General features: G+C 46.0%; 3 protein-coding genes across 3 annotated transcripts; 1 reads left to right on the top strand and 2 right to left on the bottom strand.

The window, feature by feature from the left end:
- The first annotated feature begins 20374 nt into the window (after nt 1-20374).
- Nucleotides 20375-24871, top strand: LOC125532062 (uncharacterized). The gene is made up of 9 exons (XM_048696242.2): nt 20375-20857; nt 20979-21118; nt 21218-21312; nt 21398-22848; nt 22989-23149; nt 23398-23474; nt 23565-23712; nt 24085-24234; nt 24357-24871. The coding sequence occupies exons 1-9, from the start codon at nt 20683-20685 to the stop codon at nt 24633-24635; spliced, it is 2676 nt and encodes an 891-aa protein (XP_048552199.2). The 5' UTR covers nt 20375-20682; the 3' UTR covers nt 24636-24871.
- A 72-nt stretch (nt 24872-24943) lies between these two features.
- Nucleotides 24944-28485, bottom strand: LOC125532073 (RGG repeats nuclear RNA binding protein A). Its single transcript, XM_048696248.2, has 6 exons — nt 28094-28485; nt 27588-27984; nt 27332-27479; nt 25748-25906; nt 25613-25669; nt 24944-25498 (listed from the first exon to the last, which is right to left on the bottom strand). The coding sequence occupies exons 1-6, from the start codon at nt 28257-28259 to the stop codon at nt 25307-25309; spliced, it is 1119 nt and encodes a 372-aa protein (XP_048552205.2). The 5' UTR covers nt 28260-28485; the 3' UTR covers nt 24944-25306.
- A 1988-nt stretch (nt 28486-30473) lies between these two features.
- Nucleotides 30474-31829, bottom strand: LOC147993031 (uncharacterized). The gene has a single exon (XM_087539202.1). It carries the CDS (start codon nt 31827-31829, stop codon nt 30474-30476), a length of 1356 nt encoding a protein of 451 aa, XP_087395328.1.
- Nucleotides 31830-62067: the final 30238 nt, after the last annotated feature.

Below are 62067 nucleotides of genomic sequence, written 5' to 3'. Positions count from 1 at the left end.
GTATCCAATGGAGTTTCTACTCCAAGTTCGAAGCATCAGTGATGTTCAATTCTCCTCTCAACCTGCAAAACACTTTCTCATCAAGTGGTTTAGTAAATATATCCGCTAATTGCTTATCGGTGCGAACATGCTTAAGATTAATGTCACCCTTAGCAACATGATCTCGAATGAAATGATGACGAACTTCAATATGCTTAGTTCGAGAATGTTGTACAGGATTATGACCAATTTTGATAGCACTTTCATTGTCACAAAGCAGTGGAACATGTTTCACATAAATCCCATAATCTTTAAGAGTTTGGGTCATCCAAAGTAATTGAGCACAACATGAACCAGCGGCAATGTATTCCGCTTCGGCGGTGGATAAGGATACCGAGTTTTGTTTCTTGGAAGACCAAGACACAAGAGATCTACCAAGAAATTGACAAGTACCCGAAGTGGACTTTCTATCAATCTTGTCTCCGGCATAATCCGAGTCGGAATAGCCAACAAGATCAAAAGAAGACCTCTTAGGATACCAAATGCCAAAATTTGGTGTATGGATTAAATATCTCACTATCCTTTTCACAGCCTTAAGATGACATTCTTTAGGAGCAGCTTGATATCGTGCACACATGCACACACTTAGCATAATATCGGGATGTGAAGCACATAGGTATAACAATGAACCAATCATAGAGCGATAAACCTTTTGATCAACCGGTTCACCATCTTTGGTCAAATCATTATGTCCACTAGTAGGCATGGGTGTAGACATACCTTTGCATTCTTGCATATTGAACTTCTTGAATAAGTCCTTGGTGTACTTTGTTTGAGAGACAAATGTACCTTACTTAGTTTGCTTGATTTGCAAACCGAGAAAGAATTTGAGTTCACTCATCATAGACATCTCAAACTTCTCTGACATTAGCTTTCCAAACTTTTCACTAAAGAGAGGGTTAGTTGAACCAAATATGATATCATCAACATAAATTTGGCATACAAATAGTTCTCCATTAACCCTTTTAGTAAAAAGAGTAGGATCAATTTTACCAATTTTAAAACCACTTGTAGTAAGGAACTTGGTCAAGCATTTATACCATGCTCTAGGAGCTTGTTTAAGACCATAAAGAGCTTTGTGAAGTTTGTAAACATGATTTGGTTTCTTAGGATTGATAAAGCCGGGAGGTTGTTTGACATAAACTTCCTCCTCTATTTCACCATTTAGAAAAGCACTTTTAATGTCCATTTGGTACAAGGTGATATTATGGTGATTAGCATAGGCAAGTAAGATGCGAATGGACTCAAGTCTAGCAACGGGAGCATATGTCTCACCATAGTCCATACCTTCGACTTGTGTGTACCCTTGGGCGACGAGACGTGCTTTGTTGCGAACCACTTGTCCATCTTCATCTTGCTTGTTGCGAAACACCCATTTGGTACCAATGATGTTGTGGTTGTTGTCGGGCTTCTCAACCAATGTCCAAACTTGGTTTGTCTCAAAATTGTGTAGCTCTTCATGCATAGCGTTTATCCAATCCGGGTCTTCCAATGCTTCTTCAACCTTCATAGGTTCAATGCTAGAGATGAATGAATAGTTTTCACAAAAGTTAGCTAAACGAGTTTTTGAGCGAGTGATTCTCCCTGTTTGTATATCATTGAGGATTTGCTCGACGGGATGATCTTTGGCAATTCTTGCTCGAACTCGTGAGAGCTTTTGCTTGGGTCTTCGTTGAACATCTTCTTCATCTTGTTCTTCTTCTTGGCCTTCTTCATTGTTGACGTCGTCGTTCTCTTGTCGTGGTGGAGAAAGAGGTTGTTGATGTTCGTCTTGATGCATTTCCTTGTCTTCTTCATCTTGGTGTGTCCCACTTGTGGATGCTTCCGTGTCGATTCTTGGTTCACCTTGTCGTGAAGTAGAAGCTTCCACTTGGACGGATGAAGTACTCTCCTTCACCTCCGTTGGACGAATTTTGCCAATGGACAAGTCTTGGATTGCTTCTGAAGGGTCTTTGTCTCCTACATCAATTGGAAATTGCTCTACTTGCGAGCCATTAGATTCATCAAACTTCACATCTACCGTCTCTTCAACCTTTCGGGTGAAATTTTTGTAGACACGGTAAGTGTGAGAGTTTGAGCCATAACCAAGTAGAAAACCTTCATGAGATTTAGGAGCAAACTTTGAACGACGATGCTTATCAAGAATGTAGCACTTTGAGCCGAATACTCGAAAGTATCCAACTTGGGGTTTGTTACCGGTGAGAAGCTCGTATGCCGTCTTGCCGAGTAGCTTGTGAAAATATAAGCGATTTGTTGCGTGACAAGCTGTCTCAACCGCTTCTGCCCAAAAGTGCTTCGGTGTCTTGTATTCATCAAGCATCGTTCTTGCCATTTCGATGAGCGTCCGATTCTTCCTCTCAACGACTCCATTTTGTTGAGGTGTGTACGTAGCCGAGAACTCGTGTGAAATCCCTTCTTCGTCAAGAAAGGTGTCCACATTTGCGTTCTTGAACTCCGTTCCGTTGTCACTCCGAACCTTCTTGATCTTCACGTCAAACTGATTTTGGGCCTTCCTAGCGAAGTTTTTGAAGATCTTCTGGACCTGCGACTTGTCATTAAGAAAGAACACCCACGTAAATCTTGAAAAATCATCAACTATAACTAGACCAAAAGAATTTCCACCGAGACTCTTGTAGGCGTTGGGACCAAAAAGATCCATATGAAGTAGCTCGAGTGGCCTCCTTGTGGTCATGATGTTCTTCACGGGATGTCTTCCTCCAACCTGTTTACCTGCTTGACAAGCACTGCAAAGTCTATCCTTATCAAATATGACATCGTTAACTCCAAGGATATGATTTCCTTTAATAAGCTTGTCAAGGTTTCTCATGCCAACGTGACCTAGTCGTCTATGCCACAACCAACCTTTTGAGGATTTAGCAACAAAGCAAGTTTTAGGTTGTGCCTTTTTAGAGAAATCGACAATGTAAAGATCACCTCTACGCATACCCGTAAAGACCATTTTATGATTGTCTCGACGAAATACTTGGCAATCTACCTCAGTAAATAGGACATTCAAACCGAAATCAGCAAGTCTAGATACTAAAAGTAAGTTGTAGCCAAGAGATTCAACGAGCATGACATTTTGAATGGAACTATCATGTGAGATGGCCACCTTACCAAGGCCAACCACTTTACCACCAAAGGTGACATATTTTCGAGAACCACAAGGGCTAGCAATATACTTTTTCAAATGATATTGATTGAAAATTACAAGCATCTCATTTTTCCACTCATGAAAATACTCTCCATCAAGAATAGGCACTCTATGTCTAAGACTCCCTAAGGTAGACACATCCATCTTTCTCCAATGGTGATTAAACCAAGGCAATGGAGACCAAAGCTCTGATACCACTTGTAGGATCTAGAAGTAGATGTGTCTAGAGGGGGGGTGATTAGACACTTAGTGCTAAAGTTGCAATTTTTAGGCCTCTTTGGTTTGAGTGGAGTTTTAGGCACAATTTCAACATACACAATACATATCAAGCAAGCATGCAAAGAGTATATGAGCAGCGGAATGTAAAGCATGCAACTTGCAAGAATGTAAGGGGAAGGGTTTGGAGAACTCAAACGCAATTGGAGACACGGATGTTTTTCCCGTGGTTCGGATAGGTGGTGCTATCCTACATCCACGTTGATGGAGACTTCAACCCACGAAGGGTAACGGTTGCGCGAGTCCACGGAGGGCTCCACCCATGAAGGGTAATGGTTGCGCGAGTCCACGGAGGGCTCCATCCACGAAGGGTCCACGAAGAAGCAACCACCCACAAAGGGTCCACGAAGTAGCAACCTTGTCTATCCCACCATGGCCATCGCCCATGAAGGACTTGCCTCACTAGCGGTAGATCTTCACGAAGTAGGCGATCTCCTTGCCCTTACAAACTCCTTGGTTCAACTCCACAATCTTGTCGGAGGCTCCCAAGTAACACCTAGCCAATCTAGGAGACACCACTCTCCAAGAAGTAACAAATGGTGTGTAGGTAATGAACTCCTTGCTCTTGTGCTTCAAATGATAGTCTCCCCAACACTCAACTCTCTCTCATAGGATTTGGTTTTTGTGGAAAGAAGATTTGAGTGGAAAGCAACTTGGGAAGGCTAGAGATCAAGATTCATATGGTAGGAATGGAATATCTTGGTCTCAACACATGAGTAGGTGGTTCTCTCTCAGAACATATGAGTTGGAATTGTGTATGTGTTCTGATGGCTCTCTCAACGAATGAAGAGGAGGTGGAGGGGTATATATAGCCTCCACACAAAATCCAACCGTTACACGCAGTTTTCCAATCTCGGTAGGACCGAATCAAAAAACTCGGTCGGACCGAAAAGGTAAACCTAGTGACCGTTAGAGATTTTCGGTGGGACTGACATGCAACTCGGTAGGACCGATATGGTTAGGGTTTGGGCATAACGTAATCTCGGTGAGACCGATTACACAAACTCGGTGAGACCGATTTTGGTAATTAGCTAACCAGAGAGTTGGTCAGGCAAACTTGGTGGGACCGATTTGCTCTTTCGGTGAGACCGAAAAGTTACAAAAAGGAAACACTAAATTTACATTGCAATTTTGGTGGGACCGATTCGCTTTTTTGGTGAGACCGAAAAGTTACGAAAGGGAAACAGAGAGTTTGCAATCCCATCTCGGTGAGACCGAGATCCCTATCGGTAGAACCGAATTGCTAGGGTTTGGCAATGGCTTATGACAAGTGAAACTCGGTGGCGCCGGATAGAAAGAATCGGTAGGTCCGAGTTTGGCTTTGGGTTTAGGTCATATGTGGAAGTGGGAAAGTAGCTGAGGATTTTGGAGCATATCATTAAGCACATGAAGCAAGAGGCTCATTAAGCAACACCTCATCCCTCCTTGATAGTATTGGCTTTTCCTATGGACTCAATGTGATCTTGGATCACTAAAATGTAAAATGAAGAGTCTTGAGCTTGAAGCTTTAGCCAATCCTTTGTCCTTAGCATCTTGAAGGAGTTCCCACAACCTTTAGTCCATGCCACTCCATTGTTGAACTTATCTGAAACATGCTAGATAGAAATGTTAGTCCAACAAGAGATATGTTGTCATCAATTATCAAAACCACCTAGGGAGCACTTGTGCTTTCATGGAGTGACGTGGCTTCATGAGAAGGCAGCAAAATCATCTAGTGGGGTGCCCCTATTTAGATATAGAAGATTTCTGAATTGTAATTTTCCAATATTGATTGCCTTGTTTGGTGTCTTACCATTGCCAATAGCATTAATTAGTTCTATATTTTGAACGAGAGATTTAAGTAACATTTTTCCTAAATTTGTGCCATCTAATTTTCATTTATCTTTATGTTGTTTTTGTGGCCGTCTGTTCCTTACGAATCTCAGCGCTGGAGGGGTCGCCACATTCGAGTGTTTGCATGTTTGCAGGTCACCCATCTGGGTTTTGCTCCCCGACTCGCATGCACAATTGAGTTTTGATATTTTTTTTCTGTTCAGCTAGTCAATAGCCTATCTGCCTATGTTTCACCTTTTTGTCTTTTTTGCGGGAAATAGGAAGATTTCATTACTCAAGGCGACTTTTCAGCCATACACAAATTTACAACTTCGTATGTGCCCGTATGAAACCAAATGACAGTACGGGGTGTGCTTCGTTCGTAAGCCGCGAGACTATGACTGACTTTATTTTGAGTATGTCTAATATGCGTAATTGAAATCTTCTGTGGGTCCTCAGAAATCAGTAACTGAATGTCGCGCACAAGAGTCATGTATGGAGTGCGATCCCCATGACTCGTATTTAGCATCAAGACTGCCTGAGCGCAGTCCAACTCGACCGCAATGGGTAATCCGGTTCGATGAAGAGCAAGATCAAGGCCTTCTCTGCACGCCATAAGCTCTGCCTCTAGTCCATCATCACATGTGGTGATCTTCCTGCATGCAGCGAAGATAAGAGCATCTCCAGCCGCGCCCCCAACAGGCCCCTCTAGGCCACTTTTTCAGCACCGGCGCCAAAAAAACGCCCTAGTCGCGCCCCCAGGAGGCCGAAAAGCGCCGGTTCGGCCCTTTTTCCGTCCGGCGGTCACAGGACGAACCCGGCGCATTGGGGGCGATCGGGGGCTCCGGCGCAAGGGAAAAGCGCGGCTGGCCCACACCGTCAGGCGAAAAGTCGAGATTTTCTTCCCTGACTCGCCTCCCACCCCCCCCTCCCGCGCGCCCTCAGCCGCCACTAGCTATATCCCGGCTCCGCCCGCCGTCCTTCACCGCTAGATAGCCATTCCCCGCCGGAAAAATAGTAGAGGTTCGCCGCGGCAGCCCCTCCAACAGCAGTTGGGCGTTTCCGGCCGCGGAGGGGCAGTTTAGCGGCGGGTACACGCCCACCGGGCGCAAGGTGTTCGGCGATTTGCCTGCCTCGGCGATGGACTCGGATGACGAGGAAGTGCTCGCTGCGCTGCTGGAGGAGGAAGCAGAGGCCGACGTCCAGGAAGAAGAGCATCTCATGGTGCTCGCCGCCCTCGCCCAGCTGCTGGTGAGCAATGAAAAGCCGCGGCGAGGTGGCTCGGCTCCGGGGCGGGTGAAAGCAAAGAACCGGCATCGTCTCAAAGGCTACTACATGCTCTACTCCGACTACTTCGCCGATGCTCCACTTCACGGCGACAAAACATTTCGGCGCCGTTATCGGATGAGCCGAAAGTTCTTCCTCGGGATTGTGAATTCCATCTGGGAGTTCGACAACTACTTCAAGTGCAAGATGGATTGCACCGGCAAACTTGGATTCACCTCGATCCAGAAGTGCACGACAGCGATGAGGATGCTTGCATACGGAGCTTCCGATGATTCACTCGACGACTATGGGCGCATGGCCGAGTCCACCAGCATAGAGTGTTTCTACAAGTTTTGTCGGGCAGTGGTGGCAGTGTTTGGACCGCAATACTTGAGAATGCCCAGTGTGGAAGACACTGCTCGGATCTAGCACAGAATGCAGCAAGAGGATTTCCTGAGATGCTTGGAAGCATCGACTGCATGCATTGGAAATGGAAGAATTGCCCATTTGCTTGGCAGGGCATGTACAAAGGCACCAAAGGCGGTTGCAGTGTGGTACTTGAGGCGGTGGCCACACAGGACCTCTGGATTTGGCACTCCTTCTTTGGTATGCCAGGAACTCACAATGACATCAACATGCTGCAGTGCTCTCCTGTCTTTGCCAAGCTTGTTGAAGGTCATTCTCCTTCGGTGAACTTCGAGATCAATGGGCGGCACTACAACAAGGGGTACTATCTAGCTGATGGCATCTATCCGAGATGGTCGACATTTGTGAAGACCATCTCAAACCCTGTGCCAGGAGGCAAGAACGCCTGGTTTGCGAAGATTCAGGAGGCTTGCAGGAAGGATGTCGAGCGGGCATTTGTGTGTGCTCCAATCTCGATTTGCTGTTGTCCGGTACCCCGCTCAGACCTGGTCGAAAGATCAAATGTGGGTGATCATGACTTGTTGTGTCATCTTACACAACATAATCATCGAAAACGAGCAAGAAGACCCAGTGTTTGACACTGAACCATACTACAGGCAAGGCCCTCTAGCCGAAGTTGATCACCAGCTACCGGCAACCTGGACTGCCTAACTCAATATGCGTCAGGAGATCCGAGACCCACAGGTGCATCATCAGCTGCAACATGATCTGGTGGAGCATCTATGGAGGCTCAAGGGCGACGCCAGGCGTGACGTGTAATGAAATATGAGTTTTTATTTGTTGAACTATATAATTTGTATTGAACTATTTGTTGTTGTACTATTTCGTTGAACTATTTGATTTTTCTGTGATGAACTATGTGATAAAAAATATTTATGTTCATAATTCAACCCCGAGCCACGGTGAACCACGCCGAATATAGGCCTATTCTCACCCATATGGGCCCTTTATTCGTCGAAAATGGGCCGAAAAATGGGTCAATTTCGGCGCCTGGGGGCGACGACTAGGCGCAAAATCACCCCCAGCGCCGATTGTATCGCCGGCTCGCCCTCAGGGAACGATTTATATGCGTCCTGGGGGGGGGGGGGGCAACGGCTGGTAGCAGCACTGGTGTCATCACGTAGCACCATTCCACCACCAGCCGCCCTTGTTTCGTTGATGTAGCTCCCATATGTATTCAATTTAATTTGGTCCAGCCATGGGCGGGCGGCGACCAGGGCATGTCCAGTCGCTGATCCTTGACTGTTGCATATCGCTGCTGCTCTTGCTAGTCAGTACATGCACCACCATTTTACCTTTCTCAATATTCCTCGATGGATGCTGGTGAATGCACAAGAGCGAGTTTATATAGAGCCACCCGCAAAAAAAAGAGTGAGTTTATATACCCATGTAGGAAACGACGCGATGCTTCCGTCGAAGGGGCTGGCTTGCCATGCGTGAGTTCGTTCCGGACGTACCACACGCGCCACATAGTCATCAGGGCCACCATGCGAATATTGTCTGAGAGCGGCTCGAGCAGTGTAAAGAGCCACTCCGGCCGGGTACTGCGGACATCATCAATGTCTGGCAATGGCTAGTCCGAGGCCATGGCACGCCAGAGGTTCTTCATGAGGGGGCACCTACACATCGCGTGGAAACCGTTCTTTCGTTCCACATCACAAATGGGACACACGTCAGTATGTTCGAGGTGGCATGAAAATTTATTTTTTTCAAGTGGCCAGAGAATTAGAGACAAGCCTCCATGCAAAAACGAGTACCTTTGGGGGAGCAGGGCACCATCATATGATCTTCCAGATGATGCGACGATCATCCGGTGCCCTGCTCATGGCGGTTACCGATGGAAGCTCGCGCTCGTCCATGGCTAAGCGATAGGTGAATCGGACGATGAAGATACCGTTCTTCTCCGGCGCCCAGGCGATTATGTCATCAGTGATACGGGGTAATGTGCGAATGCTGGTGATGGTGTCAACATCCACCGAGAGGAAATGGTGTCGAAGAAGGTCCAGACGCGATGCGCTAGCCTTGTCCAAGAGCTCTGCCACTCTCCTGAGGCGGCAAGTACCTTGCTGTGAGATGGGCTGGCGCGTCGGCTCCCTAGGCAGCCAGGGGTCTCGCCAAATTCTGATCTTTTGCCCGTCCCTGACGCGCCACACGATGCCTTTCTTTAGCAACTCAAGGCCATACTGAATGGCCTGCCAAGTCGGAGAAGCGTTCCCCGAGAACACCGTGTCTTCAAGGCGGCCATCCAGATAATAACGAGCCTTTAGTACCTGCGGACACAAGCTATTAGGATTAGTGAGCAAATGCCGCGCCTGTCGTGCAAGAAGGGCTTGGTTGAAGACACAGAAGTCTCTGAAACCCAGATCACCCTTCGTTTTATGTGCCAAGATTTTCAGCCAAGCCATCCAATGAGTTTTCCACTTGCCTTCAGAGGAACCTCACCAAAAATTTCGAACCATTCTGTTCAGATCATCAAACACTGACATTGGTAGTTTAAATACATAAATGATATAGGTCAGGATGGCTTGTGCAATAGCTTTTATCATAAACGCGGATATCAATGAATCGTACCAATGGAAGGCCATCTTCAAGAAACACCAACATTACTCCACGTGCATCTTTCTACCAGACACATGCATTGCCTTGCAGTGCCTCGTCGACGAGATAATCACCTACCTCGGATTCATGCAAATCACCTGCCAGCGAGCCTTAGACTAGTCATAATGGGAGTAACTTAAGTAGTAACATCACACATTTTAATAGAAGATTACTTATGTGGCAGCTAATTAATGAGGAGAGAGGGGTTTGTGGTAACTTAGCTACTAGTTATTGTAACATCACACATTTCAAGGCATAATGAGTCTATAGCCTAATAAATAAACTCTTTCATGATATCACTCATATGTTACTACCTACTATGAAGGTAGTAAAGTAGACCAGTAATATTGACAAGTTGCTACTCTATGTTACTCCCTACTGTGAGCAGTCTTATCAAAGTCGACGGCATCGGGGTTTCCAAGTTAAACACGGGAGCGTCACGAAAGGTGAGCATTATACTATTCCAAGGGATGAATTTAACCCGTTAATTTATTCATAGAGAACCACGTGACACATGTGGTAGGCAATTCAAACAATTTAAAAAATTTATTCTTAGAGGAAAGTGGCATGCCCATGGAGGGAGCCCCCATGCAGCCCAACATTGTGGGATTTATCTCATTCGGGCGGGTTGTGATCAGGTGAACACCGGGGGGAACATTGGCGAGGGCGAGAAGGTGGATAGGCGGATGCACTGATGTTGTGTTGTGTTGAAATAGAGGATATTGGACATCGGGGCTTTTGAGCCACGTGATATTTTTTTTCCTCCTGTTGCAACGTATGGACATGTTTGCTAGTATATAGAATAATATAACACGACGTAGTAGATGGCCCTTCTCACTCTGACAAAAAATAATGAAATTTTTTAAGTGAATGTGCTGCTCTACGGCTTTAAACATTTCTTTGGCTCTATATTCAGGTTCAAATTAGTATGCATGCATGCGGAGCAAACGGGACACAACTTTTGAGGCGATAAATGACACAAGCGCATATGCAATGATAAAAACAGAAAGAGTGTTCTTCATGAGGCCCCACCCAATGCTCTACCTTGTACAGGTGCTAATTAAGCCTGCCATGTAGGCGAAAAATCTGATGTGGGAACATAATTAAGAGAAGAAAGATGAGTGTGTGGCCACAGAAAGAAACAATGTCAATCACATGAACCTAGGCAAAAAAATAAATGAAAGAAGCCCACCTATGCATGAAAAACTTTAGTTTGCTAAATCATTAAAGGAAGGAAGCTTAGCTATAAGAAGCTAAGCACCTATGCATTGAGGAGTATAGTTGCTAAGCTATTTAATGCGATTAACATTTCATCTAAGTATCGATGCATTGACAGCAGCCTGAGAGTTTCGTTGTTGGACACCATACGTGCAACCTTGATTTTTTTTAGAAAAGGAGGTTAAACCCCCAACCTTTGCATCAATCATGCATGCAGCCATCTTCGTTAATTATTTCACAAAGGTCTGACAAGAACATATATCAATTCATCCGAAGTCATCACTCACACTTACAAACTCGATAATGTGGAGTGCTCTCACTCCTCATATCTAAAACTGGTGTCGTCGCCGATCATCCACATAACGTATCGGGACCAACAGCCGGTGTAGCCTATCTAAAGCGCACATCACATACATACGTTTTAGAAGACGCCATCATCATCGGACCACTAACCCATCTTCAGAAGAGAGATCCACATCATCCTTGCCATGCCAGACATCCGTCGACGCCACCACAGCGCCCAACAGCGCCACCGCCCCTGCGCTCGTCTGTCCAGATGCGAAGACTCTGGAAGATCTGTCGTGCGTAGCACCTGCCAACCAGGTATGACTCAGCGTAGCACCTGTAGGTCAGGCATGACTTGACATCTCCACCGAAGCACCGTGCAAGATGAAGCTGCTACACCTCCTGCCTCTGTCTTCCAGCGTTGCTCCACAAACGATGCTCCCAAGAAAGAAACGGCACCGCAGTACCGCCATCGTCTAATCTAGAAGACCAGATTCTAGGGTTTCCCCCGAAGCAGCACAAGTGGGTCGACAACAGTTACATGACGATGCCTTCATCAAGGTAACGACGCAAAAACGCTGCCAACGGCTCGGTATTCACCGTCAACTATGTCTCCCCGACTCGTAGCCGGGACTAGATGATGAATCTCGAGATCCGACCACCCAGCCACAGGCCGGCCACCTCTGATAGAAGAGATGACCACCAACGCCGGCTGCACCGGTCAGAACAGATCTAACCGGAGGTGCCGTCGACGTGACCACCAGGCCCTCCACGCCGCCGCCGCCGATCCAAAGGCAGATGGTGCACCGCTCCAGCTGCCGACCGCAGCGCCGCCGCCGCGCCCGCAGCCCGCCCCACCTCTGACGCCGCCATGCCATAGCCATCGCCGTCGCCAACACTGCCACCACAGCCGCCATTAGGACGCCGGTCGGCCGCCACACCGCCGTAGTCCAGATCTGGGCCGTCATGAACCAGATTGGCGCCGTCGCAGTCTAGATCGGGGTCACACCCTCGAGCTAGGGCGCCCCGCGTCACCCTATGACCCGCGACCGGGAGGAGTGCCTCTGCCGCCGCCGTCGCATGCACATGCTATGCCCGACGCCGACCAACAACGGCGGTGGAGGGGAGGGACAACCTTGATAGTGCATTTTCACCACTAGATATCATTAAGATGGCGAACGCAACCAGGTCAACGCTAAGAAGTGGTTCTTCAATTATGGGTTTTGGAGCCTTGAACAGGTCCTTTCTCCTCCAATGTCATAGTCTTTTACTTTTAGGTATCCTCTAAGGAAGGTCATACTATAACGAAATTACAAACACTAAATTTTTGGCAATTAAATTGAATCAAGGTCTTTAGGGATGGCCCATATGCCGGGCAGAAGGAGCGACCGCCCAAGGCCCCAACTACAAATTATACTAGTAACAGTATATAAGTATGCATTACATCTCCGGCAGTCCTTCAAGCTATAACATGTCGTGATGTGTTGGCTTTAACTGATGATTTGTCTTTGAACCGTTTAATGATCGCGTGCGATTGCAAGCCACTGGTGGAGGACATCAACAAAGGGTTTGAAGGCCCTCATATTACAATGGTGAAGGAAATAGAAAAAAGAAGATCAAAATTTGAGAGATGTGATATTATGTTCGAAGGTCATGATTCGAACCGGGAGGCACACCACCTTGTAAAATTTTCAATAGTGCTCCCGCAAGGTCACCATTTGTGGCTAATATCCCCTCATGACCCTCTTTGTATCCCTTTAATATTGTTTCATATCTACTATATCTAAATACATAGCCCCCACTACTAGATTTCTCTCAACATGTGTATTTTCACTTCATCTTAATTATTTGTAGCCACCCGATCAAAATTGTGTGACTATAGAAGTCATGCATGTACTCATGAGTTACACTTCTTGCATTAATCTATCCATGCAAACCATGCCACTTCATTAAGTCATGCATGTCTTTTTTCTCAGGGGAATTAATTCATGAATGTTAGTCACAACTTAGATTTTTTGTGCTAATTTTTGTGTATTCGTGAATGGTATATGTGTTAGACGCTTGGAGTAAAATATATCGTTTATGCTTCACAATATTTTTTTAAAAGATGGTGTCACATTATGTCAACTCCAAAAGGTTTATCTTTTTGTGCATCAATTTGTCACATAGTTTGTATGCTTTATTCTTTGTTAAAACATAAACTAAGAACGCTTTTATATTTGTATTTTCATTAGTTCTAAATCTTTTTAAGCACTTATTGATGGATATGTTTTAACACAGTTCCCACGGCAACCCGGGGGGCATCATCTAGTTAATAAAATTTGCGATCCCTGCTCTCGACGTGCGTTCTTTTGGGAAGACCATGTGCGGAGGGGAACACACCTTGTTTTTTCTAATTGGTTATATTTTTTTGCTTTTTGTTTTTTATTTTTGTTTCGTTTCTTCTTTAAAATAATTAGGGACTTCAAAAAAGTTCCAAATTTCAAAAGAAATTGCCAATCTTGACAAAAAAGGCAACAGATAATAAAATTTTCGTGAATTAAAAAAATATGTTCACGGTTTTGAAAACTTCTCAGGAAATCATAAACCGTTCGCGGATTAAAACAATGTCCCTGATCTTGAAAAAATGTTCGCATATCCAACAATATTCATGATTTTGAAAAAAATGTTCAGGACATACAAAATTTCATGATTTTAAAATATTTCTCATATTAAAAATGTTCAGGAATTTAAAGTAAATCTTTGTGAATTACAAAACTGTACAAAAAATCTTCACAGATTTTGGAAATTGTTCCCAAATTTCGAAAAAGTTCATCGCTTCAACAAAATGTTTTCTGATTCAAAAATAATCCTGCATTTCTAAAAATGTTCATCAAAACAAAAAAGACTTTTAAATTTCAAAAATTGCAATAATTTCAGATTAAAAAAACCAAGAGTTTCAAAGAAATATTCACAATTCTAAAAAATGTTCATAAATTTATATAAAAATATTCATGAATTCAAAAGATCTTCACAATTTAATAAAAAGTTAACAAAAATGAAAATATTCAGAAAAGAATATTAATGAATTTTAAAAATATTCATGATTCCAAAAAATGCTAACAATTTTAAAATATGTTCATGAATTTGAAAGATGTTTGCACAATGAAAAATAAAAAGAGAAAATAGAAAATAGAAAATAGAAAACAGAAAATAAAAACATAAAAGAAAAGAAAAACAAAACAAAAAACAAAAAATAAAAAGGAAAATGAGAAGAAAGGAAAAAACTGGAATGGGAAACAAGGGGAAAATGAAAAAAAAAACAGTTCAGGAAGATACCGAGAATGGGCCGTTCCAAACAGAGAACCAGACGCTGTTCGTCAAATAGGACTGGCCAGCAGAGTCTTCAATATTGTCTAAAAAAAGGAGAGTCTTCAATATTCCCCTAAAAAAAGGAGAGCCTTCAATATCTAAAAAAAGAGTCTTCAATGCCACGGCACGTCCACATTTTTGATGAACTTTTGCTGCTCCAGAAAAAACAAACTATGCCACTGGTGCGAATTCTGCGTTGTCTGATCTTATAGTTTGAAATATGCCAATTAAGTCCTCGTTAATTTTACCATCAATTCAATGTGGCAATACAATATATACAGTCCTCGTTATTTCAGCTCGCTGTACAATATATGAATATATGATCAGCGATGCTACACACGGAGTTTCACAGGCGTTTTACGGGGCTGGTGCTGATATGGCAATTGTTTATTGGTTTAAGGGGGATGCACGGGCCCCACCAACCTGAAAATCAGGGGATGAAAAGTACTCCCTCTGTTTCTTTTTAGTCCGCATATAAGGTTTGGTCAAAGTCAAGCTCTGTAGAGTTTGACTAACTTTATATTAAAAAATATAAACATTCACAATATGAAATCAATATTATCAAATGCATCATGAAACGTATGTTCATACTATATAATTTTAGTATTGTAGATGTTTATATATTTTTATATAAATTTGATCAAACTTTGTGCAGTTTGACTTTCACCAAATCTTATATGCGGAGTAGAAAGAAACGGATGGAGTATAAAACAGAAGGCTCGTAATTAGCCCGTGATGGGTCCGTGCGTTTGGCATTTTTGATATATGATGCACGTGCACGCCTCTCATAAATTTACCATCAACTCAGTGTTTGCATAGTAGTATCTCACGTCCCAAGTAGGAGAAACTGATCCCAAACCGCGACGTGAAACTAGCTGCCTTGCAAAATGTACGACTTGAAAGTCATACTAGACCCGGCGTCGCTCCCGCCGGGGCGACACGGGAGGCGAGCTTGACCCCACCTTCCTCCACCAGTCCACCTCTCTATCCTTCACAGGGAAGCCTGTTGTGCTTCCGAGGACTGCAGCGGCGAGGCACTCGGGGACCCCTGCTCCGATGCACCGGATCTGTCGAACAGGTTGGGCGACCAGGGTAGGGCACGCTACGTTGTGTTGATATCCGCCCCATAGTGCGCGGGGCGAGTTCAGTGCTCTTGTTCGTGTCGTGGGCATGCCTGAGGTTTCTATTTGAAGCCGTGCAAGCGATTGGTAATCCTTCCCGGATTACCTCATTCCAACACTTCTCCGTCATTTTAAGGGGTGTTGTCGGGTGGCAATCAAACGGCCAATGCTAAAGGCACCTGCCATGGTTGCCCAGATGATGATGGAAGCTGAACAGTGGCAGACATTAGGAATTTGCTGCTAATTCATTGATGAACGGTGCATAAGTAGCAATTATTTGATGCTTAAAGCATTACTTTTTTTTGGCTCCGCCTCCGAAGTTGAAGGTCTCCTTTCCCTTGTCAAGCCTTCATAATCCTTGAAACCGAGATTCGTAGTCTTCTGGGGTGTGGATTTGTTGTGGTGCTTTTTTGTGTGATTGTGTGCTCAATCTGAGCATTGTAACATGTTCTCCTTCCTCATCAATAAAATGCAACACCCATTGCTTTAAAATTAAGAATCGATCGGCTCTGAGCGCATCTGAATCTCCATCTGCATCTGCATGCATGGTCACGTACGTACCGGCATCGATGGGCGGCCAGCCATCATACGTACAAAGGCCGGTCCACAAGGAAGATAGGTGTAGGTACTCCTACGCGACAAAGACGTGCGATCGATGCCGGTGCCGGGGTTACATACGATACATGTGTACTCGACTTCAAGTTCTTCTTCTTGCCATGGTCCATATGCCGGTCACTGTTTTGGTTACTGTAGTACTAGTACCGTAATTAAGTGTTCCCTTTTGCTTTGCAATCAAGAAACAAGTACTAAAATGATTTCCCGGTTAGATCAATCATGCATGTTCGTAGAGTACTAGCTAAGCTAGCTAGTAGTCTTGCATTGCATAGTCATCACGTTCGACCAAACTTAATTGTCTTCCATGCATGCATGCAAGGCTGACCCAGCTGCCTCTAGGTGTGTATATATTTGGAATCAAGGATACTCTCTACCAGTGCTGTTTGGTGCACACAATGATTTCATTTCCAATTGCAATCAACCTAATTAACTACAATTAAAACCTCGATATCGTACGTGTACGTGCAACAATAGATAGACACGGCCACCGCACCGGGCCATGCATGCCATGCATGCACAGACATCACGCAAGTACGTACGAGGCGGAAACGATGGATGCTAGTCGGTACCCCTAGTAGCAGATTCAATTAGTATGGCCAAACTTAACCATCCATGCTGGATATTTGGGGAGCACGCTACAGCTACAAGATTTTTTTTTTTTCGAAAAGGAGGTTTACCCCAGCCTCTGCATCAGAAAGATGCATACAGCTGCAAGATGGGTACAAGTATTTGCATGCTGAAGAAACAAACCTTAACCATCGAACCATCGACGAATAGCTGGATCGGCTCACCAGAATCAGCATACGCGCATGCATATATTACAACCATGCATGGATTAATTTTGTCCTTCCAAATCACTCTTCGGTCGGTCAGCTTCTGCATGCATGCATGGATATGGTCCCGCCGATGTACTCTTCTTCTTCTTTAAGGTACTCAAAAGTGCTCCATTAATTTGAAGTTTGAACCAACAGCAAATGCATACTACTGTAGTACCAAATTACTACTCCAATATCCATGGATCAAAGTCACACCTGATGTGGCGTGTCGTCTTTAATTTGAACCAACAGCTAGCCATGCTCCCATGCGTGGAGGGCTTCAGTTCGTCGTGTACAATATGCATGCGCTCAATTCTTCTTCTTCTTCTTTTGATGAATAATAATAACATGGGCCGATCCTTTTGAAAACCATACAACTCGTGTCACGTATGACTCTCTTTTTTTTATCTTCAGTGAACTGTCCTGCATTCATCGCAACAAAAGAAAAGAAAAAAACTGCAATGCATTAAGTTTTCAAGCCAAAACAAAACCGTCATGTACGAAAATAGATTGTCAAGATATACTGCAAAGTATACATCACGTATTTTTTTTAAGTACAGAAATATACAACACTCCTCCGCCGGAGTCTATAGGCTGTGCCACTTCGGTGACGTGCTCGTGCCGTTCGTCGACTTCGTCTAGAGGAACTACGCCCCTAGCCGGGTCCGTTTCTTGGCCTGGCTCCTGGTGCAGGCTAGGATCCACACGCAGGAAGCTCTCCTGAGAAAGCATATTGTCGCTTCGGATGCTGCTGGCTGCCCCATCTGCCCCGCCGCGTTGGAAATGGCAGACCACCTCATTTTTGGCTGCCAGTTTGCCCGCCAGTTCTGGGCTGCAGTTGGGCTGGCCCCTGAGGTCGACTCCGTCCAGCTCCTTCATCAGCTGCGCCCTTCGATCGAGTTGGATGGCCACTGCCTTGAGCTCGATCTTCTTTCTGCTCTGCTGTTGGCAACTCTGGAAACTTCGCAACGCGGTGGTTTTTTAGAGGCCGTCGTTGTCTCTCCCTCGGTTGCTAAAGTTGTGTCGTGAAGACGTCGTGCTCTGGCGTGTGCGTTTGCCTGTTGCTCTTAGAGGGTGCTTGGATACGTTTTAGTCTCATGACTAAAAGTAGTGGGACTAAAACTTGCTAGCCTCACCCATGCTTGGATCCAAATACTAAAAAGACTAAAATCAAGTTATTGAGCATTTATTATCCTCCAAACCCTCCAATCCAGAACTCGCATGTGTTAAAGGAGAAGAATTAAATGAAGAGAGAGAGAGGGCTAATACATATTTTAGTAGGTTTTCTATGACTAAAAAATTTTAGCCTCAAGACTAGTCCTAGCCTCTCTTTAGTCATGGGTGCTTGGAACTTTAGCCTCTAAAAGAGACTATTTTTAGTCAGACTAAAAATAGTCCCTTGGATCCAAGCACCCTCTTAGACAAGTTATGGACGTGTGGCTTGACTGCTTTATGGGGCACTCACCGCTCTAATGTGGCCGCCTGTGTAATCCTCCCCTCCCCCCTCCCTCCTCTCTTGTGTATGTACCCCCTGTACTCTGGTTCGTTGTTTACCCTGAGCCAGGCGGCTCACTTACATGGTAATATATTTAGGTGGGGAGAACCCCCCTTGTGAAAATTAAAAAAAATATATACAGCACAGTGTAGTAGACGGCCCTCTGGCTCAACATAAAAGAAAAAAAAAATCAACGTATAAGCTCCTCCTCCTCGACTTAACATACACATGCATGGCATAAAAGAGTCTTCATTTTAGCATATTTGAAGAACGAAAATATGGAATGTTAACCACGTGACGTGGCACATGGGGGTAAGCATCTCAAACTTATGGAAGAACGAAATGTTTGAAGTGCAAGTGCATGTGTTACTCTACGGCTTTAAACAAAAAAATTGGCTCCCTCCAGGTTCGAATTAGCAGTGCGCATGCATGGTTCGCAAACGCGACGCAAGTTTCGAGGCGATAAAGGACACAAACGCATCTGCAATGATCAAAACCAAAAAGAGAGGCCCTTGTGGTGTAGTACCCTCCAAATTAAAGCTGCATGCCTCCTCGATCTTGCCTTAACCTCCGTGCCGGCCGGCACGCACGCATGAAAGGCATGGAATTCACTCCATCAACTTTTTCCGCTCCGCTCGAACAAGAGTATATACTCCAGACATCAGTAGCATCGAACGAACGGAACATCAGTAGCATCGAATTCAGTCAGATCAGATCACACTCTTTTTTCATCCCTTGCATGACAGTACCTGTCCCAAAAAAAACAGCAATCTAAAAAAAATTCGAAAGCTGTCCAAAATGCATGGCATCAAAATAAAAATTAGATTTGCCATTATATATAACATGATATTGCTAAGAATAAACCAACAAAAACAATACCGTAGTCCCAAAAAATGCAGAAAAAAGATAGACCCTACTGTACATGGCAAATTTGCATATATATGAATTAAAAAGAGACATCCAATGAATTTGCCACGTTTTATATTTTTGTTCTCAAAAAGCATAAAAATCACACACATGGAATTGCCATGATTGAAAATAAAAAAGTTGTCTTCTTCTCAATAATAAAATTGTCATGCCATTAGAAATAAAATGTTCGTGGTCTAACTGAAACAATTGTCATGGTTTAAATAATAAAATTGCCATGTTGCAAATAATAAAATTAACATGGTCTAACTGAAAAGTCGTCATGGTCTATACAATGAAATTGTCATGCTACCTGTAAGAGCATCTTCAAAAATGCATCACGCGCTAAAAATCATCATTTTTGTGTGCCGGAGACAAAAAGATAATAGCGCTCCAGCAGACGCTGTAAAATAGAGTGCGCATAAAAAACTTTAGCGCATGTGCTAAACGCGGTATCCCAGGCTGCAAAATTTGGACGCCGGATTATGTGCGTTGCAAAATCTGAGCTGCTGTAGTTGGGACCGCCGGATTCGGCGCTGTGTTTTTGTGCATCTATAAAACCTCTTCGTCGCTCCCGCAGGGCAAAAAGACTGTTTTGGCCTTGTAAAAGGATTATACCGCGCAGTGGCGGAGCCAGGAAAAAGTATTAAGGGGGGCCAAGTGTTGCTTATCCTTGGCAGGGAGGGCCAGCCCACTATAATACCTCATTTTCACAATACATAATCACTTGTTTATATGTATACTAGGCTTAAATCAATTTTGTTAGGGGGGGCAGGGCCCCTGCTGGTCCCCCCGTCTCCGCCATTGATACCATGCCTGTTTGAGATGCTCTAAGAAACTACCATGGTTAAATGATATGTAAATAACGAAATTGCCATGTAAACCTAAAATAAAATTGGACATGTCAAGCTAAGAAAAAAATTCTTCCCTGAAAAACATCACAACTCTTGGGATTTGCAACTGGTTAATCAGACGAAATCTTCTGTCAACCATGTAATGTTGTTCGCTTTGGGTTTTGGCCATTTGGTCTTTGTCCTAAACAGTACTGGCACTTGCACTGAATGCGACAGTACTAGTACATGAGTAGATGAGTAGCTCTTGCAATAATAGCTCTCCCTTTATTTTCAAACGACGTGAAAAAGACAGGACAAGAAGACCATCTCACCCTCACTCCTCACTCACTGACAGTCTTCTCATCTCTGCTCTTCTGCTCCCCCACTTCCAAAATCCAAATTCGAACAGCGCGCTGCCAAAAGACCAGCCAGCGGGACACGCCGGCGGAAGCTCGAAGGCTGCGCTCGGGGGATGGCCGGCGAGCAGGGAGCGCCGTCTGCCGCGGCGGTGGTGGTGGCGGCGCGGGCCGCGGCCAGGGAGGTGCCCCGGGCGGCGGCCGCGTGGGCGCTGGCGCACGTCGCGCGGCCCGGCGACGCCGTCCTCATCCTCGTCCTCATGCCGCCGCCGCAGCCGGCCGCCGCCTCCGGTACCCGCATAACCTGATCCTTCCCCTTCCCCCGATGAGAGATCATTGTCGTCCCCTGGTCACTCACGGATGCTTTGCTCAGAGTGTGTTCTTTCTTTCTTCCCCTTTGTCCGTCCTCCAGGTAGAAGGCCGTGGAGCTTCCCCTTCTTCGCGGGGGGCTGCGCCAGCGCCCACGCCGCGGCGCCGGCCCAGCGCTCCGACGTCTCCGACCTCTGCGCGCACATGACGCTCACCCTCCGCGACCTCTATGACCCCTCCAAGGTCAGCTGCCGCTGCTCTGCCGCTCGTCACTTTGCCACCTGCCACTGAAGTTTGTCTGAATGAAGTGCCGCCCTCCTGTTGCTGCTGAGCTTGGTGCAGGTGGACCTGAGGGTGAGGATCGTCGCCGGCGCGGGCCCCGGCACGGTGGCCACCGAGGCGAGGCGGGCGCGGGCGAGCTGGGTGGTGCTCGACAGGTACTGGCGGTGACGCAGCACATCAGCTCAGTTTCTTCTGTAAAAATCAGTGGTGTAATGTTGCATTTGCTGCTGCTGAATTCAGGGATCTCAAGGTTGAGGAGACGCGCTGCATGGAGGAGCTCCAGTGCAACATCGTCGCCGTCAGGCGCTCCCGGCCCAAGGTGCTCCGGCTCAACCTCGCGTGCTCCACGGAGGAGGCACACCCGGAGCCGGCAACTCCCCCGCCCCAGCCCGAGCCCAGTGCCCAAGATGAGGTGAACGAGGGGACGGTTTCGGTCACGGGACCCGCCGTGACGACGCCGAGCTGCAGCCCGAACTCAGAGACGCCGTCTGGCAGCACCGACGACGCCGGAGCGTCCTCCTCCGTGTCCACCTCGGACCCCGGCGCTTCCCCATTGTGTGCTTCACCTTCAGAAGAGGCCGGCATCTGCATCTCTCTGAAGAAGGAAGAAGCAGAGGATGCGGGAGCGTCCTCCGTGCCAACTTCTTCAGAAGAACCGGGCATTTCTCCATTGTGTGCTTCAGAAGAAGCAGGCATCTCTCTGATGAAGAAGAAGGAAGAAGAATCCGAGGATGTGGAGACATCTCCTCTGTCAAACTCAGCAAACCCAGCCAATTCTCCATTGTGTGCTTCAGAAACAGACAGTAGCTCTCTGAAGAAAGACGAAACCACCAACATTGATGCATCCTCTGTGTCAAGCTCAACAGACCCTGCAACCTCTCCAATGTTCGCTTCAGAAACAGACATCAGCTCGCCGGAGACGGAGGCGTTCGACGATTCCACCGGAGCATCCTCCGCTGCAAGCTCAGAGCCTGGCACCACTACTCCAGCTTGTGCTTCAGAAAGAGATATGAGCCCTCTGAAGAGAGAAACTGTCAATGTACTATCTGACCCTGGGAGTGAAGCTTCAGCTGCAACTCCTCAGGCAGCATCAGCAGCAGCCTCGCCGTCAATCCAGCCATGGATGGCCGACATCCTGCAGCGACCCGGAGCATCCCCCAGACCAACACCAACCCGTCGAAGAACCCCGACGGCCGACGCGCTGCTGGAGAAGATCGCCAAGCTGGACCTGCTGACGGAGATCAGCGCCGTCAGGAGCAGGTCAGACCTCAACTTCAGAGGCAACGTGAGGGACGTGGTGTCCCTCTCCCGGACCCCTGCGCCGGGGCCGCCGCCGCTGTGCTCGGTGTGCCAGCACAAGACGCCGGTGTTCGGGAAGCCGCCGCGGTGGTTCAGCTACGCCGAGCTGGAGCACGCCACCGGCGGCTTCTCCAGGGCCAACTTCCTGGCCGAGGGTGGGTTCGGGTCTGTGCACCGAGGGGTGCTGCCTGACGGCCAGGCCATCGCCGTGAAGCAGCACAGGCTCGCCAGCAGCTCGCAGGGCGACGTCGAGTTCTGCTCGGAGGTGGAGGTGCTCAGCTGCGCGCAGCACCGGAACGTCGTGATGCTCATCGGCTTCTGCGTCGAGGGCAAGAGGAGGTTGCTGGTCTACGAGTACATCTGCAACAGATCACTGGACACTCATCTCTATGGTAAGCTAGTAATCTTATCATGCAAAACTCAGTGTGACAAATTCAGTTGTTGAGATAGAAATGCACCGATATTTCCTTCAGTGCATGAGTGTGTGACCTTGCTATGCTAACTGAACTTGTTGGTTGTTGCTCTCTGTTAGGCCGTCACAAGGAGACCTTGGGGTGGGCTGCCCGGCAGAAGATCGCGGTCGGCGCCGCCAGGGGGCTGCGGTACCTCCATGAGGAATGCAGGGTCGGCTGCATTATCCACCGCGACATGAGGCCGAACAACATCCTCGTCACGCATGATTTCGAGCCACTGGTATGAAAATGATCATCAACCTTTGTTACGATGCAAACAAGGCCATTGCCAGCATTGAAATTTACTTCCCGTAATCATGTTAACATTCCATGATTCCAATGCTATAAAAGCTTACCATATACCTGATCATTTTGGAACTTAATCATGAGCTAAGCCATGTGCTAAATAAGTACGTATAATTGGCGTCGCTATGCCAAGTTTTGGCTTGTTACATTTGAGCCTGAAATTTCCTCATGATGGTGTGACAGGTCGGCGATTTCGGGCTGGCCAGATGGCAACCTGACGGAGACATGGGTGTTGATACAAGAGTCATTGGCACATTCGGGTGAGTGATCAGACATGCAACTTTCCCATGCTTGGTCAGGTATAACTTGTGAAATTTGGCAAATCTGAACCGCCCTTTTACTGTGTACAGTTACCTGGCACCTGAATATGCTCAGAGCGGGCAGATTACCGAGAAGGCCGATGTGTACTCATTTGGGGTTGTTCTAGTGGAACTTGTCACTGGACGCAAGGCTGTCGATATCAACAGACCCAAGGGCCAGCAGTTCCTTACTGAATGGGTGAGCTCACTGAATAATTACAGAACTGCTGCTATCATAATCCCCTTTCTGATTTCTTCCACTGTTTGATGGTAAGAAACTACTCTGATAGCTAAATGGTAGTTTTCACCAACCAAAGAAAAATTCCTCTTTAAGGAATACATATTTTGTTAAAAGGTAATAAATGATGCTTGCACCATGAACCAATATGAAACTGACAGATAGTATTTTTGTGCACCTGTTCATGCTCCATCAGCAACACAGACCTAAAGCAAAATGAATTTTGTGCTGTTTTGATCCATCTGGGTCGACAGGCCCAGCCTTCGTTGGAAGAACCTTGTCCTGGTATAACTACAATATGTTCTGACCCTGTTCCCTTCATTTGGAAAACAGGCACGGCCATTGCTCGAGGAGCACGCGATCGACGACCTCATCGACCCGCGCCTCGAGGACCGCTTCTGCGAGAACGAGGTCTACTGCATGTTGCACGCGGCGAACCTCTGCATACGGCGTGACCCACATTCGAGGCCGCGAATGTCCCATGTCAGTCAAATATTCCCACACAACCATTTCACCCTCTGAAGCTCTCAGTGTGATCAACCTTCAGTGTCCATGTTGTGCTTAGTTGCTTACCCTTCTTCCTGAATGTCCTGCCTGTTTGTCAGGTTCTCCGCATCCTGGAGGGCGACATGGTGGTGGAGTCCGGCGGCTGCATCTCCGCGCCGAGCAGCGACGCCGGGAGCATGAGCCGCCGCATGCTGAGCGACCGGCTGCACTACCAGGAGCAGGGCAGCCCGGTTCGGTCCGATCAGCGTGTCAGCGCGGTGAACCGCTCCCTTGAGACCACCCTGAGGAGCGCCTGGGATGCTGATGAGCAGGGCTTGTCTAACAGGTTTTGGTACCCTTCAGCAGCTGCTGCAGACTGCAGCCAACACCCAAGATGATGAATTGTGTGCTGCTCTTTGCATCTGTGTCACTGATGCTCTGTTTATAGCAGTGGAATAGATAGTATAGTATAGTAATAGGGGTTTACATTGTGTAACCCTGGATTTGAGCTCTTGTTTCTGAGCATGAACTGATACAAGTGTGGTGACATACATGTATGCAGTTGTTTCACAGTGCCTGTGTGGAGGCCATTTGTGTGATGTGATTTTCCAGGCTTAGTTCAGCCTTTACACAAGCACCCATCAGGTGCCTTGCCATGGCAGAATGATTTCTCCACAGAAAATATGCACAATGAACACACAAACCATAAGAAAGAAGATGACTTAATTCTGAGATGAGCAAAATCACAGAACCAAGCACACAGGAGACACATGACAGCAGCAAGTGCACCAGGAAAACATCTCATACATGGCATTGTCCTATTGAAATGAACGGAATAAGCTGCGGCTAAAACAAGACACGACACGGGTGGGCGGCGATGGGCGGGTGCACCTCCGGTGTACACGGGATACACAGACGGCGACGACGAAGACACGGCGACAGATAAAAAAGACGGATGGGCGAAACGACGACACGCTACTGAGTACTGACAACTCAACAAGGACACGGTCTGGAGTGAACCACCGAGGAGCCGCTGCTAGTCGGATCAGGGCACGGGACACAGACCCCTTCACTTCCCACCTAGCGTCGGAAACTGGGACTGGTCTTCGATCGCCGGAGCAGCAGCTGGTCGCCGGCCACCGCCGCCGCCGTTGTACCCGCCATGGGCCTCACCGCGTCCCCTGAAGCCACGGCCGCGGCCCCGACCGCCACTGTACCTCTCGCCTTCAGCTGGCTTCAGGAATTCGTTGATGCTGAGGGACTTCAGGCAGGGACAGGCAGCACCACAGGAAACAACATAGCACAACAGTTAGTAAAAGATACAACAGTTGCTCAGACCAAAGTAAACAGGACATGAGACAAATGCGCAGGATACCTTCTTGGCACGCTCCTCTCTTTCTGTGTTTTCTTTCTTCTTCTCCTTGTCAGAGCCCTACACCAGGGGTGGCGGCGGAAAGTTAGCATCAATATGACCACATGCAGAAGAAAGACGGCCTGATGTAAAACTTACCAGCTTGATAAATACTTCCTCAGCATCCTTCTTCACTGACAGTTGCTGCATGGACTGCAGCTCCTTGTCAACTTCAACCTTTCTCTCCTCAGCCTTTAGTGCGAGTATCGCTTTCCGCTTCTCCTCCAACACTTTCTCATACTCCTCCAAGGTCATCTCCTGTATGGTCAAAGTACAAGTTATTTCAATACAGATGTAGCATGCCACAGGACAAACATTAGGCATCAGAAAGAGCACAAGCATGCCACAGGTAACCTATTCAAACTTGTAATGAGATGCCTGGATCATATACAGACAACAAATGCCAAAGCAGAACATGTGCAGACAACAGTACAGGTGCACCAGAATGTTTTAGGGAAATTGAATATGACACAATAAGCCACCCCATGGGGGTGGGTGAAGAGGTAACGCCACTGTAACTGAACACACCTTCATCATAATACAAACAAGCTCAGGAATATATCAAAGAAGTCTGGGCGGCTCAAATAAATAAGGGGGGAAATAGCACTCAGACGGCTCAAATAAATAACAGTAAGTCAAATACTCTAGGGGAAGCTATTGACAAAATAAGATTAAACAAGAGTACATTACATCAAAGAGAGGATGCTGTTATATGAACCAACTATCGGCTAGGTAAAACTGAGCATAGGCAATCCATTTCTGAGAACGCTAGTGTCACTGGATCAGCCATATTCCACTATTCCCTACCAAATAACAAGGTACGCCTTCAAAGTGAACGACTATTAAAGAAATTGATATTTCAGTACGTGTACATATGCATTTGATCTACCACTTATTTAGATACCAGCAGCAAATCAAATGGCTCGCTGAGGTCAGTTAGTGACACAGATGTGACAATACAGTAAAATGTATGTGATCAAATGAGTCAAAAAAACAACACAGTACACTCTGACAGCAGTATGTAGCATCGGGCACAAAGGAGAAGAGAACTACAAAGCTGACAATAAGACTAGCCTGGAAGATGAGGAAATATTCCAGCTTCCAAAGAGCTTGATTCAAACCATTTTTGCACTGTGGCAGAAGTAGCTATTACGCGAGCAGGTGTACAGCAAACATCTAGACCCTGCTTGGAATGGGTGCAAGTTTTTACACCTGTATTTATTTTACAGGTGTAAATTACCGGTCGCCTCTTGATTCCTGCCTGGAATCAAAACGACGGGAGGAGGTCCGTATCCTAAACTGGCCAGAAACAAGCTGAAACGCTAATCCAAGCAGGGCCCTAGACTGGTCGAGTAACTGTATTACGTTACATCCCTAGAATAGCATATGTAAAACATGATAGTCCCTCCGATCCGAATTAATACATCCCTAGAATAGCATATGTAAAACATGATATTCCCTCCAATCCGAATTAACTGACGCAGCCTCTATACAACGTAAAACAGGCGTTATATAGAGACTTTGTCATTTAATTCGGGTCAGAGGGAGTATCTCGATTGTCCAATCAAGCAAGAAATGCTACCATCACCCTTGTCACCAATGCAAAATGTACACCCCATACAGTACAACTATGACGACACAATGCAAATCAATCAGATGATGGAAAACTCCAGAAAAATATACCTTATCTTCCTCAGCTTCCTTCTGTTCCTCTTCATTCTCCGCACCCTCCTTGACCTTCTCAGCCTCGGGCTGCGGCTCATCCTCGGGCTTCTTCTCATCCTCTGCCACAGCAGGGGTCTCCTCAGTGTTGACAGCCTCCACATTTTCCCTGATAATCATCATCACCCACATAGAAGGCGTCAAGCTCCACACATCATAATAGCAAAAAGAATCAGCATCATGCCAAGAAACAGAGACTAATTGGATCAATCTTAACTGTGGGAACCCTTCGTCGGTGGCGGTCCCCCAGTTGCCGCGGCCAGCGCCGTCGCGCTTCATCCCGAAGCCGCGGCCGGTGCCGCTGCGGCGCTCGTAGGAGCGGTGCGGGCGCCCGAACTCGTCCGTGTTCTGCCCGTCGGAGTAGCCCCCGCGGCGGCCGCCCCCTCCGCGGTAGGGCTGGCGCGGCCCGCGGCCCCTCTCCGCCTGCTTCCCATCGCCGTCCTCCAGGCGAGGCGCCGCATAGCCGCCGCCGCCGCCGCCGCCGTAGCCGCCCTCGAAGCCGCCGTTGGCGTCCGCGTCGCCGTAGTCCCGCCGCGGGCCGGTCCTGCCGAACCCGCCCCCGCGGCCGCCCCTCCCGCGCCCGGCGCCGTCCCCCCGGTTGCCCCTGTCCTCCGCTGCAGCCACAAATCGCATCACACCATGAGCAACAGAAACGGAAGCTGGGATCGAAAACCCCATCCAGCAATCGAATCGGAGGGAGAGCGAACCGAGAGGGTCACTCACCGGGCGGCGGGGTCTTGGCGGGCGGCTTGGAGCCGGGCTTGCCGGCGGCGGGGGCAGGCGCCGCGGGCTTGGGCTCGGCGGCCTTCTTGGCGGCGGCGGCGGCGAGGAGCTGCGAGGGGTCGTCGTTGTCGACGTCGCCGAGGAGATCGAACTGGTTGGACGTCATCTCCGGCGCACAGCACCAACCAAGCACTCAAACAAAGTACAACTCCGGCGCGATTCGAATCTAGCAGGAGGCCGCCGGCATGGGCGACGGATTGGATGGAAAGATTAGGGTTTTGGAGGGAGGTGAGGAGGTGGTAAAACCCTAGCCGCCGCCGCCAACGGAGAAGAAGCCGCTCTGTGCTGTGCTGCTGGAGCTGTGGGAGTGTGGGATGTGACAGCGGAGTGTGCTGGCCTCCGTTTTCAGACCGCGGGCGGAGGGGGAATGCCGGAAATGGGGCTGGGGGAGAGGGGTAATTACGGGTGTGCGTGGGTTTGCGGGGGTGCTGGGGCTGGGGGTGGTTTGGTCATTTTAGAGGTGGGTTGTTGGGACGGTGGTCGTGGGCTTCGGGCGTGGGTGTCGGCCTGCCCTGGCTTCGTGCATGGGCCTCCAGAGTTGATGGGTCCCCACCCCGCCCATTCACCACAAATCTTTTTTTTTTCTAACTCATTCACCACAGATCTATGGGTTCATTCCGTTTGGAGGAAATCAAAACGTAGGAGTTAGGAGTAGTATAGAAATTTGATAGGATGACACTTGCCATCCTAAGAAATTGACTTGCCTCGTTCCTACGCGCAAAATGAGCTTTGAGTGGATGTGTAGTTTCCTCCAAAAACACAGGAAATGAGTAGTATGCCTACGAAATTCCTATACGCATTCCCTACAAACCGGATGCATATATAGGAAATTTGTCTCCGGACTCTTTGTTCCTATGTTTTTCTATGAAATTCCTCCAAACCGAATGAGGCCTATATCTACCAAGTAATAAAGAGACTCCACAAATCTATAACATATTGGAAGATCATTGTCTTGGTTTGGGCCAAAGTACAAACAAGCAGAAGAGTTCAGTCTTGTTTAGTCCAAATTGTGGTGCATCTGTTAGGATAGGTGTTAAGAGGACTTTGAATATTCATCGGGAAGAACTCTCTAAAGGGTATCTTGGTCTACCGACAGCCACGGGCAAGATTGCAAAGAAGAAATTTGAGTATGTTGTGGAAAGCTTGCGGTCTAGGGTACAAGGGTGGTGTGAAAAGATGATGTTATGTGCAGCGAAGGAGGTTCTTCTTAAAGCAGTGGTCCAGTCACTACTAACCTATTCTATGAGTTTTTTTAAACTCACAAAAGGTTTGTGCAAGAAACTGACGACAGTAATGTCCAAATACTGGTGGGCGGGATCATTAGATAAAAAGTGGAATGCATTGGCACTTATAGGAGAATTTGGCTGTAGCAAAATATAAAGGAGGGCTAGGTTTTCGGGACCTTGGTTAATTCAAAGAGTTTATGTGCATGTGTTCTCAAGGGGTGTTATTATCCTTCAGAGGATATCCTTAGCGCAGGTTGTCCCACGGGGCCTCGATGACATGGCGGGCTATCATTAGAGGAAGGAATGCCCTTAGTAAGAGCCTGATCAGGCGAATTGGTGGTGGAAGAAGGACTGAAATATGGCATGATAGATGGATCAAAGGAACACACACTATGAAACAAATAGGAAGGCTTACTATTAATTTGGTGCAGCTTGTCGCCAATCTGCTGGAGCCAGATTCTAGGCAATGGAACACACAGCTGGTAAGGGAGACGTTTCTTGCGCCAGATACGAACGCTATTCTTAGTATGGCCTGGTCGAGAAGAGCTACAGAAGATATATGGGCCTGGGCTTGGGAAAGGACTAATATTTTCACAATCAAATCAGCTTATAGGGGAAATGACGAAAGAACGTTTCAGAGAAGGAGTGCCAATGACCCACACGTATAGGGGATCAATCATAGTTCTTTTGATAAGTAAGAATGTCGAACCAAACAAGGAGCAGAAGGAAATGATAAGTGGTTTTCAGTAAGGTATTCTCTGCAGGTGCTGTAAATAGTGAGAGCAACTCCAACGGGCCGACCCAAACGGACGACGATTTCGTCCGCTTTTTGTCCGTTTGGGTCGGCCGCTCGCCCGGCGTCCGCCCTGTTTTTGATATGGGTTGGCAGCGCGCCCAACGCGCCGACCCATATGTGCAGGCGTGGCCGGCTGGCCACCCATTTTTACATTGATTTGCATTCAAACATATGTGAAATGAAAATGTTAAAACAAGCCAAATAGTCTGGCCGCCCGAATAAATAGTATAGTTTTACAAGCCAAATACAAATAAAAATGTTTCACATAGTTTTGCAAACGAATAAAAGAAGATACCATCTATTGGTTGCCAACATGAGTCCACATATGCTCAACCAAATCATTTTGCAGTTGCACGTGAGTTTCCCAATCATGCATGTCTTCATGAAACTGAGTGAACTGCTCAAATGTTGCCGCTACTCCATGCTCAGGCACAACATTCTCACCCTGAAACTGAAAGCCTTGATCGTACAGACATTCCGGGCGCTCGTCTTCTACGATCATATTGTGCATGATCACACAAGCAGTCATCACCTCCCATAGTTTCTGTGTGCTCCAAGTATTAGCAGGATACCGAACGCTGCCCCATCGAGATTGCAAAACACCAAAGGCACGCTCGACATCCTTTCTAGCACTCTCTTGCTCTTGGGCAAATCTTTTCCTTTTCTCTCCGACAGGGTTGGGTATTGTCTTGACAATAGTGGTCCACTGAGGATAGATACCGTCGCCCAAATAGTACCCTTTGTCGTAGTTGTGGCCGTTGACAGTAAAGTTCACCGGTGGGCTGTTGCCTTCGGCAAGCCTACCAAACACCGGCGAGCGCTGAAGCACGTTGATATCATTGTGTGATCCAGCCACGACCTCTAGTATGATAGTGCAAGCCCTGACATGTCCCTTATACTGCCCTTGCCAAGTAGAAGGGCAGTTCTTCCACTCCCAGTGCATGCAGTCTATGCTGCCAAGCATCCCTGGGAAGCCCCTGCTGGCATTCATTGCCAGCAAATGGGTTGTATCTTCAGCTGTCGGCTCTCTCAAGTACTCAGGGCCAAACACAACAATCATAGCCTTGCAGAACTTATACAGGGACTCTAGGCATGTAGACTCGCTCATACGGATGTACTCGTCAATGAGATCATCGGGCACTCCGTATGCAAGCATTCGGATGGTGGTAGTGCATTTATGATAAGAGGAGAAACCAATCTTGCCGACGGCATCCTCTTTGCACTCGAAGTAGTCATCATAGCCGACCACTCCCTCTCTAATACGGTTGAAAACATGCCTACTCATACGGAACCGGCGGCGGAATTTATGATGTTTGAACAACGGGTTTGTTGTATCAAAGTAGTCCTTCCAGAGAAGGAAATGCCCACTCTCTCGGTTGCGATTCAACGCCGGAAGGTGGCCCGGTATGGAGCCACGAAACGACGGCCACTGGCTGTTGAGGTGGTGATGGACAAACACGACAGCCAATATCTCCTCCTCGTCGTCGGACGACGAATCGTCGGAGTCGCAAAGGAAATTGTGGAAAAAGAACTCGTCGACGGAGTCCATCTCGTACCTTGGCAAACTGTCGAACAGCTTGCGGGCGTCGGCGAATGAGACGGCCGGCGAGGGGAGTCGCGGCGCCCACATACCAGCTAGCTGCCCTACCGGCATCCGACGAGTGTGACGGCGTGCGACGAGCGTGCCGGTCGGATGTGGCAGGGGCGGCGAGGCGGCTTCTTGGTCGCGGGCGGCTTTGCGGTGGGGGAAGCGGCGGTGGGAAGTAGTTTGCTCCCCGGCGGCAAAACGGCGGCGTAGGGCGACGGGGGGGAGGGGGCAGCGTTGCTGGGCGGATGTGGAGGTGGCGGCGGCTGGAAGAGTCACCGGAAAAAATGGGCGGCGACGTTGGCGACGAAGGAGGCGGGAGGGTTGCTTTGTTGGTCGCAGGTTGAGACGGGAGGCCAATGTGCCACAGACCAGCGGGCCCGGGGACAAGAGTAGGCGAGCGCGCACGCGTCCGTCGCGTGTCCGCGCCGACGCAAATCAGGCTAAAAAATGGGTCGGGAATGGGTCGCCCGCGGGCGAAAAACGAACGCGCGTCCGTTTGGGTCGGCGCGTTGGGGCTGCCTTTTCTAACCGCGCCGACCCAAAAGGACGGCCGCGGACGAAATGGGTCGCCCCATTGGAGTTGCTCTGATAGCAGATATTTTTCTATCAAGGTAGTTCATAACAAGTAGTAATTGTAACAAAGGTGCATCAAGGTGGCCCAATCCATTTTATAACAAAGAACAAGCCGAAAGTACTTCTTATAGTGAGCAAAGCGTTCTCGAGGACACATGGGAATTTTGTCTAGTTAACATTCATTATGTTGAGGTTATTCACGTTCACTACTTTGATAATTTGATATGTGGGTGGACCGGTGCTAGGGTGTTGTTCTTACTTGAACAATCAACTCAGTTATGATTACCCCTGATACTTCTCCAATGTATCTATAATTTATGAAGTATTCATGCCATGTTTACAATGATTTTATATGGTTTTGGTGCACTTTTACATGATTTTCATGAACTAACCTATTAACCTAGTGCCCAGTGCCAGTTGTTGTTTTCTACATGTTTTTGGTTTTCCAGAAAATCCATAGCAAACGACGTCCAAACGCGATAAAAATTCATGGTGATATTTTATGGACAAGAAGAGACTGATGACCCACAAGTATAGGGGATCAATCGTAGTCCTTTTATTAAGTAAAAGTGTCGAACCAAGCAAGGAGTAGAAGGAAGTGACAAGCGGTTTTCACCAAGGTATTTTCTGCAAGCACTGAAATTATCGATAACGGATAGTTTTGTGATAAGATAATTCGTAACGGGTAACAAGTAACAAGTGTAACAAAGGTGCAACAAGGTGGCCCAATCCTTATTGTAGAAAAGGACAAGCCTGGACAAACTCACTACTAGCAACCCACATGTACCAATCTGAGGTTTTGAGACAAAGATTGAATACAAGAGATGAACTAGGGTTTGAGAGGAGATGGTGCTGTTGAAGATGTTGATGAAGATTGACCCTCCCTCGATGAGAGGATCGTTGGTGATGACGATGGTTTTGATTTCCCCCTCCCGGACAGAAGTTTTCCCGGCAGAATAGCTCCGCCTGAGCGCTAGATTACTTCTGCCCAGGTTTCGCCTCAAGACGGCGGCGCTTCGTCCCGAAAGCTTCCTTATTATTTTTCTAGGTCAAAACCTTTCATATAGCAGAAGATGGGCACCGGAGACCTGCCAGGGGGCCCACAAGCCCTGGGGGCGTGCCCTGGGGGTAGGACGTGCCCCCTAGGATTTATGGCCACCTGGTGGGCCCCCTCTGGTATTTCTTCGCCCAATATTTTTTATATATTCCAAAATAATTCTCCGTAAATTTCCAGGACTTTTGGAGTTCTGCAGAATAGGTATCTCAGATTTGCTCCTTCCCGGTCCAGAATTCTAGCTGCCGGCATTCTCCCTCTTCATGTAAATCTTGTAAAATAAGAGAGAAAAGGCATAAGTATGTGCCATAATGTGTAATAACAACCCATAATGTAATAAATATTAACATAAAAGCATGATGCAAAATGGACGTATCAGAGACCCACAGAACTTCGGAAGAGGACCAAACAAGGTCCAGGGGAGCCACAAGCTCACCTGCTACCCCCTAGGGCATTGGGACTGAGCTTGTGGGTCCCTCAAGAACCCCCCCTGACGTGAAACTTATGCAAAACTCCTATAAATCCAGAAACCCCCGAAAGTTAACCTAGATGAGTTTTCTGCCGCCGCAAGCCTCTGTTCTTCCACGATCTCATCCATAGCTCCATTTTGGCACCCTGTCGGAGGGGGGAAATCATCATCGGAGGCCATCTTCATCATCCCGGCGGTCTCCATGATGAGGAGTAGTTCACCCCTGGGGCTGAGGGTATGTACCACTAGCTTTGTGTTTGATCTCTCTCTCTCTCCCTCTCTCTCTCTCTCGTGATCTTGGTAGGGCACGATCTTGATGTACCATGAGCTTTGTTAATGTAGTTGGATCATATGGTATTATTCCCTGTCTATCTTGTTGTGATGAATTGAGTCCTGCCCTTTGAGGTTTCATTATTATCGGATTGAATATTGCATTTGAGATCACTTGATGTATGTCTTGCATGTGGATACCCGTGGTGACAATGTGGTATTCTATTGAGTCACTTGATGTATGTTTTGGTAATCAACTTGCAGATTCCCGAGGTGACATTGGAGTAATCTAGGCACATAGGTTGATACACGTTTTCATCCTACTTTTTTTGATAGAAACTTTGCAGTAATCTTTGAAGTTCTTTGTGTTGAATTGAATATTATGAATGTGAAATCGTTTGATGCATATCGAATAATTAACTCATGGATACTTGGGGTGACATTAGAGTATCTAGGTGACATTAGAGTTGATTGATGCGTATCATATGGTGTTATTGTAGTACGATCTCAATGGTTGTTTGTGACACTTATAGGGATGTCCCAATAGATTGACCGAAAAAATAAATTTGAGGTGGTTTGCTACCTACAATAATTTCATCTTATGTTCTCCGCTATTGATAAGAACTTTGGAGTGATTCTTTGTCACACGTTGAGGGATTGGTATATGATTCAATTATGTTAGCACTGTTGAGAGATTGCACTAGTGAAAGTATGAACCCTAGGCCTTGTTTTCAAGCATTGCAAAACCTATATCTACCATCCATACTACACTTGTATCACCATCTCTTCACCAAACTAGTGCGCCTATACAATTTATTATTGTATTGGGTGTGTTGGGTCACAATAGATTTCTTATATTTGATTGCAGGGTTGTTTGAGAGAGACCATCTTCATCCTACACTTCCCATGGATTGATAAACCTTGGAGCATTTCCAATAGAAGATGCAAATTTGGAGATGTAAAATTTACATCTCCGAAAAGTGCTTTTTACATCACCAAAAAAGTGCCAACTTCAACAGATGATGTATATTGGAGATGTAAAAGTAGTGCTCCAACAGTGATGCATATTTGAAGATGTAAAACTACTACTCGAAGCGACGGCGCCAAGCTTCGGTGGCATGGCGGAGGCGCGGTCGCTGATCGACCGGCGACAGCCAAGCTTTGAGACTGTGGGGGCGGCGTGATGTCTACTACACAACTTCTTGTAGACTCGTGTTGGGCCTCCAAGTGCAGAGTTTTGTAGGACAATAGGAAATTTCCTCAAGTGGATGACCTAAGGTTTATCAATCCGCGGGAGGCGTAGGATGAAGATGGTCTCTCTCAAATAACCCTGCAACTAAATAACAAATAGTATCTTGTGTCCCCAACACATCCAATACAATGGCAAATTGTATAGGTGCACTAGTTTGGCGAATAGATGGTGATAAAAGTGTAGTATGGATAATAGATATAGGTTTTTGTAATACTTAGTGTGTATCCAAACGTCACTTTGTAACTGGATGATCAGAAAGATGCTCTATAGGTATCTCCGAAGGTGTCTCCTAGGTTGGCATGGATCGAGATTGGGATTTGCCACTTCGTGTGACAGAGAGATATCTCTGGGCCCTCTCGGTAATACAACATCGTAAAGAGCTTGCAAGCGACGTGCCTAATGCATTAGTCACGGGATATTGTATTATGGAATGAGTAAAGAGACTTGCCGGTAACGAGATTGAACTAGGTATGGAGATACTGACGATCAAATCTTGGGCAAGTAACATATCGCCGGACAAAGAGAATTGCATACTGGATTGACTGAATCCTTGACATCGTCATTGTTCAACCGATAAATATCTTTGTGGAATATGTAGGAACCAATATGGGCATCCATGTCCTACTATTGGTTATTGACCAGAGAGGTGTCTCGGTCATGTCTATATGATTCTCGAACCCATAGGGTCCGCACCCTTAACGTTCGATGATGCTAGAGTAGTATTGGGACATGTGCATTGGTAACCGAATGTTGTTCGGATTCCTGGATGAGATCTCGGACATCACGAGAAGCTCAGAAATGGTCTAGAGGTAAATATTCATATATAGGAAGTCCTGTTTTGGTCACCGGAAAAGTTTCGGGCATTATCGGTATTCTACCGGGAGTGCCGAAAGGGGTCCGGGGGTCCACCTGCCTAGGGGCCCACTGTTGGAAATATGCCCTAGAGGCAATAATAAACTGGTTATTATTATATTTCCTTGTTCATGATAACCGTTTATTATCCATGCTAGAATTGTATTGATAGGAAACTCAGATACATGTGTGGATACATAGACAACACCATGTCCCTAGTAAGCCTCTAGTTGACTAGCTCGTTGATCAATAGATGGTTACGGTTTCCTGACCATGGACATTGGATGTCGTTGATAACGGGATCACATCATTAGGAGAATGATGTGATGGACAAGACCCAATCCTAAGCCTAGCACAAGATCGTATAGTTCGTATGCTAAAGCTTTTCTAATGTCAAGTATCATTTCCTTAGACCATGAGATTGTGCAACTCCCGGATACCAGAGGAATGCTTTGGGTGTGCCAAATGTCACAACGTAACTGGGTGGCTATAAAGGTGCACTACGGGTATCTCCGAAAGTGTCTGTTGGGTTGGCACGAATCGAGACTGGGATTTGTCACTCCGTGTGACGGAGAGGTATCTCTGGGCCCACTCGGTAGGACATCATCATAATGTGCACAATGTGACCAAGGAGTTGATCACAGGATGATGTGTTATGGAACGAGTAAAGAGACTTGCCGGTAACGAGATTGAACAAGGTATCGGGATACCGACGATCGAATCTCGGGCAAGTACAACACCGCTAGACAAAGGGAATTGCATACAGGATTGATTGAATCCTTGACATCGTGGTTCATCCGATGAGATCATCGTGGAACATGTGGGAGCCAACATGGGTATCCAGATCCCGCTGTTGGTTATTGGCCGGAGATATGTCTCGGCCATGTCTGCATGGCTCCCGAGCCCGTATGGTCTACACACTTAAGTTTCGATGACGCTAGGGTCATAGGGAAAGTATGTACGCGGTTACCGAATGTTGTTCGGAGTCCCGGATGAGATCCCGGACGTCACGAGGAGTTCCGGAATGGTCCGGAGGTAAAGATTTATATATGGGAAGTCCCGTTTTGGTCACCGGAAAAGTTTCGGGTGCTATCGGTAACGTACCAGGACCACCGGGAGGGTCCCGGGGGTCCACCAGGTGGGGCCACCAGCCCCAGAAGGCTGCGTGGGCAAAGTGTGGGAGGGGACCAGCCCCAGGTGGGCTGGTGCGCCCCCACCAAGGCCCAAGGTGCAAGGGAGAGTGGGAGGGGGCAAACCCTAGGTCCAGATGGGCCTTAAGGCCCACCCTAGGTGCGCCCCCCTCTCTCCCCCCTTGGCCGCCTCCCAGATGGGATGTGGGGGCTGCCGCCGCCCCTAGGGAGGGAACCCTAGGTGGGGGCGCAGCCCTCCCTCTCCCCCTATATATAGTGGAGGCAAAGGGGCAGCCCAACACACGAAGTTCTTCTCCTGTTGGCGCAGCCCTACCCCTCTCTCTCCTCGTCTCTCGTAGTGCTTGGCGAAGCCCTGCTGGAGTCCCGCGCTCCTCCACCACCACCACGCCGTCGTGCTGCTGCTGGACGGAGTCTTCCCCAACCTCTCCTTCTCCCCTTGCTGGATCAAAGCGTAGGAGACGTCACCGGGCTGGACGTGTGTTGAACGCGGAGGCGCCGTTGTTCGACGCTTATATCGGAATCAACCGCGATCTGAATCGCTACGAGTACGACTCCTTCATCCGCGTTCTTGTAACGCTTCCGCTTAGAGATCTACAAGGGTATGTAGATGCACTCTCCTTCCCCTCGTTGCTAGATTACTCCATAGATTGATCTTGGTGATGCGTAGAAAATTTTGAATTTCTGCTACGTTCCCCAACAGTGGCATCATGAGCTAGGTCTATGCGTAGATTCTATGCATGAGTAGAACACAAAGTAGTTGTGGGCGTTGATTTTGTTCAATATGCTTACCGTTACTAGTCCAATCTTGTTTTGACGGTATTGTGGGATGAAGCGGCCCGGGCCGACCTTACACGTACACTTACGTGAGACAGGTTCCACCGACTGACATGCACTAGTTGCATAAGGTGGCTAGCGGGTGCCAGTCTCTCCCACTTTAGTCGGATCGGATTCGATGAAAAGGGTCCTTATGAAGGGTAAATAGCAATTGACATATCACGTTGTGGTTTTGCGTAGGTAAGAAACGTTCTTGCTAGAAACCCATAGCAGCCACGTAAAACATGCAAACAACAATTAGAGGACGTCTAACTTGTTTTGCAGGGTATGCCATGTGATGTGATATGGCCAAAGGATGTGATGAATGATATATTTGATGTATGAGATGATCATGTTCTTGTAATAGGAATCACGACTTGCATGTCGATGAGTATGACAACCGGCAGGAGCCATAGGAGTTGTCTTAATTTATTTATGACCTGCGTGTCAACATAAACGTCATATAATTACTTTACTTTATTGCTAAACCGTTAGCCATAGTAGTAGAAGTAATAGATGACGAGACAACTTCATGAAGACATGATGATGGAGATCATGGTGTCATGCCGGTGATGATGATGATCATGGAGCCCCGAAGATGGAGATCAAAAGGAGCGAAGTGATGATGGCCATATCATGTCACTATTTGATTGCATGTGATGTTTATCATGTTTTTGCATCTTATTTGCTTAGATCCCCGGTAGTAAATAAGATGACCCCTCATTAAAATTTCAAGAAAGTGTTCCCCCTAACTGTGCACCGTTGCGAAAGTTCGTCGTTTCGAAGCACCACATGATGATCGGGTGTGATAGATTCTAACGTTCACATACAACGGGTGTAAGACAGATTTACACACGCGAAACACTTAGGTTGACTTGACGAGCCTAGCATGTACAGACATGGACTCGGAACACAAGAGACCGAAAGGTCGAGCATGAGTCGTATGGTAGATACGATCAACATGAAGATGTTCACCGATGATGACTAGTCCGTCTCACGTGATGATCGGACACGGCCTAGTCGATTCGGATCATGTATCACTTAGATGACTAGAGGGATGTCTATCTGAGTGGGAGTTCATGAAATAATCAGATGAACTCAATTATCATGAACATAGTCAAAAGGACTTTGCAAATTATGTCGTAGCTTACGCTTTAGTTCTACTATTTTAGATACGTTCCTAGAGAAAATTTAGTTGAAAGTTGATGGTAGCAATTATGCGGACTGGGTCCGTAAACTGAGGATTTTCCTCATTGCTGCGCAGAAGGATTATGTCCTTAATGCACCGCTCAGTGAGCTGAACCTCGAGCGTTGGTTGTGGATGTTGCGAACATCTGACATACATGTTTTGATGACTACATGATAGTTCAGTGTGTAATGCTAAATGGTTTAGGATTGAGGCACCAAAGACGTTTTTGAAACATCACAGAACATATGAGATGTTCCAAGGACTGAAATTGGGATTTCAGGCTAGTGCCCACTCAAGAGGTATGAGACCTTTGACAAGTTTCTTAAGCCTGCAAACTAAGGAGAAAAGCTCAATCGTTGAGCATGTGCTCAGATTGTATGAGTACAACGATCGCTTGAATCGAGTGGGAGTTGATCTTCCAGATGAGATAGTGATGGTTCTCCAAAGTCACTGTCACCAAGCTACTAGAGCTTCGTGATGAACTATACCATATCAGGGATAGATATGATCCTTGAGCTATTCGCGACACCACGAAAGTAGAAATCAAAAGGGAGCATCAATTGTTGATGGTTAGTAAAACCACTAGTTTCAAGAAGGGCAAGGGCAAGAAAGGGATACTTCATGAAACAACAAATCAGTTGCTGCTCTAGTGAAGAAACCCAAAGTTGAACCCAAGCCCGAGACTAAGTGCTTCTGTAATAAGGGGAACGGTCACTGAAACAGAACCACCCTAGATACTTGGTAGATGAGAAGGCAGGCAAGGTCAACGAAAGTATATTGGATATGCATTATATTAATGTGTACTTTACTAGTACTCCTAGTAGCACCAGGGTATTAGATACCGGTTCGGTTGGTAAGTGTTAGTAACTCGAAATAAAAGGCTACGGAATAAACGGAGACTAGCTAAAGGTGAGATGACGATATGTGTTGGAAGTATTTCCAAGGTTGATGCAATCAAATATCGTGCGCTCCCTCTACCATCGAGATTGGTATTAAAACCTAAATAATTGTTATTTGGTGTCTGCGTTGGGCATAAACATGATTGGATTATGTTTATCGCAATACGGTTATTCATTTAAGGAGAATAATGGTTACTCTGTTTATTTGAATAATACCATCCCGATCGTAGTGATAAACATGTTCATGCGAAAAGATATAAGATAGTAATGATAGTACCACACACTTGTGGCACTGCAATTTGAGTCATATTGGTATAAAACGCATGAAGAAGCTCCATGTTGATGGATCTTTGGACTCACTCGTTTTTGAAAAGATTGAGACATGTGAACCATGTTTGTTGGTAGATATGCATGAAGAAACTCCATACAGATGGATCGTTTGGACTCACTTGATTTTGAATCACTTGAGACATGCAAATCATACCACATGGGCAAGATGACTGAAAAGCCTCGTTTTCAGTAAGATGGAACAAGAAAGCAACTTGTTGGAAGTAATACATCTTGATGTGTGCAGTCCAATGAGTGCTGAGGCATGTAGTGGATATCGTTATGTTCTTACTTCACAGATGATTTGAGTAGATGCTAAAGTATATTTACTTGATGAATCATGAGTCTGAATTATTGAAAGGTTCAAGTAATTTCAGAGTGAAGTTGAAGATCGTCGTGACAAGAGGATAAAATGTCTATAGAGATTCCTATCTGAGTTACGAGTTTGGCACACAATTAAGACATTGTGGAAATTGTTTCACGACTAATACCGCCGGGAACACCATAGTGTGATGGTGTGTCCGAACATCATAACTGCACCCTATTGGATGTGGTGCATACCATGATGTCTCTTATCGAATTACCACTATCGTTTATGGGTTAGGCATTAGAGACAACCGCATTCACTTTAAATAGGGCACCACACAAATCTGTTGAGATGACACCGTATGAACTATGGTTTAGAGAAACCTAGGCTGTTGTTTCTTAAAAGTTTGGGGCCACGATGCTTATGTGGAAAAGTTTCAGGCTGATAAGCTCGAACCCAAAAGCGGATAAATGCATCTTCATAGGACACCCAAAACAGTTGGGTATACCTCCTGTCTCAGATCCGAAAGCAATAGGGATTGTTTCTGAAATCGGGTCCTTTCTCGAGAAAAAAGGTTTCTCTCGAAAGAATTGAGTGGGAGGATGGTGGAGACTTGATGAGGCTATTGAACCGTCACTTCAACTAGTGTGTAGCAAGGCACAGGAAGTTGTTCCTGTGGCACCTACACCAATTGAAGTAGAAGCTTATGATAGTGATCATGAAACTTCGGATCAAGTCACTACCAAACCTCGTAGGACGACAAGGATGTGTACTACTTCAAAGTGGCACGTGATCCTGTCTTGGAAGTCATGTTGCTAGACAATAATGAACCTACGAGCTATGGAGAAGCGATGGTGGGCCCGGATTCCGAAAAATGGCTCGAGGCCATAAAATCCGAGAGAGGATCCATGCATGAAAACAAAGTGTAGACTTTGGAAGAACTACTTGATAGTCGTAAGGCTGTTGGGTGCAGATGGATTTTAAAAGGAAGACAAACAATGATGGTAAGTGTCACCATTGAGAAAGCTCGACTTGTCGTTAAGATGTTTCCCGACAAGTTCAAGGAGTTGACTATGATGAGACTTTCTCACACGTAGCGATGCTAAAAGTCTGTTGGAATTATGTTAGCAGTTACTGCATTATTTATGAAATCTTGCAGATAGGATGTCAAAACATTGTTTCCTCGACGATTTTCTTGAGGAAAGATTGTATGAGATACAACCAGAAGGTTTTGTCAATCCTGAAAAATGCTAACAAGTATGCAAAGCTCCAGCAATCCTTCTAAGTACTGGAGTAAGAATCTCGGAGTTGGAATGTACGCTTTGATGAGATGATCAAAGATTTTGGGTTTATACAAAGTTTATGAGAAACTTGTATTTCCAAAGAAGTGAGTGGGAGCACTATAGAATTTCTGATGAGTATATGTTGTTGACATATTGTTGATCAGAAATGATGTAGAATTTCTAGAAAGCATATAGGGTTATTTGAAAAGTGTTTTTTCAATGGAAAACCTGGATTAAGCCACTTGAACATTGAGCATCAAGATCTATAAGGATAGATCAAAACGCTTAATGGTACTTTCAAATGAGCACATACCTTGACATGATCTTGAAGGTGTTCAAGATGGATCAGTCAAAGAAGGAGTTCTTGCCTGAGTTGTAAGGTATGAAGTTAAGACTTAAAGCTCGACCACGGCAGAATAGAGAGAAAGGACGAAGGTCATCCCCTATGCTTAGACATAGGCTCCATAGTATGCTATGCTGTGTACCGCACCTGATGTGTGCCTTGCCACATGTTCGGCAAGAGGGTACAAAGGTGATCAAGGAGTGGATCACCAGACAGCGGTCAAAATTGTCCTTGGAGAAAATAAGGACATGTTTCTCGATTATGGAGGTGATAAAGAGTTCAGCGTAAAGGGTTACGTCGATGCAAGCCTTAACACCTATCCGAATGACTCTGAGTAGCAAACCGGATACGTATAGTGGAGCAACCATTTGGAATAGCTCCAAGTGGAACGTGGTAGCAGCATCTACGATATGACATAAAGTTTTGCGAAATACATAGGGATCTGAATGTTGCAGACCCGTTGACTACAACCTCTCTCACAAGCATAAACATGATCAAACCCAGAACTCATTGAGTGTTAATCACATAGTGATGTGAACTAGATTATTGACTCTAGTAAACTCTTTGGATGTTAGTCACATGGCGATGTGACCCGTGATCACATGGCGATGTGAACTAGATTATTGACTCTAGTGCAAGTGGGAGACTGTTGGAAATATGCCCTAGAGGCAATAATAAACTGGTTATTATTATATTTCCTTGTTCATGATAATCGTTTATTATCCATGCTAGAATTGTATTGATAGGAAACTCAGATACATATGTGGATACATAGACAACACCATGTCCCTAGTAAGCCTCTAGTTGACTAGCTCGTTGATCAATAGATGGTTACGGTTTCCTGACCATGGACATTGGATGTCGTTGATAACGGGATCACATCATTAGGAGAATGATGTGATGGACAAGACCCAATCCTAAGCCTAGCACAAGATCGTATAGTTCGTATGCTAAAGCTTTTCTAATGTCAAGTATCATTTCCTTAGACCATGAGATTGTGCAACTCCCGGATACCGTAGCAATGCTTTGGGTGTGCCAAACGTCACAATGTAACTGGGTGGCTATAAAGGTGCACTACGGGTATCTCCGAAAGTGTCTGTTGGGTTGGCACGAATCGAGACTGGGATTTGTCACTCCGTGTGACGGAGAGGTATCTCTGGGCCCACTCGGTAGGACATCATCATAATGTGCACAATGTGACCAATGAGTTGATCACGGGATGATGTGTTACGGAACGAGTAAAGAGACTTGTCGGTAATGAGATTGAACAAGGTATCGGGATACCGACGATCGAATCTCGGGCAAGTACAATACCGCTAGACAAAGGGAATTGCATACGGGATTGATTGAATCCTTGACATCGTGGTTCATCCAATGAGATCATCATGGAACATGTGGGAGCCAACATGGGTATCCAGATCCGCTGTTGGTTATTGGCCGGAGATATGTCTCGGCCATGTCTGCATGGCTCCCGAGCCCGTAGGGTCTACACACTTAAGTTTCGATGACGCTAGGGTCATAGGGAAAGTATGTACGCGGTTACCGAATGTTGTTCGGAGTCCCGGATGAGATCCCGGACGTCACGAGGAGTTCCGGAATGGTCCGGAGGTAAAGATTTATATATGGTAAGTCCCGTTTTGGTCACCGGAAAAGTTTCGGGTGCTATCGGTAACGTATCGGGACCACCGGGAGGGTCCCGGGGGTCCACCAGGTGGGGCCACCAGCCCCAGAAGGCTGCGTGGGCCAAGTGTGGGAGGGGACCAGCCCCAGGTGGGCTGGTGCGCCCCCCACCAAGGCCCAAGGCGCAAGGGAGAGTGGGAGGGGGCAAACCCTAGGTCCAGATGGGCCTTAAGGCCCACCCTAGGTGCGCCCCCCTCTCTCCCCCCTTGGCCGCCACCCAGATGGGATCTGGGGGCTGCCGCCGCCCTTAGGGAGGGAACCCTAGGTGGGGGCGCAGCCCTCCCTCTCCTTATGATGATGTCCTACCGAGTGGGCCCAGAGATACCTCTCCGTTTACATGGAGTGACAAATCCCAGTCTCGATTCATGCCAACCCAACAGACACTTTCGGAGATACCTGTAGTGTACCTTTATAGCCACCCAGTTACGTTGTGACGTTTGGCACACCCAAAGCACTCCTACGGTATCCGGGAGTTGCACAATCTCATGGTCTAAGGAAATGATACTTGACATTAGAAAAGCTTTAGCATACGAACTACATGATCTTTGTGCTAGGCTTAGGATTGGGTCTTGTCCATCACATCATTCTCCTAATGATGTGATCCCATTATCAACGACATCCAATGTCCATGGTCAGGAAACCGTAACCATCTATTGATCAATGAGCTAGTCAACTAGAGGCTTACTAGGGACATGGTGTTGTCTATGTATCCACACATGTATCTGAGTTTCCTATCAATACAATTCTAGCATGGATAATAAACGATTATCATGAACAAGGAAATATAATAATAACTAATTTATAATTGCCTCTAGGGCATATTTCCAACAGTCTCCCACTTGCACTAGAGTCAATAATCTAGTTCACATCGCCATGTGATCAACACTCACAGGTCACATCGCCATGTAACCAACATCCAAAGAGTTTACTAGAGTCAATAATCTAGTTCACATCACTATGTGATTAACACTCAATGAGTTCTGGGTTTGATCATGTTGGTTGTGAGAGAGGTTTTAGTCAACGGGTCTGAACCTTTCAGATCCGTGTGTGCTTTACAAATCTCTATGTCATCTCCTAGATGCAGCTACCACGCTCTATTTGGAGCCATTTCAAATAACTGTTCTACTTGGAGTTATTCTAAATTGTTGCTCCATTATACGTATCCGGTATCTCTAATCAGAGCTATCCGGATAGGTGTTAAGCTTGCATCGTCGTAACTCTTTACGTCGAACTCTTCATCACCTCCATAACCGAGAAAATTCCTTAGTCCACTAGTTACTAAGGATAACTTTGACCGCCGTACTGTGATCCATTCTTGGATCACTCTTGTACCCCTTGGCTGACTCATGGCAAGGCAAACTTCAGGTGCGGTACACAGCATAGCATACTGTAGAGCCTACGTCTTAAGCATAGGGGACGACCTTCGTCCTTTCTCTCTATTATGCCATGGTCGAGCTTTAAGTCTTAACTTCATACCTTACAACTCAGGCAAGAACTCCTTCTTTGACTGATCCATCTTGAACACCTTCAAGATCATGTCAAGGTATGTGCTCATTTGAAAGTACCATTAAGCGTTTTGATCTATTCTTATAGATCTTGATGCTCAATGTTCAAGTAGCTTAATCCAGGCTTTCCATTGAAAAACACTTTCCAAATAACCCTATATGCTTTCCAGAAATTCTACATCATTTCTGATCAACAATATGTCAACAACATATATTTATCAGAAATTTTATAGTGCTCCCACTCACTTCTTTGGAAATACAAGTTTCACATAAACTTTGTATACACCCAAAATCTTTGATCAGAAATGAACTTTGGAAATAAACTTTGTATACACCCAAAATCTCATCAAAGCATACATTCCAACTCCGAGATGCTTACTCCAGTCCCTAGGAGGATTGCTGGAGCTTTGCATACTTATTAGCATCTTTCAGGATTGACAAAACCTTCCGGTTTGTATCACATACAACCTTTCCTCAAAAAACGTCGAGGAAACAATGTTTTGACATCCTATCTGCAAGATTTCATAAATAATGCAGTAATCGCTAATATAATCCAACAGACTCTTAGCATCGCTACGAGTGAGAAAGTCTCATCGTAGTCAACTCCTTGAACTTGTCGGAAAACATCTTAACGGCAAGTCGAGCTTTCTTAATGGTGATACTTGCCATCATTGTCCATCTTCCTTTAAAAAAATCCATCTGTACTTCAACAGCCTTACGACCATCGAGCCGTTCTGCCAAAGTCTACACTTTGTTTTCATACATGGATCCTCTCTCGGATTTTATGGCCTCGAGCCATTTATCAGAATCTGGGCCCACCATCGCTTCTTCATAGCTCGTAGGTTCATTTTTGTCTAGCAACATGACTTCCAAGACAGGATTACGTACCACTCTGAAGTAGTACGCATCCTTGTCATCCCACGAGGTTTGGTAGTGACTTGATCTGAAGTTTCATGATCACTATCATAAGCTTCCACTTCAATTGGTGTAGGTGCCACAGGAACAACTTCCTGTGCCCTGCCACACACTAGTTGAAGAGACGGTTCAATAACCTCATCAAGTCTCCACCATCCTCCCACTCAATTCTTTCGAGAGAAACTTTTCCTCGAGAAAGGACCCGATTCTAGAAACAATCCCTTATTGCTTTCGAATCTGAGACAGGAGGTATACCCAAATGTTTTGGGTGTCCTATGAAGATGCATTTATCCGCTTTGGGTTCGAGCTTATCAGCCTGAAACTTTTCCACATAAGCGTCGCAGCCCCAAACTTTTTTAAGAAATGACAGCTTAGGTTTCTCTAAACCATAGTTCATACGGTGTCATCTCATCGGAATTGCGTGGTGCCCTATTTAAAGTGAATGTGGTTATCTCTAATGCCTAACCCATAAACTATCGTGGTAATTCGATAAGAGACATCATGGTATGCATCATATCCAATAGGGTGCAGTTATGATGTTCGGACACACCATCACACTATGGTGTTCCAGGCTGTATTAGTTGTGAAACAATTTCCACAATGTCTTAATTCTGTGCCAAACTCGTAATTCAGATATTCATCTCTATGATCATATCATAGATATTTTATCCTCTTATCACGACGATCTATCAACTTCACCCTGAAATTACTTGAACCTTTCAATAATTCAGACTCATGATTCATTAAGTAAATATACTCAACATCTACTCAAATCATCTGTGAAGTAAGAACATAACGATATCCACTACACGCCTCAACACTCATTGGACTGCACACATCAAAATGTATTTCTTCCAACAAGTTGCTTTCTAGTTCCATTTTACTGAAAAATGAGGCTTTTAGTCATCTTGCCCATGTGGTATGATTTGCATGTCTCAAGTGATTCAAAATCAAGTGAGTCCAAATGATCCATCTGCATGGAGTTTCTTCATGCATATCTACCAACAAACATGGTTCGCATGTCTCAATCCTTTCAAAAACGAGTGAGCTCAAAGATCCATCAACATGGAGCTTCTTCATGCGTTTTATACCGATATGACTTACGTGGCAGTGCCACAAGTAGGTGGTACTATCATTACTATCTTTTGGCATGAATATGTGTATCACTACGATCGAGATTCAATAAACCATTCATTTTAGGTGCAAGACCATTGAAGGTATTATTCAAATAAACAGAGTAACCGTTATTCTCCTTAAATGAATAACCGTATTGCGATAGACATAATCCAATCATGTCTATGCTCAACTCAAACACCAATCTCGATGGTAGAGGGAGCATGCGATGCTTGATCATATCAACATTGGAAACACTTCCAACACATATCGTCAGCTCACCTTTAGCTAGTCTCCGTTTATTCTGTAGCTTTTATTTCGAGTTACTAACCCTTAGCAACCGAACCGGTATCTAATACCCTGGTGCTACTAGGAGTACTAGTAAAGTACACATCAACACAATGTATATCCAATATACTTCTATCGACCTTGCCAGCCTTCTCATCTACCAAGTATCTAGGGTAGTTCTGCTCCAGTGGCTGTTCCCCTTATTACAGAGGCACTTAGTCTCGGGTTTGGGTTCAACCTTGGGTTTCTTCACCAGAGCAGCAGCTGAATTGCCGTTTCATGAAGTATCCCTTCTTGCCCTTGCCCTTCTTGAAACTAGTGGTTTCACCAACCATCAACAATTGATGCTCCTTCTTGATTTCTACTTTCGCGGTGTCAAACATCGCGAATATCTCAAGGATCATCATATATGTCCCTGATATATCATAGTTCATCACGAAGCTCTAGCAGCATGGTGGTAATGACTTTGAGAACCATCACTATTTCATCTGGAAGATCAACTCCCACTCGATTCAAGCGATTGTTGTACTTACACAATCTGAGCACAAGCTCAACAATTGAGCTTTTCTCCCTTAGTTTGTAGGCTAAGAAAATCGTCGGAGGTCTTATACCTTTTGACGTGGGCACGAGCTTGAAATCCCAATTTCAGCCCTCAAAACATCTCATATGTTTTGCGACGTTTCAAAACCGTCTTCGGTGCCTCAATTCTAAACCGTTTAACTGAACTATCACGTAGTTATCAAAATGTGTATGTCAGATGTTCGCAACATCCACAGACAACGTTCGAGGTTCAGCACACTGAGCGGTGCATTAAGGACATAAGCCTTCTATGAAGCAATGAGGACAATCCTCAGTTTACGGACCTAGTCCGCATAATTGCTACTATCAACTTTCAACCAAAATTTTCTCTAGGAACAAATCTAAACAGTAGAACAGAAGCGCGAGCTACGATATAATTTGCGAAGACCTTCGGACTATGTTCAGGATAATTAAGTTCATCTTATGAACTCCCACTCAGATAGACATCCCTCTAGTCATCTAAGCGATTACATGATCCGAGTCAACTAGGCCGTGTCTGATCATCACGTGAGACGGACTAGTCATCATCGGTGAACATCTTCATGTTGATCGTATCTACCATACGACTCATGCTCGACCTTTCGGTCTCTGTGTTCCGAGGCCATGTCTGTACATGCTAGGCTCGTCAAGTTAACCCTAAGTGTTTTGCATCTGTAAAACTGTCTTACACCCGTTGTATGTGAACGTAAGGATCTATCACACCCGATCATCACGTGGTGCTTCGAAACGACGAACTTTAGCAACGGTGCACAGTTAGGGGAGAACACTTCTTGATATTTTAATGAGGGATCATCTTATTTACTACCGTCGTTCTAAGTAAACAAGATGCAAAAACATGATAAACATCACATGCAATCAAATAGTAGTGACATGATATGGCCAATATCATATAGCTCCTTTGATCTCCATCTTGGGGCTCCATGATCATCTTGTCACCGGCATGACACCATGATCTCCATCATCGTGTCTTCTTGAAGTTGTCTCGTCATCTATTACTGCTACTACTATGGCTAACGCTTTAGCAATAAAGTAAAGTAATTACATGACGTTTAAGTTGACACGCAGGTCATAAATAAATTAAGACAACTCCTATGGCTCCTGCCGGTTGTCATACTCATCGACATGCAAGTCGTGATTCCTATTACAAGAACATGATCAATCTCATACGTCACATATATCATTCATCACATCCTTTTGGCCATATCACATCACATAGCATACCCTGCAAAAACAAGTTAAACGTCCTCTAATTGTTGTTTTCATGTTTTACGTGGCTGCTATGGGTTTCTAGCAAGAACGTTTCTTACCTACGCAAAGACCACAACGTGATATGCCAATTGCTATTTACCCTTCATAAGGACCCTTTTCATCGAATCCGATCCGACTAAAGTAGGAGAGACAGACACCCGCTAGCCACCTTATGCAACTAGTGCATATCAGTCGGTGGAAGCATTCTCACGTGAGAGTACGTGTAAGGTCGGTCCGGGCCGCTTCATCCCACAATGCCGCCGAATCAAGATAAGACTAGTAACGGCAAGCATATTGAACAAAATCAACGCCCACAACTACTTTGTGTTCTACTCGTGCATAGAAGCTACGCATAGACCTAGCTCATGATGCCACTGTTGGGGAACGTAGCATAAATTCAAAATTTTCCTACGTGTCACCAAGATCTATCTATGGAGTCATCTAGCAACGAGGGAGGAGTGGATCTACATACCCTTGTAGATCGCGCGCGGAAGCGTTCAAGAGAACGGGGTTGATGGAGTCGTACTCGTCGTGATCCAAATCACCGATGATCCTAGCGCCGAACGACGGCACCTCCGCGTTTAACACACGTACGGAGCAGCGACGTCTCCTCCTTCTTGATCCAGCAAGGGGGGAGGAGAGGTTGATGGAGATCCAGCAGCACGACGGCGTGGTGGTGGAAGTAGCGGGATTCCAACAGGGCTTCGCCAAGCGCTGTGGGAGGAGGAAGATGTGTCATGGGAGGGAGAGGGAGGCGCCAGGGCTTAGATATGGTTGCCCTCCCTTCCCCCCACTATATATAGGGCCAAGGGAGAGGGGGAGGGCGCAGCCTTGCCCCTTCCTCCAAGGAAGGGTGCGGCCAAGGGGGGAAGGAGTCCATCCTCCCCAAGGCACCTCGGAGGTGCCTTCCCCCTTTAGGACTCTCCCCTCCTCTTGTCCCTTTGGTGCATGGGCCTCTAGGGGCTGGTGCCCTTGGCCCATGTAGGCCAAGGCGCACCCCCTACAGCCCATGTGGCCCTCCGGGGCAGGTGGCCCCACCCGGTGGACCCCCGGGACCCTTCCGGTGGTCCCGGTACAATACCGGTGACCCCGAAACTTGTCCCGATAGCCGAAATAGCACTTCCTATATATAATTCTTTACCTCCGGACCATTCCGGAACTCCTCGTGACGTCCGGGATCTCATCCGGGACTCCGAACAACTTTCGGGTTACCGCATACTAATATCTCTATAACCCTAGCGTCACCGAACCTTAAGTGTGTAGACCCTACGGGTTCGGGAGACATGCAGACATGACCGAGATGACTCTCTGGTCAATAACCAACAGCGGATCTGGATACCCATGTTGGCTCCCACATGTTCCACGATGATCTCATCGGATGAACCACGATGTCAAGGACTTAATCAATCCCGTATACAATTCCCTTTGTCTAGCGGTATGATACTTGCCCGAGATTCGATCGTCGGTATCCCGATACCTTGTTCAATCTCGTTACTGGCAAGTCTCTTTACTCGTTTCGTAACACATCATCCCGTGATTAACTCCTTGATCACATTGTGCACATTATGATGATGTCCTACCGAGTGGGCCCAGAGATACCTCTCCGTTTACACGGAGTGACAAATCCCAGTCTCGATTCGTGCCAACCCAACAGACACTTTCGGAGATACCTGTAGTGTACCTTTATAGCCACCCAGTTACGTTGTGACGTTTGGCACACCGAAAGCACTCCTACGGTATCCGAGAGTTGCGCAATCTCATGGTCTAAGGAAATGATACTTGACATTAGAAAAGCTTTAGCATACGAACTACATGATCTTTGTGCTAGGCTTAGGATTGGGTCTTGTCCATCACATCATTCTCCTAATGATGTGATCCCGTTATCAACGACATCCAATGTCCATGGTCAGGAAACCGTAACCATCTATTGATCAACGAGCTAGTCAACTAGAGGCTTACTAGGGACATGGTGTTGTCTATGTATCCACACATGTATCTGAGTTTCCTATCAATACAATTCTAGCATGGATAATAAACGATTATCATGAACAAGGAAATATAATAATAACTAATTTATTATTGCCTCTAGGATCTAGTCATTAGGGCATATAGTTGGCCATATCATGTCACTATTTGATTGCATGTGATGTTTATCATGTTTTTGCATCTTGTTTACTTAGAACGACGGTAGTAAATAAGATGATCCCTCATAATAATTTCAAGAAAGTGTTCCCCCTAACTGTGCACCGTTGCGACAGTTCGTTGTTTCGAAGCACCACATGATGATCGGGTGTGATAGATTCTAACATTCACATACAACGGGTGTAAGACAGATTTACACACGCGAAACACTTAGGTTGACTTGACGAGCCTAGCATGTGTACAGACATGGCCTCGGAACACAGAAGACCGAAAGTTCGAGCATGAGTCGTATGGTAGATACGATCAACATGAAGATGTTCACCGATGTTGACTAGTCCGTCTCACGTGATGATCGGACACGGCCTAGTTGACTCGGATCATGTAATCACTTAGATGACTAGAGGGATGTCTATCTGAGTGGGAGTTCATAAGATGAACTTAATTATCCTGAACATAGTCAAAAGGTCTTCACAAATTATGTCGTAGCTCGCGCTTCAGTTCTACTGTTTAGTTATGTTCCTAGAGAAAATTTAGTTGAAAGTTGATAGTAGCAATTATGCGGACTAGGTCCGTAAACTGAGGATTGTCCTCATTGCTTCATAGAAGGCTTATGTCCTTAATGCACCGCTCAGTGTGCTGAACCTCGAACGTTGTCTGTGGATGTTGCGAACATCTGACATACACATTTTGATAACTGCGTGATAGTTTGGTTAAACGGTTTAGAATTGGGGCACCGAAGACGGTTTTGAAACGTCGCAAAACATATGAGATGTTTTGAGGGCTGAAATTGGGATTTCAGGCTCGTGCCCACGTCAAAAGGTATAAGACCTCCGACGATTTTCTTAGCCTACAAACTAAGGGAGAAAAGCTTAATTGTTGAGCTTGTGCTCAGATTGTCTAAGTACAACAATCGCTTGAATCGAGTGGGAGTTGATCTTCCAGATGAAATAGTGATGGTTCTCCAAAGTCATTACCACCAAGCTGCTAGAGCTTCGTGATGAACTATGATATATCAGGGACATATATGATGATCCTTGAGATATTCGCGATGTTTGACACCGCGAAAGTAGAAATCAAGAAGGAGCATCAATTGTTGATGGTTGGTGAAACCACTAGTTTCAAGAAGGGCAAGGGAACAAAGGGATACTTCATGAAACGGCACTTCAGCTGCTGCTCTAGTGAAGAAACCCAAGGTTGAACCCAAACCCGAGACTGAGTGCTTCTGTAATAAGGGGAACAGCCACTGGAGCAGAATTACCCTAGATACTTGGTAGATTAGAAGGCTGGCAAGGTCGATAGAAGTATATTGGATATACATTGTGTTGATGTGTACTTTACTAGTACTCCTAGTAGCACCAGGGTATTAGATACTGGTTCGGTTGCTAAGTGTTGGTAACTCGAAATAAAAGCTACGGAATAAACGGAGACTAGCTAAAGGTGAGCTGACGATATGTGTTGGAAGTGTTTCCAATATTGATATGATCAAGCATCGCATGCTCCCTCTACCATCGAGATTGGTGTTTGCGTTGAGCATAGACATGATTGGATTATGTCTATCGCAATACGGTTATTCATTTAAGGAGAATAACGGTTACTCTGTTTATTTGAATAATACCTTCAATGGTCTTGCACCTGAAATGAATGGTTTATTGAATCTTGATCGTAGTGATACACATGTTCATGCCAAAAGATAGTAATGATAGTACCACCTACTTGTGGCACTGCCACGTAAGTCATATCGGTATAAAATGCATGAAGAAGTTCCATGTTGATGGATCTTTGGGCTCACTCGTTTTTGAGAAGTTTGAGACATGCGAACCATGTCTATTGGTGTATATGCATGAAGAAACTCCATGCAGATGGATCGTTTGGACTCACTTGATTTTGAATCACTTGAGACATGCAAATCATACACATGGGCAAGATGACTGAAAGCCTCATTTTTCAGTAAAATGGAACTAGAAAGCAACTTGTTGGAAGTAATACATTTTGATGAGTGCAATCCAATGAGTGCTGAGGCATGTAGTGGATATCGTTATGTTCTTACTTCACAGATGACTTGAGTAGATGTTGAGTATATTTACTTAATGAATCACGAGTCTGAATTATTGAAAGGTTCAAGTAATTTCAGGGTGAAGTTGAAAGATCGTCGTGACAAGAGGATAAAATATGTATGATATGATCATAGAGATGAATATCTGAATTACGAGTTTGGCACAGAATTAAGACATTGTGGAAATTGTTTCACAACTAATACAGCCTGGAACACCATAGTGTGATGGTGTGTCCGAACATCATAACTACACCCTATTGGATATGATGCATACCATGATGTCACTTATCAAACTGCCACGATAGTTTATGGGTTAGGCATTAAAGACAACCACATTCACTTTAAATAGGGCACCACATAATTCCGATGAGATGACACCGTATGAACTATGGTTTAGAGAAACCTAAGCTGTCATTTCTTAGAAGTTTGGGGCTGCGACGCTTATGTGAAGAAGTTTCAGGCTGATAAGCTCGAACCCAAAGCGGATAAATGCATCTTCATAGGACACCCAAAACAGTTGGGTATACCTCCTGTCTCAGATTCGAAAGCAATAAGGGATTGTTTCTAGAATCGGGTCCTTTCTCGAGGAAAAGTTTCTCTCGAAAGAATTGAGTGGGAGGATGGTGGAGACTTGATGAGGTTATTGAACCGTCTCTTCAACTAGTGTGTGGCAGGGCACAGGAAGTTGTTCCTGTGGCACCTACACCAATTGAAGTGGAAGCTTATGATAGTGATCATGAAACTTCAGATCAAGTCACTAACAAACCTCGTGGGATGACAAGGATGTGTACTACTTCAGAGTGGTACGTAATCCTGTCTTGGAAGTCATGTTGCTAGACAACAATGAACCTACGAGCTATGAAGAAGCGATGGTGGGCCCGGATTCCGATAAATGGCCCGAGGCCATAAAATCCGAGAGAGGATCCATGTATGAAAACAAAGTGTAGACTTTGGCAGAATGGCTCGATGGTCGTAAGGCTGTTGAAGTATAGATGGATTTTTTAAAAGGAAGACGGACAATGATGGCAAGTATCACCATTAAGAAAGCTCGACTTGTCGTTAAGATGTTTTCCGACAAGTTCAAGGAGTTGACTACGATGAGACTTTCTCACTCGTAGCGATGCTAAGAGTCTGTTGGAATTATATTAGTGATTACTGCATTATTTATGAAATCTTGCAGATAGGATGTCAAAACATTGTTTCCTCGACGTTTTTTGAGGAAAGGTTGTATGTGATACAAACCGGAAGGTTTTGTCAATCCTGAAAGATGCTAATAAGTATGCAAAGCTCCAGCAATCCTTCTAAGGACTGGAGTAAGCATCTCGGAGTTGGAATGTACGCTTTGATGAGATGATCAAAGATTTTGGGTTTATACAAAGTTTATGAGAAACTTGTATTTCCAAAGAAGTGAGTGGGAGCACTATAGAATTTCTGATGAGTATATGTTGTTGACATATTGTTGATCAGAATGACGTAGAATTTCTGGAAAGCATATAGGGTTATTTGGAAAGTGTTTTTCAATGGAAAGCCTGGATTAAGCTACTTGAACATTGAGCATCAAGATCTATAAGGATAGATCAAAACGCTTAATGGTACTTTCAAATGAGCACATACCTTGACATGATCTTGAAGGTGTTAAAGATGGATCAGTCAAAGAAGGAGTTCTTGCCTGAGTTATAAGGTACGAAGTTAAGACTTAAAGCTCGACCACGGCAAAATAGAGAGAAAGGACGAAGGTCATCCCCTATGCTTAAGACGTAGGCTCTACAGTATGCTATGCTGTGTACCGCACCTGAAGTGTGCCTTGCCATGAGTCAGTCAAGGGGTACAAGAGTGATCCAAGAATGGATCACAGGACAGCGGTCAAAGTTATCCTTAGTAACTAGTGGACTAAGGAATTTTTCTCGATTATGGAGGTGGTAAAAGAGTTCGTCGTAAAGGGTTACGTCGATGCAAGCTTAACACCTATCCGGATAGCTCTGAGTAGAGATACCGGATACGTATAATGGAGCAACAATTTAGAATAGATCCAAGTAGAACAGTTATTTGGAATGGCTCCAAATGTAGCGTAGTAGTTGCATCTACAAGATGACATAGAGATTTGTAAAGCACACACGGATCTGAAAGGTTCAGACCCGTTGACTATAACCTCTCTCACAAGCAACATGATCAAACCCAGAACTCATTGAGCGTTAATCACATAGTGATGTGAACTAGATTATTGACTCTAGTAAACTCTTTGGATGTTGGTCACATGGTGATGTGACCTGTGAGTGTTAATCACATGGCGATGTGAACTAGATTATTGACTCTAGTGCAAGTGGGAGACTGTTGGAAATATGCCCTAGAGGCAATAATAAATTAGTTATTATTATATTTCCTTGTTCATGATAATCGTTTATTATCCATGCTAGTATTGTATTGATAGGAAACTCAGATACATGTGTGGATACATAGACAACACCATGTCCCTAGTAAGCCTCTAGTTGACTAGCTCGTTGATCAATAGATGGTTACGGTTTCCTGACCATGGACATTGGATGTCGTTGATAACGGGATCGCATCATTAGGAGTATGATGTGATGGACAAGACCCAATCCTAAGCCTAGCACAAAGATCGTGTAGTTCGTATGCTAAAGCTTTTCTTATGTCAAGTATCATTTCCTTAGACCATGAGATTGTGCAACTCCCAGATACCGTAGGAGTGCTTTGGGTGTACCAAACGTCACAACGTAACTGGGTGGCTATAAAGGTACACTACGGGTATCTCCGAAAGTGTCTGTTGGGTTGGCATGAATCAAGACTGCGATTTGTCACTCCGTGTGCCGGAGAGGTATCTCTGGGCCCACTCGGTAGGACATCATCATAATGTGCACAATGTGCAAGGAGTTGATCACGGGATGATGTGTTACGGAACGAGTAAAGAGACTTGCCGGTAACAAGATTGAACAAGGTATTGGGATACCGACGATCGAATCTCGGGCAAGTACAATGCCGCTAGACAAAGGGAATTGTATACGGGATTGATTAAGTCCTCGACATCGTGGTTCATCCGATGAGATCATCGTGGAACATGTGGGAGCCAACATGGGTATCCAGATCCCGCTGTTGGTTATTGACCGGAGAACGTCTCGGTCATGTTTGCATGTCTCCCGAACCCATAGGGTCTACACACTTAAGGTTCGGTGACGCTAGGGTTATAAAGGAAGCTTGTATGTGGTTACCGAATGTTGTTCGGAGTCCCGGATGAGATCCCGGATGTCACGAGGAGTTCCGGAATGGTCCGGAGGTAAAGATTGATATATTGGACAAAGGGTTTTGGAGTCCAGGAGTGTTCCGGAGGTACCGAGTGATGACCAGCATGATCGAAAGGTGTTTCAGGAGCCCCGACAAGTGTTGGGGGGCTTCATGGGCCAAGGGAAGGGGGCAAACCAGCCCACTAAGGGGCTATGCGCCCCCCTCACCTAATCCCACGTGACCATCTAGGGTTCCCACCTCCTGGCTTGGGGGCCAAGTCACCCAAGGGGGAGATCCCATCTGCCTTGGCCGCCGCCCCCCCTAGGGGAAACCCTAGGGTGCCTCCCCCTCCCCCTTGCCCCTATATATAGTGGAGGTTTTGGGGCTGCACAAGAGACGAGATGAGTTCCTCTCCTCTATATGACGCAGCCCTGCATCTCTCCTTCCTCCTCTCCCGCGGTGCTTGGCGAAGCCCTGCAGGATAGCCACGCTCCTCCATCACCACCACGCCGTTGTGCTGCTGCTGGATGGAGACTTCCTCAACCTCTCCCTCTCTCCTTGCTGGATCAAGGCATGGGAGACGTCACCGGGCTATACGTGTGTTGAACGCAGAGGTGACGTCCATTCGGCGCTAGGATCATCGGTGATTTGGATCACGACGAGTACGACTCCATCAACTCCGTTCTCTTGAACGCTTCCGCGCGTGATCTACAAGGGTATGTAGATCCACTCCTCCCTCGTTGCTAGATGACTCCATAGATAGATCTTGGTGACACGTAGGAAAATTTTGAATTTCTGCTACGTTCCCCAACAGTGGTATCAAAGCTATCCTAATTTGTTGTTGCTATGAGGCCCATATCTCATTGCTTCCCCCGGTACGTTATGACTGTGTTCAACCTGGCTCTGATACCACTGTTGGGGAACGTTGCAGAAAACAAAAATTTTCCTACGGTTTCACCAAGATCCATCTATGAGTTCATCTAGCAACAAGTAATCGGATGCATCTACATACATTTGTAGATCGCGAGCGGAAGCGTTCAAAGAACGGGGATGAAGTAGTCGTACACGACGTGATCCAAATCACCGGAGATCCTAGCACCGAACGGACGGCACCTCCGCGTTCAACACACGTACGGTCAGCGTAACATCTCCTTCTTCTTGATCCAGCAAGAGGGAAGGAGAGGTTGAGGAAGATGGCTCCAGCAGCAGCACGACGGCGTGGTGGTGATGGAGCTGCAGTACTCCGTCAGGGCTTCGCCAAGCACTATGGAGGAGGAGGAGGTGTTGAAGAGGGAGAAGGAGGCAACCAAAGGCGTGGGTGAAAAGCCCTCCTTCCCCCACTATATATAGGAGGGCCAAGGGGGGGGGCGCCGGCCCTAGGAGATCCAATCTCCTAGGGTGGGGCGGCGGCCAAGGGAGGTTTCCCTCCCCCCCAAGGCACCTAGGAGGTGCCTTCCCCTCCTAGGACTCTTCCCCTTTGAAACCCTAGGCGCATGGGCCTCTTGGGGCTGGTGCCCTTGGCCATGTAGGCCGAGGCGCACCCCCTACAGCCCATGTGGCCCCCCGGGACAGGTGGCCCCACCCGGTGGACCCCCGGGACCCTTCCGGTGGTCCCGGTACAATACCGATGACCCCGAAACTTGTCCCGATGGCCGAAACAGGACTTCCCATATATAAATCTTTACCTCCGGACCATTCCGGAACTCCTCGTGACGTCCGGGATCTCATCCGGGACTCCGAACAACATTCGGGTTACTGCATATACATATCCCTACAACCCTAGCGTCACCGAACCTTAAGTGTGTAGACCCTACGGGTTCGGGAGATATGTAGACATAACCGAGACGACTCTCCGGTCAATAACCAACAGCGGGATCTGGATACCCATGTTGGCTCCCACATACTCCACGATGATCTCATCGGATGAACCACGATGTCGAGGATTCAAGCAACCCCGTATGCAATTCCCTTTGTCAATCGGTATGTTACTTGCCCGAGATTCGATCGTCGGTATCCCAATACCTCGTTCAATCTCGTTACCGGCAAGTCACTTTACTCGTACCGTAATGCATGATCCCGTGACCAGACACTTGGTCACTTTGAGCTCATAATGATGATGCATTACTGAGTGGGCCCAGTGATACCTCTCCGTCATACGGAGTGACAAATCCCAGTCTTGATCCGTGTCAACCCAACAGACACTTTCGGAGATACCCGTAGTATACCTTTATAGTCACCCAGTTATGTTGTGATGTTTGGTACACCCAAAGCACTCCTACGGTATCCGGGAGTTACACGATCTCATGGTCTAAGGAAAGGATACTTGACATTGGAAAACTCTAGCAAACGAACTATACGATCTTTAAGCTATGTTTAGGATTGGGTCTTGTCCATCACATCATTCTCCTAATGATGTGATCTCGTTATCAATGACATCCAATGTCCATAGTTAGGAAACCATGAGTATCTGTTGATCAACGAGATAGTCATCTAGAGGCTTACTAGGGACATGTTGGTGTCTGTTATTCACACATGTATTACGATTTCCGGATAACACAATTATAGCATGAATAAAGACAATTATCATGAACAAGGAAATATAATAATAATGCTTTTATTATTGCCTCTAGGGCATATTTCCAACAGTCTCCCACTTGCACTAGAGTCAATAATCTAGTTACATTGTGATGAATCGAACACCCATGGAATTCTGGTGTTGATCATGTTTTGCTCTAGGGAGAGGTTTAGTCAACGGATCTGCTACATTCAGGTCCGTATGTACTTTACAAATCTCTACGTCTCCATCTTGAACATTTTCACGAATGGAGTTGAAGCGACGCTTGATGTGCCTCGTCTTCTTGTGAAACCTGGGCTCCTTGGCAAGTGCAATAGCTCCAGTGTTGTCACAGAAGAGTTTGATTGGCCCCGACGCATTGGGTATGACTCCTAGGTCGGTGATGAACTCCTTCACCCAAATTGCTTCATGTGCTGTCTCCGAGGCTGCCATGTACTCCGCTTCACATGTAGATCCCGCCACGACGCTCTGCTTGCAACTGCACCAGCTTACTGCCCCACCATTCAAAATATACACGTATCCGGTCTGTGACTTAGAGTCATCCAGATCTGTGTCGAAGCTAGCGTCGATGTAACCCTTTACGACGAGCTCTTCGTCACCTCCATAAACGAGAAACATTTCCTTAGTCCTTTTCAGGTACTTCAGGATATTCTTGACCGCTGTCCAGTGTTCCTTGCCGGGATTACTTTGGTACCTTCCTACCAAACTTACGGCAAGGTTTACATCAGGTCTGGTACACAGCATGGCATACATAATAAAACCTATGGCTGAGGCATAGGGGATGACACTCATCTCTTCTATATCTTCTGCCGTGGTCGGACATTGAGCTGAGCTCAATTTCACACCTTGTAACACAGGCAAGAACCCCTTCTTAGATTGATCCATATTGAACTTCTTCAATATCTTATCAAGGTATGTGCTTTGTGAAAGACCTATGAGGCGTCTTGATCTATCTCTATAGATCTTGATTCCTAATATATAAGCAGCTTCTCCAAGGTCCTTCATTGAAAAACTCTTATTCAAGTAGGCCTTGATGCTGTCCAAGAGTTCTATATCATTTCCCATCAAAAGTATGTAATCTACATATAATATGAGAAATGCTACAGAGCTCCCACTCACTTTCTTGTAAACACAGGCTTCTCCATAAGTCTGCGTAAACCCAAACGCTTTGATCAAAGCGAATGTTCCAACTCCGAGATGCTTGCACCAGCCCATAAATCGAGCATTGGAGCTTGCACACCTTGTCAGCATTCTTAGGATCGACAAAACCTTCCGGCTGCATCATATACAATTCTTCCTTAAGGAAACCATTAAGGAATGTCGTTTTGACGTCCATTTGCCATATCTCATAATCGTAGAATGCGGCAATCGCTAACATGATTCGGACGGACTTTAGCTTCGCTACCGGTGAGAAAGTCTCATCGTAGTCAACCCCTTGAACTTGTCGATAACCCTTAGCGACAAGCCGAGCTTTATAGATGGTCACATTACCATCCGCGTCTGTCTTCTTCTTAAAGATCCATTTATTTTCTATGGCTTGCCGTTCAACGGGCAAGTCAGTCAAAGTCCATACTTCGTTTTCATACATGGATCCTATCTCGGATTTCATGGCTTCTAGCCATTTGTCGGAATCCGGGCCCGCCATCGCTTCTTCATAGTTCGAAGGTTCACCGTTGTCTAACAACATGATTTCCAAGACAGGGTTGCCGTACCACTCTGGTGCGGAACGTGTCCTTGTGGACCTTCAAATTTCAGTAGGAGCTTGATCAGAAGTATCTTGATCATTATCATTAACTTCCTCTCTAGTCGGTGCAGGCACCTCAGGAACATTTTCTTGAGTTGCGCCATTTTCCGACTCAAGAGGTAATACTTCATCAAGTTCTACTTTCCTCCCACTTACTTCTTTTGAGAGAAACTCTTTCTCCAGAAAGGATCCATTCTTGGCAACAAAGATCTTGCCTTCGGATCTGAGGTAGAAGGTATACCCAATAGTTTCTTTAGGGTATCCTATGAAGACGCATTTTTCCGACTTGGGTTCGAGCTTTTCAGGTTGAAGTTTCTTGACATAATCATCGCATCCCCAAACTTTTAGAAATGACAGCTTAGGTTTCTTCCCAAACCATAATTCATATGGTGTCGTCTCAACGGATTTCGATGGAGCCCTATTTAAAGTGAATGCGGTAGTCT

The sequence above is a fragment of the Triticum urartu genome, chromosome 1A (assembly GCF_056163025.1).
Source record: "Triticum urartu cultivar PI428250 chromosome 1A, HENAU_Tu73, whole genome shotgun sequence".
Taxonomy (NCBI): domain Eukaryota; kingdom Viridiplantae; phylum Streptophyta; class Magnoliopsida; order Poales; family Poaceae; genus Triticum; species Triticum urartu.
The sequence above is the reverse complement of the archived record's forward strand: the minus strand, read 5'-3'. Positions and strand labels throughout refer to the sequence as shown.

Coding starts and splice junctions, on each gene's coding strand:
- LOC125532062 (XM_048696242.2), top strand. CDS start 20,683: ATGGCCGGCGAGCAGGGAGCGCCGTCTGCCGCGGCGGTGGTGGTGGCG. Junction 21,119..21,217: donor ACCTCTATGACCCCTCCAAG/GTCAGCTGCCGC, acceptor AGCTTGGTGCAG/GTGGACCTGAGGGTGAGGAT. Junction 23,713..24,084: donor AGCAGTTCCTTACTGAATGG/GTGAGCTCACTG, acceptor TTTGGAAAACAG/GCACGGCCATTGCTCGAGGA.
- LOC125532073 (XM_048696248.2), bottom strand. CDS start 28,259: ATGACGTCCAACCAGTTCGATCTCCTCGGCGACGTCGACAACGACGAC. Junction 27,480..27,587: donor ACCGACGAAGGGTTCCCACA/GTTAAGATTGAT, acceptor GATGATTATCAG/GGAAAATGTGGAGGCTGTCA. Junction 25,907..27,331: donor AGGAAGCTGAGGAAGATAAG/GTATATTTTTCT, acceptor TTGACCATACAG/GAGATGACCTTGGAGGAGTA.
- LOC147993031 (XM_087539202.1), bottom strand. CDS start 31,829: ATGCCGGTAGGGCAGCTAGCTGGTATGTGGGCGCCGCGACTCCCCTCG.